Source organism: Prenolepis imparis, unplaced genomic scaffold (genome assembly GCF_030444845.1).
Source record: "Prenolepis imparis isolate NDT839.2.m4 unplaced genomic scaffold, iyPreImpa1.0 SCAF_1, whole genome shotgun sequence".
In the NCBI taxonomy this organism is placed as follows: domain Eukaryota; kingdom Metazoa; phylum Arthropoda; class Insecta; order Hymenoptera; family Formicidae; genus Prenolepis; species Prenolepis imparis.
Window position 1 is genome coordinate 26,398,116 of NW_028141159.1, and position 72,089 is coordinate 26,470,204.

The window sequence follows — 72,089 nt, forward strand, 5'->3', positions numbered from 1 at the left end:
TGAGGGGAGAAGAATTTTACATGATTCTTCCGAGCAATATGCGTTACTTTCCGGAAAATACAACCACGTGTTTCATTACCGAATTACCTCAGCGTATAGAATTACACGGACGTTGGGAAGTGGCGCTCACGGAGATTCAGTTTCCGTGTAGTTTCTTACATATACAGGATAATGAAGGATTAATCAGATTCATCGATATTAACGAACGCGATAAGACGGGTAAGGCTATGAAATCTCAGGTACCCGCGGGCATTTACTCAAGTATACGCGATATTATCGTGTGTGTAAATCACGCTGCTAAATCTGTCGATTCGCATATCGTTTGGCATTTTGTCATCTTCATGGGAGGTAAAGTTTTCATGAAACTTGACTGCAAAGAAAAAAATTGTAGTATGACGCATTATGTAAATTTTTCCGACAAACTTCGCCGCATACTCGGCTTTGATATATACACATCAAGCGTAGAGATCTTGTTCAACTCGATAGTGAGCCCACTGTACCATCTCTGTTGCCCACGTGGTTTTATAATGAAATCGGTATCAAAATGCACAATAACAGCGAAAAGCTCGTTAAAATCGAAAGTAATTCCGTTATACCCGACGTTTTACCATCATGGGTTTATGATGAAGAGTTGCATTCTCTGCTATTTTACGAGCTCACGCACTCGCGTATGTTAATAGGTGAGTAGTTTGTCGCGAGGTATTCCCGACAAGCTCTTTGTCTATTGCGACATTTGCGAACCTTATAGTACCGGCGATGTACAATCTCCTCTTCTTCGAATAGTCGCGCTCGACTCGCGAAATGATTATGCGTTCACATCAACTCAGATAAGACATTTCTCGCCCGCTCAATACATCACGTTGCGTCAAACGTGTTTCCGTACGATCGAAATAGATATAAGAGATCAGCTGGGTCAAAGTATATCATCCGAATTCGGGACTCTGACGGTGACATTGCACTTTAGACGTATCGATTAGATATCGTAAGAATACTCGGTGTATATGACGGAGAAAACGGCAAAGGGAAAAGAAAAGAAAAGAAAATTTGTTCGTTCTTTCTCTGCTGATGGATTATTATTCGACGTATTACGACGAATTACAGAACGGAGGAGCTCGCGGTGATGGAATTCCACGAGTTTTCGCCGGATCGCCCTATCAACGCGGGCACGGTATCGGGAGTTTTCTCGGAGGCTTATTCAGACGCGTGCTGCCTTATCTAGATACTGCTGTGCGGGTAGTGGGTAAAGAGGCTTTACGCGCGGGCGTTAATATAATCGATGATGTAGAAAACAATACACCGTTCAAGGTAGCGGCCAAACATCGTTTTAAAGAATCGCGTAACAATCTCAAAAGACAGGCTAAAGAAAAAATAACTAGCCTCATGAAAGGTTCGGGATATAAATCGGATGCGAAAATACACATAGCTCATTTCCCCTTTGCCGGGCTTGACACGCGCATCGTTAAACGCCGTCGCTCGAATAAGAAAAGTTTATCGAAAATCAAGGCAAAAAAGAAGACGAAATCATCGAAGAATAAGAGGAAGAAAACCCGTACGAGGATAAAAAGACTCAGCACAACTGCGAAACGACGTAAAATTGGCAAAAAACGTACCGTATCTGATATATTTTCTTAAACAACGCTATTTTAATTCACGCACATTCAACCACAACGAAGACAACAACGACGAAACAATTGTCAGTGAAGTATGTCTTTTCTTCGCACGCATTCGAACGAGTGTTTAAAGAGCGAACTTGATCTCTTTTCTTTACCGCCTACGCAGACTAGTATCGAGAGCTCGCAATGGATTCATTACAAACCCGTGACCTCTCTCTCGGACGATTCACCGATAGAATTCGTCGTCCCTGGTCACGCAGAAGAATATCTAGATCTCACGCATACCCTGCTGAGTCTTCGCGTGCGCGCGAAATCGGGCGACGATTCAACGGCTCGAGCTCCAGGAACAACCGGCGCAGCCGCAGAGACCGTCGTAGGACCCGTAAATCATTTATTTCATTCCATCTTCAATCAGGTCGACGTGTATTTCAATCAAAAGCTCGTGTCGCCTCCAAACAACCCTTACGCGTACCGCGCATACATCGAGGCATTGTTAAATTATTCTTCACCCGCAAAAACTTCCCATCTAACGTCATGTCTATGGGACGCGGACACACCGAGTTGTATGGACGAATCGCTGGAATCGAAAGGCAATACCGTTCTCGTGAGACGCGCCCATTACATTCGCAACGGGCGAGCGATAGATCTTATAGGACATCTGCATTGCGACGTTTTCAATCAAGACAAATTCTTAATTAACGGCGTGGAAGTAAGATTAAGACTCGTCCGCTCGAAAGATTCATTTTGTCTCATGGAAAGCAACAGCATATCGAATATTCTCGATGCCAGTTTGCTAGTGAGAAGAGCGAAACTAAGTGCCGGAGTGTTACTCGCACATGCTAGAATGCTGAGTAAAGTTACGGCTAAATATCCGCTTACGAGAGTCGAGATTAAAACATTTACGATTCACAGCGGTGTTGTGGGGGAATCATTAGATAACGTAATATTCGGACAACTGCCGAAACGAATAATAGTCGGTTTCGTTAATAACAAAGCATTTAATGGAGATAGAAAATTTAATCCGTTTAATTTTAAAAATTACAGCATAAATTTCTTCTCTCTGTACGTCGACGGTACACAAATTCCTAGTAGACCGTTACAGCCGATTTTCTCGCCGGAAGAACCGCTTTACGTCGATGCTTATCAAACACTCTTTTCGAGAACGGGCATCCATTTCTTGAACGAGGGAAATTCTATAAGTAGAGATGATTATTCCAAGGGATACACTCTTTTTGCTTTTGATCTCACACCTGATTTGTTCGCTAATTGCGCCGGTCATTGGAATCTCGTGAGACACGGTAGTTTACGATTAGAGGAACGTTTCGAAAAGGCGCTCACCGAGACAATTAACTGTATTATTTACGCAGAATTTGATAATGTAATAGAAATCGGCTCGTCTCGTCAAGTCATTGTCGATTTTTCCGGTTAAATTTTTTATCACGGTATGCCTCTCGTTGCAACATTCGATTAAAAATTTTTACGTATTTTTCTTATCCCCACCCTCCTCCACTTTCATTCGCCGATGCGTTTCACGAGAAAAGAACTTATAATGTAACGAAAAGAAATATCAGTTTCTTTCGAGACGCTCTCGTCGACGGTTCGTGAAAAGCTTAAACCTCGCCAACAAAAACGTATAAGTTTTTTCTTCGCAATATGGATATAGTCATCGACATAGAAGGCTTCCGCGATGTGAGCGAGAAGTTTCTTCCCAAGGAAGTCGCGGTTGTCGCGATTAACGCGTCGATCGTCGACCACTGGATTATGATGCCGCCGCATCCGTTCACTGAATTACCCGAAAAAGTAAGACGACAAAACTGCTGGCTCACACGAAATTATCATGGGATCGAATGGTTCGATGGCGAGGCTAATCCAAAATATTTTACATTGCATTTACGTGAAATTATAAGGCACACGCGTCACATTTACGTTAGAGGCAGTGAAAAAGCACACTACTTGCGAAATCTACTTTCCAGAGAGATATATAATTTGGAAGGTATCTCTCCAGCATTCAAAAATCTAATGTTAGAGGAAGAGTGCGGACAATATTGCGCTCATCACGGAATTCGAAAAATCTTTCATTGCGCGTTACATAACGCTTACAAATTGAAACGTTGGCTACTCGATCAAAATAATAGCGGCAGCAGCTCAACGTAAGTCAACCCGATACTTGTAGTTCCCCCGAAAATTATCAATTGAGTGACAGCGACGACGACGTCAGCTATGCTTTCATAAGCGTGAAAACCAGCTGCGACAAGAATTATTCTGCTAGCAACGTAAATGGCAATCCCGTTCTAATTCATAATATTAAAACTCAAACGGATAATGTATTAGAGATAAAAAAATTGTCGAGAGCCGAGCAGGCAATTGAAAAAGAAGAAGAAAAAGAAGAAAGTCTTGCGAAGCTCAAATCGACGAGCGAAAACGTTACAGAGGGAGAAATAAAAGCCGAAGTTATTCAAATAATACCAGGATCCACGCGTTCGTCTTTGTACCAAAAAAATGAACTCTTGCGAAATTCTACGAGCATTGCGCCATATCGATGCCAAGCATGTGGGTGTCTATCCCTCCGACAGAGTTCCGAGGGTGTGGACGAGGTCGACGGGTATCGTCGCTAATACAGACGATCATAATCGACCTGGAGAACATTGGGTCGCCTTTTTCCTCGATGAACACGGAACAGGCACCTACTTCGACAGCTATGGAATATCACCCCTGGAGCCCGGATTTCTCCTTCGTCTTCGACGAAACTCCATCATCCACCGATGGAACACTCGACAACTACAAGGATTTTTTTCACAAACTTGTGGACAATTTAGCTGTGTATTTCTATATTATATGTCTGTCGGTTACGATCTTAATCAGTTTCTTACTCTTTTTACCGAAAATTGTGAACACAACGACCGATTAGTCGTAAATTTATTCCGCTAAATTTTTCTCCGCTAAAATAAGAAACATGTCATCGTAGTTGCTAATTGATATCATTCTGTAATTTGAATAACATACTCCAATGTATCACTTTTAACCTTATATATTTGTAATAAGTATATTGACTTTTGTAAAATCACCATGAATAAATGTGTCTTTTTTTAAAATTTAAATTATCCAGTATTTTCTTTCCACTATTTCCCTTTTTTCTTTTAACAGCGAAACACTCTCGTAAAGCTCTATTGTAATCTTCAACCGTGCGATAATTTTGTTATTTCTTTTATCACGCCGTCACCGACCTTTGTTTCTATTGTTTAACTTTTAAGTACTTCATTATCACTAATAATAATATCGCTACCAGATATGAGATGTGACCCTGTCTTATCTAATCGAAAACCAGCGGAGAGTCCTGACTTATCCGACCAAAAACCGGCGTCAGTGACCGAGTGGTGGGGGGACGACGTCAGTGACCGAGTGGTGGGGGGTCGGCGCCAGTGGTCGAGTGGTGGGGGTTTGTTTTGACCCGCTATAGCTGACATACTACTACTGGTCTAAATTTGTCTGAGTAAGTAATCAAATCATTAACTTTTAAGATATTTTTTAATTCATTTCTTCAGATAAATAATTTTAAGTGTTTTCTATTACAGAAAAGAAAATGAAGAACAATCTTCTATCGCATTAGACTCACCACCTTCGACATTATCTGCAGTTAGCAATGAATCTCAATCAATAGTAGATAGCAGCAGATCATCCATGACGGGTAGCAGTTGCTCATCTTTAATAAATACAAAAGCAAAAGTACGAGATGGCAAATTGGCGCTTACTCTACAATCAGTTAAGGAATCCATCTGTGCTGTGCTACGAAGAGAAAGTGATGCCAAACAAGAAACACGCACAAAATTTCTGACAGAGTTTAAAAAATGTAATGAGTTGCAAACAGAGCAATTGCAATTGCAAAAAGAGCGAAATAGCATATTGCAAAAGCAACTTAAGTTACTAGAAAGAATAGAAAGTAAAAGAATATACTCAACACAAGAATTATCAGATGAAGATGAATAAGATATAATAAGACTGAAGATCAAACAAGAAGACAAAGTTATATACATGAGGCGTCCATAAAGTTCGTATCTTTGCCTAAAGGAAAAGAAAGCGATGAAACTGTACACATTTATTAATCTTTTCTACATATGAATTCTGCAAAGACACATTTACAATTTCAACCACTTCATTCTTTTTTTTTATAAGCAAAGGTATAAACTTTATGAATGCCTCACGTATATATATATAAGTTATACATATAAAGTTAAATGTATATAAAGTTTATAATTATATGTTAATTTTATTTAAAATTTTTATTTTAAGTTAAATAATTTTTAGTTTAAGTTAAATAATTTTTAGTTTATCAAAGTTTATTTTAGGTTTTTCATTGATTTATTTTCTGTTATTTTAATAAACAGCGTGAGAAGGCTTTGTATTAAGCTTTGCAAGAGCGCAAAATTGCGTTTACTTATTGAGTTTTTTTAGTAGAATTCTTTTTTACATAATAAAGCAGCATTATTTACTTGCAGTTGAGCGTAAAAAGCTGGCGATCGAAAACTGTCATTTCTTGTTAATTTCTTGTTCCAATTTCCTTTTTTTGTTAATTATCGACAAAATAATATGATAATAAAATATTATAACCTTTGCATTATGCATTTATAGTATTTCTCTATTTGTATAAAAAAATAGGCATATATGACAATAAAAGACTGATGTATGGATGTATTTAAAAAATTTTTTTTTATTTACAGATATTTCATAAATCACATGTACAAATTAATATTGGAACATAACATTTAAATAATATGATTTATTAAATATTACTCTTATTACTTAATATTAATGCATACATACTTTTAACTTTGCTAATTTTGCTACATTAGAATGCCTAATGTAGTTTGTAGTATGTTTGATAAATAATAATGCAATATATTATGTAGCAATGACATATTATGTAGTTATAACAAATTTATTTGGATACTCTTATTCGAATTGTCTTTGAAACAATTGTCTACATAATTCGTCTCTGATATAGCGACCATGTCGATCATCGGCTGGGTCTTCATCTCTATCTGCTGCTGGGACATGATGTAACAATGCCTGCGCGTTTACATCGGCATGGTTGTCATCTTCAGGTTGTTCCATGTGTTGCAAATCATTCAAGTCAGCCAAATTGTGAAGAATGCAGCAAGCAAAGATGAATTTAACGATGAATTGCATATTCCTCAGCTTGAGGAAATATAACTGTCTGAAACGTTGTTTCAGTATTGCAAATCCATGCTCAACTGAGATTCTGCACTGACTGTGTATGCGATTAAAATTTCTTTGGGCCTGCGTTAAATGCCCTGCATTATCCCGATATGGAGTAATTAATTGGAGAAGGCATGGGTAAGCAGCATCTCCAAGAAGTATGCTTCCATCTGAAATAAAAACACGTATGTTTGAGATTAACAGCTAAGGCTAAGGCTGCGTTTTGATATTCACTGCCAGTGTTGAAAATACAGTAATTAATGATGAATATGACGAGTTCATACTTTGACAAAGTATTGGCAAGTCTTCAGCCAAACTGGAATTTGCAAATACTCTTGCATTATGCACTGAACCGGGATAGCCAATAAATACATCTAAGAACTTTTTCTGCTCATTAACGGTCCCTTGCATGTGTACGGAAAAATAGTGCTTTCTGTTGATGTAAGCCAATGGGTCTTCAGAAGGTTTATCAATACAGATATGTGAGCCGTCAATACATCCTATAACAGAAAAGAAATACATTAAATGAATTAACATCATTGGATTATACACGCTGGATTACAAAAATGTGAGCCTAAATTAAATACATCATTGAAGAGAATCACATTATTACCAATTATTCCTGGAAAACCTTTATTTTCGAGATAGTATCTTTGCGTTCTTTGCTTTTCTACTTCAGTAGGATACCGAATAACTTCATTCCTCATATCATACAAAAACTGTGTGACCCTTCGTAACACAGATTCAAGGGTACTAAGAGAGAGATTGAATCTGTCAGCAACGTCCCTGAAGCTTGCACTTTGATGTCCCGCAAACCACAAAAAAGTGAGAATGTGTTTTTCAGCTGAAACTACCTTGAACCCTCCATGTCCTGTATAAAATATTGATCAAACTTTATTAAAAATAAAGCCCAAAATTGTTAGTATATACATGTCTAATTTTAAAAAAATTAATACTTACCTCCTAGATTTCTAAAATATGGCCAATGGCTAAATTTGTCTACTATATCCATGAAGAGCGTCCTCTTCAAACGAAAATGCATAACAAACTCTCTATCAGTATACATTGTCACTGCATCTTCAATGTAGTTGGTTATGCATGTCCTATGTATTCTTTGAACGAAACCTTCTGCAATTTCAACTATTGCGTTAACAGCAATATCTGCAAATACAAATTATATAAAAATCCAATAAAAGTGCACAAACTACTTAAGAAAAGATGAATTTAAAATTAAAAGTTAATCTTTAGAAATTACATCAAATAAGATTAGAAACGCTACATCTTCATCAATACTCACTTTCTATTTCATCGTCGTTCCCATTATCTTCAAATAAATCACCAATTCCTGCCAAAAATACATGATTTTCTGCCAAAAAGTCGTTATTAATATTATTTAATATCATAATGCGAAAACCGGCAAGAAAATCTTCTAGGCGGTCCATGCTGCCGTAATACTATGTGCGATGTGCGATTGAAAGCAATTGGAAGAAAAGGGAGTGCTCAAGTCTGTTCGTGTCACTGAGCGTTAGTGCACATGAACTCATATGACCCAACCGCCATCTTATCTGTGATCCAAGTGCTCTCTGGTGTATATTGGAGCATGCGATGCGAACAAACCTACAATGTCGCTTGTGTACATAGCTGGAAAGCACACCCTATAGCTCAGTGTTAACTGATGTTCCGCGGAACACTAATGTTCTGGCAGAAAACTCTTAAAACAATGGAATTAGGAAGCTGTTGAAACAATATCAAAAATGTATGGATGTCAATGATGATTATGTAGAAAAATAAAGTAAGCTTGTAGGAGTTTTTTGGCCATAATAAATTATTTTTATACGTTAAGATCTTTTTTTATTTAAAACGGACCTAGGCCGTTACGGCCTCTATAAACCAGCCTTTAGGCACTTACCGCATATAAACTGACGAGACCGGGGACAACCTCTCCTCAAGCGATCACACACAAAACCACAAAAGATGCGTAGCTATCCGCTTTCTTCGCACGAGTAAAAAAGCTGCCGAATCAAGCAACGCGATTGGTTGAATCCTTATATTACGGTTAAAGTTACGGTTAAAGTTACGGTTAAAATTAGTAAGGTTACGGAAAGCGGTTACGGCCTCTATAAATCAGCCTTAATGGTGTTATAGCTCTAAATAGCTATAACTACTTAAATTACATTCGCTTGACAACGCGTTGGCCGCAAAAAAACCGCATACGCAGCGAGACACGCGCGAAATCCAAAAGTTGCAAAAAATGCAAGTGAAGCGAAGGAGACTTCGAATTTCCTTCGCTTGCATCCAGAACTTTGACCGAGAGGGCCTGTTACCAGGCACTCCCTCCGATCAAAAGATTCCAAAATCCGGCTATAAAACCGAACAGTAGACGCGCTCGCGGCAGTCGCAAATTAAGAACCGAATTATGTGTAACGCTGAGTTATAAGCATATACAAACCGCCGAATATACTAAGTTACGCGAACGTCACCTCGTAACCATAATACGAGGGTATTCGAGACACGACGCGAGCGCGAGTACCATAACTGAGATAGGAGTTAAACAAAAAGTGTAAACTGTTTAAATAAAAACCAAGTATATTACTAAGAAGAACTACAATTTATTTGTGATATATAAAATCCCAGACCATCCAGAAAATCCTGACATCCAGAGATCCCAATCTCAAATTCGACGCGACCCCTGTGCCTTACCCGAGGCAAATAACAATGGTTTTTCGTGATTATTACTATGATTGCGTTCCGATATTCACTACCAATACTGAAAATTTATAGTGTACATGACGTATTGGCAGTGAATATCAGAACGCAGCTTGTGTATCCCTGCGGATGTGGTTCGTCTCAATCTATTTATTTAATAAATCTGCTATTTTATACAGCATTAGTTGTGTATTTGATTGTGTATGTGATCAGTTGTGTATTTGATTCTACAATTTCTATCCAGATGTTCCCAGTATTTTACAGAGGATCAGCAGCCATACGGACATAACCTTTCACTATAGGGTGCCAGCCAGTGCTTTACACTATATATTAATATATATATTTATATATATTAATATATAGACTGGCCCACCGAAAACGTAACAAACATATTTTTTGGCATTTAACAATTTGGTCAAAAAACGGTCGGACAGGTCAAGGGGGACATATTAATTAGCTATTTTCGTTCACCTAATTTCAACCCCAAAAAGGGGTTAATTTCACTTTAAAAATTTCACCCTAAAAATATGTCTGTTTCGTTTTCGGTGGGCCACTTTATATGTATAGTGTACTTTATATATACATATATTAATATATGTACTTTATATATATATTAATATATGTGCCCCACCCCAGTGAGGGTGCCGTCCCGTGGACATCAGAATAATCGGAAAACGGAATCGGAAAGATAGAATAGTGGGGAGCTAACCAATCGGAATGATTCCGTTCCGCTTTTTCACAGCTGGGTTCCCCATGGCGATTATTTTTCGGAACAGAATTCATAAGTAAAATATTATTAATATTAATTCATAGTAAAATACTATGTATTAATATTATATACTATTTTCATTATTTTATTATATTAATTAATAGGTTTTTTATACTTGAGTTTCCCGTTGCATCCTTGAGCAAGCAAGTCTCACCGGATGGTAGGTTATGTTATGTGCGTTTTTAACCTCTGCAGAAGTCATACAAAATCTTATTTTACACCTGAGTAATTAATGTAATAAAATAATGAAAATAGTATATAATATTAATACATAGTATATTTAATAGTATTTTACTATGAATTAATATTAATATTTTACTCATGAATTCTGTTCCGAAAAATAATCGTCATGGGGAACCCAGCTATGAAAAAGCGGAATGGAATCATTCCGATTGGTTAGCTCCCCACTATTCTACCTTTCCGATTCCGTTTTCCGATTATTCTGATGTCCATGGGACGGCACCCTGAAAGATTATGTCCGTATGATCGCTGATTCTCTGTAAAACACTAGGATTGCGTGAGTAGAAATTGTATATATATATATATATATAGGTATATATGAGTCGTTCGCTCGAAGAACGACTTAAGTCGACTTAAGTTTTTGCACAAAAAATTGAATTAAAGATTCAACTGTGTGGTTCGAATTATTAAACATTATGTACCTCAGCTTTTATATTTTTTAATATAAAAGTATACTATTTAATAATGATTTATTACCATAAAAATTAATTTTAAGGCAATATAATTGTTTTTACCATGGATTACATAAAATATGACTTAAGTCGTTTTTCTGACGATCGACTACAACAACATGTAAAACATCTTTGACGTCCGAAAAAACTATTATTAATATATAAAAATTGCTTTTTGGCATCAATTTCAATTACACATAAAATAAAACATTAATTAATTTAAAAGAAAACTACATTTGTAGATTAATGTAATATAGAATAAAATAAATTTTCGTCCACCGAGATACTAAGTTTTCTTTTAAATTAATTAATGTTTTATTTTATGTGTAATTGAAATTGCTGCCAAAAGCTGCTTTTGTATATTAATAATAATTTTTTTTTAGGACATCAAAGATGTTTTACATGTTGTTGTAGTCGATCATCAGAAAAACGACTTAAAATTTTATATATGATTTTAATATAATCAATGGTGAAAATAATTATATTGCCTTAAAATTTGTTTTTATGGTAATAAATTATTACTAAATAGTATACCTCTATATTAAAAATATAAAAGCTGAGGAACATAATGTTTAATAACTCGAATCACACCGTTGAATCTTTAATTCAATTTTTTGTGCAAAAATTTAAGTCGACTTAAGTCGTTCTTCGAGCGAACGGCTCATATATATATATATATATATATATATATATATATATATATATATATATGTTTGTGTTACGTAGTTTAGCTGGACCATTTTTTGATTGAAACGTATTTTAGCGGGACCTTCGGCTCTTAGCTGGACGGTCTTGATAATACTTTTCATGTTCAGTAGTTTATCAAGACAGTCCAGATAAAACCGATACGAATGCATTGTATTTTATCGGAACCATGTATAATTTCGTGTCCCTTTAATATACGGTCCGCGTATTTTAGTAATTTTTTTAATGCAACGTATTTTACCAGGACCATAGCATAAAATTATATTAAGCCTTGCGCACAATAAATAAAATATTAAGAATAAATATTAAATATTAGGAATAAGAAATATTGTGGAGTAAAGAATCGAAAAGAATGATATAAAAATACAAATTCAAATATAAAGGACTAGTAAAAGAGCTATATAAGCTAATGAAAGTCCTTTATACCCGAATTTGTATTTTTATATCCGTCTTTTCGATTTTATTATTCTAAAATAATTCTTATTCCTAATATTAAAAATAATTCTTATTCCTAATATTTAATATTTATTCCTAATATTTTGCCTATTGTGCGCAGGGCCTACGCTAATTTTATGCTATGGTTTATGGAAGAAAATTCGGTACTTTCACCCCCGTGGGGTGAGAAAACGAAACGAAAAGCAATACAAACGGGCACAAATAATGCTGAATCAACCTGCATTAAAAAAATTACGATATCTCAAAATGAGATGCTGACGATTTTTTTAACTCTTATAACTTGCAATTTTTCGGGTACAAACGAAATCAAAGACGGTACAAACAGGTACAAACAATGCTTAAGGATGTATAGGAGACATTTAAAAATGGAACAAAATTCATCAAAATTATATAAATCGTTTCCGCTTTAATACTAAAGCTAATGTTAAAATTTGAATTTAATTTACTAACTCATTTAAAAGTTATTATAATTTAAATTTTTGCTAATTTTACATATAATCTTATAAAAAATCATTATTATGATCGATTAAATTACGTTAAAAATATGGAAAAAATGGTACCATGTATTTCAAAATTTTTTACATGTATAATTGCATTTTTAAGGGATAATGTTGCAAAATTTTAATAGCATTTACTAAATCATTTAGAACAAAATAATAATAATTTGTTGACATTCTGGCTTTTTCTCCGATTTCTGAGCATTTCGTTATGTCAACTCTGGAAACAACTAAAAACTAAACTTAAGGTGCCTTTTCATGCTGACACTAGACGCTGAATTTCAGCGTCAAAAGACGTCATATGACCAAAAATAAAAATACCAATTCGTCAATTTTGATCATATGATGACGTCTTTTGACGCTAAAATTCAGCGTCTAGCGTCAGCATGAAAAGGCACCTTTAGGCAATTAAACTATAGCGATTTCTTATAACATGTACAGATTTTCTATAAGATGAATAGTGTTGGTGCTTTTGTCTCCGATTGTATCTCCTACACATCCTTAATCGAATGTATATCTAAAAAATACATTTTCTTAAAGTCGGATGCCAAGTTCACATAGGTTCTGAGATCGGTCTATGAAAACCGGACCTTAATAACAAATTAGTAACGGCACCGACGAGAGACAAGAGACAAGATATCTCATCGTAGGTGGTAACGGTCATTTAGTGTTTGTTGAAAATTATATGAAGGTAATCTAATAATTAGATAACGATTTTAATAAATTTTTGTGTCTGAAGTGGTAATTAATTTACAATTATTTTGAGTATTGTTATAAAACAAATAGAAAAAGCATTGCGTGTGTTTCTTAATACATAAATATAGTACACGCGGAAATATCTACATTCTTTTTTATTCTTTTTTTCATATGCACTTCTTTATCACATTAGTAAATGTTTTATAACAATGCTCAATACTCTCAATACCATTTATTACAATATAATAAAAATAGGTGCTTATAAAAAAGGAGGAAAAGGAATATATAGATATTGCCACGTGTATCGTACTATGTATTAAGAAACATACACAATGTTTGCTCTCGTGTTATTCAATGATGGGATCTATCATATTTGTAAATCAGAAAACGTTAAAAAAAATAAAAATGAATGTGTGGCAAAATATAAAAATGTCAAGTATACTTGTCGGATCATAGCACAACATAGTAAGTATATGTATAATGCATATATCATAAAAGAGGTTAGAAATAGCCAAATAAACTATTTGATTTGTCGTATCTCTCTCCCTCTCTCTCTCTCTCTCTCTCTCTCTCTCTCTCTCTCTCACTCTCTCAATCATTAATTTATTATTATTTGAAAATCTTTTATTCTATTGTTTATTACAGAAAATATTACTGTACTTAATGATATTAAGCATTCTTTAACTAACCTGTGTGTACCTAAAATTATATTACATCGTGTTACTTTGCCCAACGTGCACAAAAAACAAAACTTGCTGCAAATCCAGAATCAAGAAGGTAAGGTGGAATTTATTTGAATAAATAATTTGTTTAGTTTATTTTATATTACTACAAATTATTATTGTTAATCATCGTGGCTGCTTTTGCGATAGATTTAAAATACAGATTAAAATAATCCTGCACTGCAATTGATCAATTTAATCTGGATTTATTTTAATCCTGCGCTGCAGTTGATCATGATCATTCTCTCGCAAAAGCAGCCTTATATTTAAATAACTCAATATTTCTTATGCCATAGTTAGTCATAGTTATGTCATAATTAGTTTATGTTATATATATGTATATATGTTTAATATTTCTTAATTCAATTGAAATGCTAATATATTTAATTATTGTAATAATTTATGATACGAATAATGTGGTCATATTTTCTTACTTATTAGAACAAAATTTATAGTTTTGTGAGATATCTATCTTCATATTTATATTCATAACTATTTTTTCTTTCTTAGCATGTCTTGATAGTAATACTATGGAAGACAGTAGTGAAAATGTTTGCGATGAGGATCCATTTTATGAATCATCAAATAATTCATCAAATAACAATTTTGTTGAACCTGTGATAGATCAGGCAACAAATTCTGTTCCTAAACAAACTAACAATTCAACAAATACTTCTAATCGATTACATATATCAACGTCAATAAATGTACCACACAAAAATGTCCATAACGATACAGATAACGATGGAAATCTCAATGAAGGTTACAAAAGAAATTTAATTTCTATAACTGCATGCAAATTAGATTACTAATTATGTGTATTTAAATAAAATTTTTCATTCTTAATTTAATTGAAATAATGTATTTAATTAATACTTAATTACACGAATAAATGTCATGCTTTTTTTACTTATTAGCACAAAATCTATAATATTCTATAATGTTTGTCAAAATCTATAATGTTTGTCATATTTAGTGTGCATTTTTTCCTTTTGTAGGAATTTTTAATAGTAATACTATGGGAGACAAAATTGAAAAAAATGTTTACAATGAGGATCCATCTTACGTATCATCAAATAAATCATATAGTGAAAATTTTGTTGAACCTGTGATAGATCAGACAACAAGTTCTGTTGCTAAACAAACTAATAGCTCAGCAAATATTTCTAGTCTATTATCAATGCCATTGAATACATCAGACATAGTAACGTCATTAAATATATCTGACATATCAACGTCATTAAATATATCAGACATAGATATCCAGGATGAAGTTAGAAATCTCGATGAAGGTATGTAATAAATTACAAAATTATTTTTAAACTGCACTGAGTTATTCAGCCTGCTCTTAAAATGAAATAGATATCTATGGGTCTGTTTTCTATCGCTTAATTGACTGTACTATATAAAAAAAAACATCTAAAGATTATCGATGAATGTTAATGTCAGAACATCCGTACCATTTTGCATTGAACTTGATTGATTTAGATCTTTGTAAAAATAAACTCTGTTTTAGTTTCTCTACGTAATTTTTTATATAGTTTTTCTTTTGTAAAAAGTTATACTTAGCTGTAGTGGATCCTTTCGTTATATAATAATATGTTTATTTCTTTACTTATAGATTAACAGTATATTTATATCTTTACTTTTATCTTTTAGTATGAATTGTGAAATGATATATATAATTTTAGATAAACGTTCATGTAACTGGCATGGCAATGTATTGGAAGTATATGAAGATTGCGACTTATTTGAACCCACCATTGTAGAAGATAAAATGTCTAAACATTCTGAAATAAGTGCACCTGTTTCCACTACAGGTATGTTATTGTTTCAAAATAATTATAATTTTCTTGTAAATATACACAAATTATGTTTTAAAAATCTGCTCACTCACTCTATATTTAAAATATAATTATAATAGCTATTATTACTTGTATGTAAAATACATCTCTAAATATTTGGTAAATATAATTATCTCTTAACATTTCTTTTATTGTACACCTAAAAATTTTATACTTGATTTAAGTTTTAACATATATAACATCTATAATATATTTTGTTATACATTCCATGCACGATGCAGATGTGTACTGTATAAAATAATTATTTTAGATATTTTGCAAATTCTAAATTTCTCTTTAATCCTATGTTGTTTAAGTAAGCTATATATCTCAAAGAAAACCAATTTCAACAGAGGACGAAAAATCCATGATACATCTGATCATCAATCTATCAAAGTAATTTTCCATCGTTCTTGACTTCTTATTTATAGTAAATTGCAATAACACAATGTAAAAGCGGAAAATATACAAGATGCGATCTTGTATAATTTATTCTGTTATTTAAATTTGAATATAAAAAATAACTGATTTATATAATCTTTTTCAATATAATTTAAATTTTTATGTATTTGCTTACACAAGCCAACAAATTTTATTTTATTCGTACTATCTCGTACTGGATATAGTAAACCTGAAGGATATTTGCGCGCTGAAACCGAATTTATTAATTTCGTTAAAAGAGAAGTTTTTTTAATTTCGTCAATGCCACACGCGAAAGTATTATTTATAATGTCCCGATTCAGCCGACTTTTTCGGACCGATATATTTTTCTCGTCTACATCACTCTAGGGGGGTAAAAGGAACGTAGGAATTCAGATCTCGAAAACCAAGAGATTGTTCCTAAATAATTCTTCGATATATTGCTAAGAAATTTCGTGCCTTGTGTACAGGTATAAGACAGCGAAAAATCAAAATTTTCGCGGTCTTCGCGCACTGACATTCGTGGTTGCTCTGTGTCGCCGATTACCATCTTTTAAATTTGTTATTTAACATAGCAGAGCGCTAAAAATTATTTGTTATTATTTATAATGTTATAAATTTCCTCAAAATCATTGTTTCAAACCTTCGATGAAATTTTAGTCAAAAGTATTACGTCTAATAGACAAATTTGAATTTGATTTCATCGTGCAAAAATCTTTTTAAGATATTCTGCTTATTTGAGATAGTCCAAAAAAAATTTAAATCGTCAACTTGTGTTATTAATTATTGATGTAAATAATATAATTTTTTTATATATTAATATCAATTTTTTAATATATTAAAATCAAATGTATAATTTTTATGATATTTAATGCCTATTCTTTACTCTTTTTAGCATACCTCAATAATAATAATATTGTACAAGACATTTCAAAAAATATTTATGATAAGGATCCACCTTATGTATCAAACACAGAAGAAAATTTTATTCAATCTGTAGATGAGACAACAAAGTATGTTACTAAAGAATATAACATGTCATCTACGTCATTAAACATATCAGATATAGGCATTCAGGATGACGTTGGAAATCTCAATGAAGGTTTAACCAATAAATAAAATAATAAATAAAAAGTAAATTAGAAAAGCAATTATACTGGCGTCTAGCATTTCGTTAACTAATATGGATCATACTGAGTAACCCATTTTAAAAGATATACACAAATATATTAGAAACTTATTTGCTTTATCTTAAAAAATATTTCGAGTGAAAGTTATTTGATGTTAAGGAACTCGTTTGATGATCATTATTTGACTTTAGATCAAAATCCAGAAGTTTAGTTCAAGGTCAACTTAAATTTTTTAAACGGACTTCACTATAATTTTTTTATATAAATTAAGTTTTTGCAATATTAGGTATAAAAATTTATGAGAGTAGGATGACCAAAAAGTTAATAGTTTACGAGAACTTATAGTTTATGTAAAATTGTCATATTAAAGTACAACATATCTCAAATTATTCACTTTTGATCATATTATCCTTCAAATTTTATTCCAAATATTAGAAGGAATCGATATAAAATTATTTATAGTGATTTAAAAAATTAAGTTGATCTTGAAATAACATCTGGATTTTGATGTAAAATCAAATTAATATTACCATCAGATGACTCTCTCAACAACAAATAACTTTTACTTAAATTACTTTTTAAAATAACAAAGTTTCTGAAATATTTGTGTGAATCTTTTTTAACGAAACATTCTGTATAATTTTTTATATATTAACAAATCTATAATTTTTTTGTTATTTAAAATGCATATTTTTCTCTTCTTTTAGCATGTCTTGATAATAATACTATGGAAGACAACATTGAAAATGTTAGCGATGAGGATCCATCTTACGTACCATCAAACACTTCGTCTAATGAAAGTTTCGTTCAACCTGTGATGAATCAGACAAGAAATTCTTTTGCTAAAGAAACTAACAGTTCGGCAAATACTTCTAGTGGATTAGACATATCAATGTCACTAAACGTATCTGGGAAATGTGCTCGGGATGACACTGAAATGTTTGTTACATCAGTTGGTGTAGGAAACAAGAAGCATTTCTGTATGTATTGCAATACGTTTCAGAGCAAAATAGCTCGTCATCTTGAGAGAGTACATGCAAATGAATTGGAAGTTCAAAAATTTAAACACATGCCAAAAGGGAATGCAGAACGAAGAAAGATCTTAGAAACGATACGTAGACGTGGAGATTTCTATTTTAATACCGATTGTGCACGAAATGATGGTGAATTATTAGTAGAAAGACGTTCAAAGAAAGAATACAACAGGATACCTTCTGAATACGTCGTATGTCCAAAATGTAAAGCTTTCATTCTAAAAGTTACAAGCAGACATCACTATCAAAGATGCATTAAAGAAATGATTAAAGTTAAAGATAGTAGATCAATATCAATTTTAGGAAGACAAATAATTGGACGTATACATAATGAGGCAAGCAATGCTCTAAGATTACGAGTTTTCCCACTTTTACGAGAAGATGATATAGTAAGAAATATCCGTTACGACGAACTAGTAATAGCATTTGGTAATCAACAGTGCGAAAAATATAAAACATCTGAACACAATGATGCATTGATTAGACAAAAATTAAGAAGGATGGGTCGCCTGCTTCAAGTAATAAAATGTAAAAATTCTGATATTACGGATTTTGCTTCCATTTACTTCCCCCGATACAGCAATACTTGCATTGAAGCAATTAATACGTTAGCCGGTTTATCTTTATGTGGAAAATTTTTCAAAACTCCTTCACTGGCTTCTGGACTTGGAGGTTTAATAAAAGAAGTGGGTAAACTTTTAATCAATCGATGTATTAGAAAAGAAGACGAGGAAAGGAAGTTACGTGCTGAAGACTTTTTGAAAGTATTTACCGAAGATTTTGCAACACGTATATCAAAAACAATATCAGAAACAATGAGTAGAAATCTAAGACGTAAAAAGATTACGTTACCCTGTAAAGCAGATATTATTAAGCTTCATAATTTTCTAAAACAAGAACGTGAAACAGCTTACAATTTTTTGAAAGAAAAGTTCTCCTATGATGCATGGCTTTCCCTTACTAAATCTACATTGACTTCAGTACAAGTGTTTAATCGTCGTAGAGCCGGAGAGATACAAAGGACGTTAATCGAGGATTATAAGGCGTATCAAGGTATTAATTATCAGACAAACGACATATATAAAGCACTTTCAGCACGTGCCAAAGAAATTGCTAAAAGATATGTGCGATTTACCCTCAGAGGTAAACTTGGACGAACGGTACCAGTCTTACTAACAGAAGAATTAAGAGACTGCATCGAAATGATTTTAAAGCATAGAAAGGCTGCAAAAGTTTCTTCGAAGAATCCATACCTATTTGGTCTTCCTTCGCTTAAAAAAGATAAACACCGATATCTTTTAGCGTGTGATTTATTACGGCAATATGCAGTAGATAGTGGCGCAGAAAATCCAGAAACTATTCGTGCGACTGAATTACGGAAGCATATAGCAACAATTTGTGTTCATTATAATCTATCTGAAAATGAAGTTTCAACGCTTGCAAATTTTATGGGCCATGCCGATAAAATTCATTTATCTCACTATAGACAACCTGTTATTGAAAAAGAAATCTTAGAAATATCTCAATATCTGGAAGCCGCACAAGGAGCCGATATAAATGAAAGTGATAGTAATGATGATTCTGACTCTGAACTTTCAGATGTTGAAAATACAGCGAAGACTACAGAAACTCACGATGATACAATTAATGAAGAAATTGCATCTAGAAAAGTCATTCGAGATTTTCAACAAGGTACTTTATTCTTTCACAAATAAAATTTATTTTTTTAGATCACATTTTAGTCAAGTAGTGATTAAGGAATGAATTTTAAAACTTAAGGTCATATTGGTTTCTTGCTCTTGATATAAGAGCACATTCGTAATTTGATTTTATATTTAAGGCTGTCTTAAGTTTATTTTCAGATGATATGTAGCCAATAAAACAGCGTTTACAGCATCTAAAGATAAAATTAAAACAGTTTTACATATAACATCGTACAATAAATACCGATGATAGAATTTATAAATTCTGTTAACTTAAATATAATGTAAATTTCTGTTAATGTAAATGTAGATGAAGATGTTGATGAACCATCATCGAATGATATATTGTCAGATACTAGTCATTTAGATGATAATATGCAAAATGATCAAAACATGATAAATGTTAAGAAAACAGTGGTTGATCAGAAACGTCGTTTACAAAATTTTCAACAAAACAAAAAGAGTAAGTAAAATATTATTTTGCAATAATAATATACATATGTACAAAGGTTATGATTTTATATTTTATTTATAGGAGTCAATTGGTGTAAAGAAAATACATAGTAGTTTTTTTTTAAATATGTTATTTGTAACTAGAAGCTATATATTTTTTCTTGAAAACAACAGTGTTTTCTTTGCACCAATTAATTTCTCTTATTATTTTGTGCATAAAAGTATTGAGGAAAGAGTATCGGAAAATGAATATTTTACAAGATATTTCATAGTTGATGAAAAATTATGTCAATAAAGTACAATAAAGTACAAAATATCTTGTAAACTAATCACTTTATGGTCATCCCACTCATAACTTTTTATGCAAAATAGAAGAAATCGATTTATATAAAATTATAGTGATTTTATTTCAAAAAATAAAGAGGACCTTGAAATATAACCCTCAGGACTTCGATTCATGTAGTCAAATAAAGATCACCGTCAGATGATTTCAACATCAAATAACTCTTACTTGAAACATTTTTGTCTTAAACTTAGGAGTTCTGAAATGTTCCAGTGGATTGATTACACTGTCAAAAAATCCATTCTGTATATATATTTCTATTTATATTAAGGTGTATACCGAAAAGTTTTGAGTAAAAAGTATACATGTAGATTTGATCATTATGAACAAAAGTCATCTACCATTATTTAGCAAGCCACGAAAAATTTTAAGTTTTAACCATATATGTATAAAGAATGCTTTAAGAATTTTTTAATTAATAACTCTGAAATTTGCATAGTTTGCAAAACGAAATAAAAAACTTTTTGCTTTGGATGACCTAATTTACATGTATATTTTTAATTCAAAACTTTTCGTCATATACTCTGTAAATATAAAACTTGATATATTTTATAAAACGTCAATTAAATATTATATGTAAATCTAGAAAATTATATAAATTATGTATAATGTGTATATATATGTAATAAATATTTTAATATTTCCAGTATCTAGTCGCAGTCGATGGACACAAAATGAAAAACGTATCGTTACAGATGCTTTTGGTCATTATATAAATTCCACTGACAACAAATTACCCACATTCAATGAAATTGGAAAATTGATTAAAAAGCATTTTGATACATTGGGACATCGAAGCGTGCCTGTGATTAAAACATGGATACACAACCAAAAACGTATTAAAATGAAGCAAATGAAAATTTAAACATAATTATATACAGTTGTCATAGTTTTGACTTGTTATAGTTTATATAATGTTTATTATTTAATGATACGTATATCATTTAATATGTTTATTTTGTTTAGATAATATTTATTTAGTTTGATGCTACATATCGTTTATAATATAATGGAAAAAAAATAATTAGAAAACTTATTGAAAAGACTACTAGACTATTGCAAAAATATGAAGGCTGTTAGAAAAAGTACAACATATAGTGCAATAAAAATAGTATACATATATATACGTATACATACATATTATATAAATAAAAATAATTTTAAAAGAGTTTATTTTTTAATTTAATACAAGACTGATAGAAAAATGGCACTATATGAAGTGCAATAAAAGCTAATATACATATGTATGTGCAGTATATATATATTCATATACATATGTACATTTATATATGTAAAGATAATCAGTTTAGAAGAAAGTTTATTTTTTATTTGCTGATGTAGATATAAAGTTAACATAAGTAGTACAAATGCAATATCACAATTGATATTATTGACAAAATGTTTCTTTTTATTTGATAAATATAACAATAAGTTTATAAGAAAGTATGTTTTTATAACTTATTGTTAGAATAATTAGAATTAGATTATAATCTAAAGAAATAAAATTAGAATAGAATAGTACCTATGTAATACTTATATGCAACTTATATTCATCACAAATGTACCTTTTTACAAGTACTGTTCTCTTCTAATTTTATTTTCAAAATAATTATACACGTAGTATATTTGACGATAGTATCGAACATAAAACTATTTGCTACATACATATAACAATGAATTTATATGAAAGTCTATTTTCTATTACTTGCGAAATGTAACGAAATCAAATTATAACAGAATAGTACATATGTAATAGTTATATGCAACTTATTTTCATCATAAATGTACTTTTTAAAAGTACTGTTTTCTTCTAATTTCATTTTTAAAATATACACGTAGAAGATTTGACGATAGTATCAAACATAAAACAATTTGCTACATACATATAACAATGAATTTATATGAAAGTCTGTTTTCTATTACCTGCGAAATGTAACGAAATGAAATTATAACAGAATAGTACATATGTAATAGTTATATGCAACTTATTTTCATCATAAATGTACTTTTTAAAAGTACTGTTCTCATCTAATTTTATTTTTAAAATATACACGTAGAATATTTGACGATAGTATCAAATATAAAACAATTTACTACATACATATAACAATGAATTTATATGAAAGTCTATTTTCTATTACTTGCGAAATGTAACGAAATCAAATTATAACAGAATAGTACATATGTAATAGTTATATGCAACTTATTTTCATCATAAATGTACTTTTTAAAAGTACTGTTCTCTTCTAATTTTATTTTTCAAATATGCATGTAGAATATTTGACGATAGTATCAAACATAAAACAATTTGCTACATACATATAACAATGAATTTATATGAAAGTCTGTTTTCTATTACTTGCGAAATGTAACGAAATGAAATTATAACAGAATAGTACATATGTAATAGTCATATGCAACTTATTTACATCATAAATGTACTTTTTAAAAGTACTGTTCTCATCTAATTTTATTTTTAAAATATACACGTAGAAGATTTGACGGTAGTATCAAATATAAAACAATTTGCTACATACATATAACAATGAATTTATATGAAAGTCTGTTTTCTATTACTTGCGAAATGTAACGAAATGAAATTATAACAGAATAGTACATATGTAATAGTTATATGCAACTTATTTTCATCATAAATGTACTTCTTAAAAGTACTGTCCTCTTCTAATTTTATTTTTACAATAAATATTCACGTACAGTATCTACATATATATGTATACAGAGTATCTTTGGTATCGAATATAAAATATATGTAGATTAAGTCCTGAACAAAAACTTTCTACAATATAAACAATCACGAAAAAGTTTTTAGTTATTAATTATTAAAAACCTCCATGAAGTTTCTATAATTAATAATTAATTTAAGAATGGTTATTTGCAAGATAATAGACAAATTTTTGTTACAGGTAATTCAATCAATATGTATTTTTTATTTGATACGCGTTGTCAAATATTTTTTATATTATATATTTGTATACATATATATGTATATCTCTTAATTTACACAATCAGCTTGTAAAAAAATTTATTTTTGACATAAAATTAGTACAGAAACTAGAAAACATGTAGCAATGTGATATGTATTCTTTAAGTAATAATATGATATGTGTTCTTTTGTATGTGTTAATAACTGTTTATTACATTTATAATTATATATTTTATATTTTAGAGAAAAGAATAAAAAATAAACAATTACTCTTCAATACAAATATACAATATGTTTATGTTATGTAGTTTAGCTGAACCATTTTTTTATTGAAACGTATTTTAGCGGGACCTTCGGCTTTTAGCTGGACGGTCTTAATAATACTTTTCATGTTCCGTAGTGTATCAAGACAGTTTAGAAAAAGCCGATGTGAATGCATTGTATTTTATCGGGACCATGTAAAATTTTGTGTCCTAATATACGGTCCGTATATTGTAGTAATTTTTTTGTTGCAACGTATTTGATCAAAAACATAGCATAAACATTACATTATGTATAAATTTGAAATAAATAGATTATACGAGCCGAATGCGGATGTATGTGCGTCAGATAGCGAAAATTAATTTTTCGCTATGACTTCTTAATTGTGCACGGAGCACGAAGATTGCTTGGTCCGTTGCTAAGGCTTTATTTAGGAATAAATCTCAAAACGAAATTTTTTTTTTTATATTCCCATTTAACCCCCCTAAAGTATTGTAGCCGAGAAAAATATCGGTCCGATGTCGCTGAATCGGGAAACGAACTTGAGTCTTTTGCTTTCCGAGCGACTGCTTTTCCTGATTCGTAAAAATTCGGCTCGATAGCCTATTTAGTTTCAAATTTATAATTAATAATTCATTATTTTCATAAAATCGATAGTTTTATGCTGGTGTTAAATGAAAGCTTGAAATATGTTGCGCTTACAGTAGCAGTTTATAAGTAACTTGTAATTTCTTTGAAAATTAAAAAAAAATCATATAGAAACAAACTTTAAGTATTATTTTTTTCTGAAAACGTTAAAATGATACGCATTAAAATAACGGTACCGCCAATAAAAATTTAGCGCTATAAAGCATATTTGCGTCCTTCCGTAAAAATTGATCATATTTCACTTTTTAGCATACTATTCAAATATTAGTATTTAATTATTTAACAAAATTGCTATTTTATTCCGGTGCAAAATATACGCATGTTTATTATAGTGTAAATATACGCATTATATATATGTATATCTCCTAATGGTTTTGCTAATAATAAAAGTTTGACGCCATAAATCTTACTCGTGTTATTGTGAAAAAAATGTTTACCATTCCAACATTTTATTATTTACATTAATATATGTATATACAAACATTAGTATTTAATTATTTTACAAAATCAATTGTCTTATGCCAGTGCTAAATGTAAGTTTGAAATACAATTGCATTTTTTATCAGTAACGCACACGTAATAAGTTTCTGAAATTATAAGAGCAACATATTTTATACCTACATTTAGTACAAAGATAAGCAAAATGACTTTGTTAAATAATAAAACACTAATAGTTTAATAGTATGTAAAAAGGATAAAATAATTAGTGTTTGCAAAATAAAGCCAGCAATTTTTATAGCGCCAAATTTTTGTTATTAGCGGGACCAACGGACCCGCTAATAACAAATATATAATGCGTATACATCATATTAAGCATACGTTTATTAAGCATCGAATTAAGACATCGATTTTGTTAAATAATTACATATTAAGATTTGAATAATATGCTAAAAAGTGGAATAGTGTCAATTTTCACAATATAGCGTGAGCAAGCTTATTATGTCTCCCAATTTTTGTTATTGACGAGATCGTTGGTTTGATGCATATTTAATCATATTAACGCCTAATTCTTAAAAAAATGATATTTAAAGTTTGTTTCGTTATAAATTTTCAAATTTTCGTGGAAATAAACGATTTTTGAAGTATAAAATTTTTTGATAATACCCCAACCACGTAGCAAATTTCTGTTAAGTTGATGTTGTATCGATAAGTCGATTTTAAATATATACATTATTTGTAAAGTATTTCAAAATAAATTATCTCATCAATACGTTTACCAACGTTTTGTTATTAATATTTAGTTAATATGCTAAAACATGGAATAGTATTAATTTTCACGAAGTAACGCGAACTTTTATGGCGCCACATTTTTGTTATTGGCGGGACCGTTGATATAATGCACATTTACATCATATTAACGCCTAATTTCAAGAGAAACAAAAATACAACTTAAAGTTCGCTTCAATTTAATTTATTTTTCTAAATTTTCATGGAAATAACACAATGATGATACCAACAATATAGCAAATTTCTCATAAGTTGATATCGTAAACTCAACGTATTTTTAACTCGCATTTAGTATCGACATAAGAAAATCGATTTGTTTAATAATTATTTCTAATATTCGAATAGTATGCTAAAATGCTGTATTAATGAGAATTTTTACAAAACAGTGCGAAGAAACTTTATGGGACCAAATTTTTGTTATTGGCGGGACCTTTGATATAATGCGTTTATTTACACCATATTAACAAATATGCGTATATTTAGCACCAACATAAGACATCCATTTTGTTATCTAATTAAATATTAATATTTGAATTTGTTAAAAGATGGAATAGTATTGATCAATTTTGCGAAATTACGTCAGCAAGATTTATGGCGCCAAAATTTTGTTGACAGGACCGTTTCATATAATGCGCATTTACATCATATTAACGCAAATTTTCCAGAAAAATAACATTACTTAAAGTTTGTTATAATATAATTTTTTAAATTACGTAGAAATAACAAGATTTTTGAAATACCCAAGAAGAACAGAAAATTCAAAATGTTAGTTTGATGTCATATATTCATTAAAATATTAATGTATTTTTTTTACAATTCGCTTTTAGCCCTCAATTGCCACACTATGATTTCTTCGCACAAAAGACTTATGTTGCAACGAAAAGCACTGAGTAGCCAATCAGCTTACATATGCAAAATGAAAATGTCTTGTGTGGTCCCGTTAATACCAAAAATTAGGCGTCATACAACTTACTCGTATTATTGTATCCATAATTTGATAAATTGTAATTATAAGTATAAGTAAAATAAAATAAGCTTCACGTATCGTGAACATTAATCATTTTACAATGAAATTAATAATAATATAATGTAAATACGTTTTATACCAACAGTTACGCCAATAACAAAAATGTGGCGCCATAAAGCTTGCTCGCGTTATTTCATAAAAATATACTATTCCATGTTTTAGTATACTAGACAACACAAGCGCGCGCTTCTCGTTAATTTAAGAATTTCTTAATTTAAGAAAAAATTGAGAAAGAGGGATGCCAAGCGTACTACGAATTATGATTTTTTTAACATAAAAGTGTTTATATCGGAAACGACTTATTTCCGGACCTATGTTTATATAACATTTTTTTCTTTTTTTTTTGTCCTGAATCACCTCCCGAAGTAGAGTAGGCGATTTTTCGGACACCCTGTATATATGAATATAAGGTACCGTTAATATACGATACCAAAAAAAAACGGTACCAATAAAATACTCTACAGATACAGTATTTAATTTTCGCAATAACTTTATTTATAACATATGCAAACAAATTATTTGCATTATGTATACATCTATGGACCAATGTAAACCTATGTATACAAAGATATTAAAACATTTCATCCGGTCTCGCTATAATACTCTATGCAAACATATATATATATATATATATATATATATATATATATATATATATATATACAGGGTGTCCCATTTTAATCTCCCCAGGCAGACATCTCGAAAAATATGGAAGATACAGAAAAATGTTTCAGACAAAAGTTGTAGGACTTGAAAAGGGACAGATGATGAAATTATGGACTTGACCTTGAGTGACCTATTGAAGGTCAGGTCAAGGTCATCGATGTTTTCTTAAATGGAACCCCCTATTTTTTATTGCATATTCTTGTAGCCCTTATCGAGACGTTTTCAAAACACTACCTATTGATGTCTCTTCGAACGCAAGCCGTTCCCAAGATATGAAGCTTTAAAATTGACATACCGCCGGCATTTGCATTGCCTGATGTACACCGCGGGGAGGTTGTTCAGTCGAATTTGTATATCAAGTGGCTCTAAAAAGGACAGACTTTGTGCAGTACGGTATTTCAACCGGTTAAAATTCTAGTTACTTTAGCTTATGGCCAACTTTATCATCATTTATGTTGTGTTCTGGAATGATTAAAGCTGAAGCAATAATCTGATTGGTTCTCAGCTTATGTTTATGTCTTAAGTTTACAGTTACGGCAATTTGTGTGCGAAGGCCCGAAGGCCCTGAACGCACCCAGTGACGCAAAAAAGATAAGATATTATCACATATGTCTATACACTACTAGATCGCTAACTTGGGGCTTGACGGACGAAAAAGATGAGGCCGGCAGGATATCCGGTTTCGGCCATGATACATCGCAACAAAATGGCCACGGTGCCTATATGTGTAAGCAACAGATGTTTATACACTACTCTGTGTGTGTGAAAGTGACCCAGCGTGCGGAAAAATGTCGAGAAGATGTTGTATTCCGAAGTGCAAAAATAAGTAAAAATTACAGATGGTTTTTACTTATTTAGGTAAATAGAATGCAATTATTTATAATAAAATATTCGAGTTTTGTAATTTTTTAAGGTTATTTATTTTTTTTTTATTTACTTATTTTTTTGTGTTACTTGTTTTTAATGACAATATAAATTAATATAAATTAATATAAATTTTATATCGTACATTCTTATCTTATCTAATAAAATATGTTTCATATTATAAAAATGACATTAATGTTTTATTGTTATTTCCTATCTAAATCTAAAACAGATTTCCTTAATCTTAATCGTAATCTGTTATACTTTTTTGTATATTATAAATATTTTATGTTCCAAAAATTACTTTTTAGTACTTTTAGTAATATTAACGTGTATAGAAAAAAGCGCAAGCGGCCATTTTATTGCGATGTCATGGCCGAAACCGGATATCCTACGAGCCTCACCTATTTTGCCGAGGTTAGCGATCTAGTAGTGTATAGACATCTGTGGATATTATAGTTTCTGATTGGCTGTTGTAGGCCGCGCACCGCGCCGGATACCGCTTCGTGTAGGAAAGGGAAGGATATAATGGCTGGGTTCCATAAAGCGCATATATCTATAGTATAAACGTAACCGTAACATGTACTATAGATAATGCGCACATATGACATATGCGCTTTCTTTATGGAACCCAGCCAATATTTCGATTTTGTCTCATAAAAATCGAAAATTGCTGTTGTGTGTTTCGTGTTTTATAGTTTAATGCGAGTTAGCGATGAATATCAGAAACGGTAAGTATACTAACTATAAAATTTATATTTTTTCGATTAAAGTATCACATAACCTCCAACATCTATAATTTTGTTTGTTTTCCGATGATGATAACATGACGATAATGTTTTACATTTACACAAATACACTTTTATATCATAGAATCCAGGACGCGCACACAATATATTTTAGAATCAACAAACAGGATTATTTTCCTGTACGAGGATTATCTACAATATTACATATATATTTCATTGAAAAGTACATTTCTTTAATTGTATACATATTTTGTATTTATTTAAGCAAATACATATCTTCAGATCGATGTTAGATTATTATTCTTATCATATATCCTATATGCGTACTTTTCATTTTAGATAACGATAAGGCATTCGAATACGTTCGCAATCTGTGCGAAAGTGGGAAGATCGTTAATGACGACGAAGAAATCGAAACACTGTTTCGATCCATTAATATGGATTAGTGAGTGTAAAAATTGTTCACGATCTATGGTCTTGTTTACTTTATTGAATTTAATATCTGCTTTTTTAATACATTGATCAAGAATACAGAGGATGATGCTCGAGATCCTCAAGTGGTAGCCCAAGAGGAGATCACGCCGACTGAAGCCTCACCAAAAAGTTCGGGTGCAAAGAGTAAATCTGAGTAAGTTGGTTTTAGTATTCCTTGCAAATTTTTACTTTTTTAGGGGTCGTTTTAAAAGATTGTTTTAACTATTATTTGATATTTAAAAGGTCAAAACAATCGAGTGCAGCGTGGCAATATTTTGAAAGCGAAAGTAATGTTACAGCCCGCTGTAAAATTAGTATGATCTTGAATAGCGTTCTCAAGGTCACGTAAAGATAACCTAGAAGGTATAAATCCGACCGTGCAACCTCCACGTGGTACACCTTGGGTGATGCTAATGCCGGCGGTACTGTAACTTTCAAGCCTCATAACTCAAAAAGTACCTAACAAAAACGTATTTCATTATACTGTTTTGGAAAGTCCTCGGGATAAGCTACAATAATATGCAATAAAAACTGAGGATACCCATTAAAAATTTCTAGGTTATCTTTACGTGATCTTGAGAACGCTATTCCAGGTCATACTAATTTTTCTGTGTAATTCTTCACTTAAAACCCTACAATTTTTGTATAAAACATTTTTTTCGAAAATGCGTACTTTTCGAAATATTTAGGGGTTTCAACACTTTTTATGCACCCCTATAAAGCGCCGTATTTTCTAAACCATAGCGAATACAAAAAAATTTTATTTACATTATGTGTTCTACTCATGCTCCTCTTTCACCTCCTATTCGATTGACCTTACTTTTCCAGACACCCTGTATATTAATGGCTTAATATTAACAATAATTTTTCAGGTAGAAGAACTTTGGGCACAACTGGGATGTATTAAGGCTCCTGCATACTCACTGCAGCCATCTTGAATTGATGACGTCAGAAGCGAGAAAATATACCATGAAAATTCTTGCGACTTACGCTAAAATAAAAACGTTTTTCAATAAAATAGGGTTTGTAACCGATAGAACCGACTTGTAAAATATACCGAAAACTCTCCTTTTGCTTGGGTAAGCAATAAATAACATTGTATATGTCGAATTGGATTGACCCTAATCAAGGACGAAAACCTGCTGTTTGACAGATATCGAAATGAAATAAATATTTGCTTTGACATATTAAATTATAACAAAATGAGAGTCTTCGTATATTTTAACACTATAACAATTATTTTAAAAATAGAAACACTGCACTAAAATGATAAATGACGCTGTAAGTCGCAAGAATAAATTCTTTTCATTCATTTCAAATCATTTTCACGCTTTATAGTTTATAGTTTTGCCAAATGTGGCGCTGTCGTATACGGACTTGGCCATTGAGTATGCAGGAGCCTTAAATAATAAGAAACAAGTGTATAATGAAAAAAAATTCAATAATAAAACATTCAATAATAAAATATAAAAATATAAAAGATAATATAAAATAAAATATAAAAAGCATAAAAATTCAATAATACTCACCAATAATTTTTTTATTCGATTAATCGACTCGTCGATATTTTTACATAGAAAATCGATTTTCAGAATCGATTTTTTTTTTCAAAAATTGATGTTATTAAAATCGATTTTATTTTGAACATCACCCATCCCTACTGAAGATTCTCGATTTCTATTACGAACATTTCGAACTTCTAATTTAAAAATTAGTCCTCGTCCGCCTGGAGAATATCTTCATTATGGATTAAAAACAACCATCGAGAACCAATTATATGATTCGACTTATATCGATAAAACGAAATTGATGTTTGATATAAATATCGATGGTTTACCTATAGCGAAATCTTCTAAAACATGTTTATGGCCTATATTAGGAAAATTTGTTCATAGCTCTTTGAATACGCCATTCGTTATTGGAATTTATCATGGTAATAAAAAACCATCTTCAGTTCACAACTACCTGACACCGTTTATAAATGAATACAAACAGTTACAAAATGAAGGAATTGTCATAGATGGAAAAAGATTCCAAGTTACTTTATGATGCATAATTTGCGACAGTCCTGCACGATCTTACGTTAAATGTACCAAGCAGTTTAATGGATACTTCAGTTGCGACAAATGTATTGTAGAAGGAGAATTTAGAGATCGAATGGTTTTTCTTACCGAATCAGCACCACTACGAACAGATGATACTTTCAGAAGTAGAATGAATAAAGAACACCATATTGCAGTTTCGCCGTTTGAATCGTTACCAATCGATATGGTAAAACAATTTCCGTTGGACTTTTTACACATGGTATTGTTGGGTGTCATGAAATCCCTGTTAATGAGCTGGTTAGATAATTGTCGACGTCCAAAGTTTAGTTCTCAAGCTGTACAAAAATTATTAGATTCAATAGTTGTCGTCGCACAATGGGTGCCAAAAGATTTTAATAGAAAACCTCGAGACTTGCAGGAGTTATGTCATTGGAAAGGCACTGAATTTCAATTTTTCCTATTGTACCTTGGACCGATTATCTTACAACATTTACTTCCTGAAGAATATTTAATTCACTTTATTAGTTTAAATTGTGCTATACGAATATTGTGCGACTCTCGAGACTGTAACAGAAACAACGCTTATGCTAAAGAATTGCTCATTTATTTCTTACAAGAATTTAAAAAATTGTATGGAGAGTAGTATGTTACAAGTAATTTTCATTATCTTCTTCATTTAAATGAAGATGTAAAGATGTATGGTCCATTAGACTCATATAGTGCTTTTGATTTTGAAAATCATATGCAAATATTAAAGCGAATGCTACGAAAACATGCAAATTCCTTGCAACAAATTCATCGACGATTGAGCGAAGGGCACAATCGCGATCAGCATCTGCAAAAGAAGAAGAATCCAAAAATTGTTAAGTATCCTCTACTCAAGTATCCAATTGTGACAGAACTTCCTTTGGATTGCCACAGCGAGCACAAAATTCTACAATTCCGCAATTTTGAGTTATCGAATAAGAGGCCGGACAACTGTTGCTTCCTGATTGATGCAACTATCGTGATGATCAAGCATATTGGATTAATCGAAAATGTGATTGTTATTCTTGGTCGTCAATTTCTACAGAAAAACGATATTTCAAATTATCCGTGTTCTTCAAATAACTTGAATATATACAAAGTCGAAAATCTGTCACCTGTACTTATGTGACCTGCACAATGCATAAGCCGCAAAGGATTTCTAGTGACATACGAAAATATCACTTACGCTATGCCTCTTTTACAAAATAATTTATGAGGTGTTATTGATTCACAAATTTGCAGATGCGGTATTACGTGTATTTTTTGACGACTTTTGTAATCTCGTACCAGAAAAATGGATGAATGTAGAATCAAATGAAATTTTTTGGCCTCCAAAAAACGTTAAATTTAATAAGCACAAAATGCATAATCTACAACCAGAATCTGACTGGCTTACGTACAAATGCCCTAAACGTTTAGGACCTTTTGGTTTAATATTTTATAGATATTATAATATTTAAGGTATATCCAAATAAATTGTCAGAGATGCATAACATAACATAAGTATAATATAATATATATACATAAAGAAATGGATTGGTCTATTTCTTTATGCGTATTTTTATGCGCTATGCAAATTTGTCTGCATATTCTCACAATTAGCTTTTACACAGTGATAAGCGATTAATTGAAAAAATATCCATTCTTTTCAAATCATAATTTTTTATTGAATCAGTAATCAAATATTAATATTGAATTTTTTTTGTCATATCTATATGACTAATTAGAAAATTTTCTCTTACAGAAACTATTTCGAAAATAAAAAGCGTCCCTAAAAACGATATTGAAATAATAATAAAGAAGTGGCTGGAGCACGCTAGTGATCGATTAAAAAGTAAAAATGGATTATTTTACTTTTTCAATAACGGTATAAAAACTATTTTTTCTTTCATAGTTTATTAAAATATAATATAGTGATTCATACATTTTGTTTTTGATTTAAAGTTTATCACAGAATATTTTCAAGATTATTTTGTGTGTGTCTTAACTCTTATTTAACGTTTAGTTTTATAATATTTTGAACATTGCCATATATGTATTGTTCTTTTCAATGTATTTCATGTATTTGAACTTTTTGTTGTTAAAGTATTATTCTAATTTATGTACGTCGTTTTGATAAAAGTATATACTCATTATTTTATATTGTAAATCAATCTGTGATATTAAAACGATATGATTAATGGAAACAATGTGATTTAGGTTTAAAACCAAAGAATATAAAAAACGTACAAAAATGTACAAACATATAATATTTAATAAAAGTAATATTTAATTAGTAATAAAAATCAAAGTATGATTTATTCTTTAAAATTAAGAAATAAATTAAAATATATTTTGCATTAAAAATATATTTTATGGAAAAATTATACAATAAATCAGTTTGTTACTATAATACAAATATTTTACTAGATTTCTCCGTATTGTCATTTTTTGTTGCAGTATATTTCTATATAGCATGAATTAAAGAAAGATTTATCGTATAAAATACATTTTTCCATAAAACATATTTTTAGCGTAAAATATATTTTATTCGAAGCATCGCAAAAGAATCCTTTACAATCTAGCCAAGAACAGTTTTTAAATCCAGAAAGAAAATAAAGCGATCTCTTATGGAGCTCTGTTAGAATACTATTTCGAATTTTTATAAAATATAAAATAGAATTCTTATAGAATATAAAAAGATTCCCTTTTGTATTCGAAAAAGGGCTCAGAATTGGTGACATAAAAGTGAATTCTTTTGGAATTCTTAAGAATGCTTTTAGAACAGAAATGGGATGGAAAAAGAATTCTTTTTGAAAATATAGAATTCAAAACAAATTTTTTTTGAATTCTCTGTGCTTAACTTTTCGATTTATGTGCTAATATATCGAGATAATTTTGATTTTTGCCCTGAAACCCTTAAGGGACTTTCCTTATGAAGCAAAGGGTAGGATTCTAATATAACTCATTGTAAATTGCAAAAACAGGGAAATTAACTATAAACAATAAGTCTTTCGTTTACACGCTTATATGACAATGACTTTTGCATATCAATCATGAGTTATATATACATATATAAACTCGGCCAAAAAAAAGCGGTACACTTGAAAAGTAATAAAATATAGTGAAAGTTCAAGAACTTATAACTCAGCTAATAATTATTATACCAAGGTGTTTAAAAAATGAAAATGAAGCTTGAAGTCTGTAGTTTAAGAAAATTTTAGTTCCGATTACGTGGAATGATCAGTTTTGCAATAACAAGTGACAGAGTGAGAACCTACAAAACTGATAAATAGAAGGTCCACTTTCCTGAATTGCACGGCGTGAATCAGTTGACGTAGCTCAATAGGATAAAAATCACGTAAAAATTCAAAATTTTCTCTTTAAAATGCACTTTGGCGGAACTCGATACGATAATTTTTCGCTATTATCTCAATTTGAAAATAGTCGGTTTTTTAACGACAAATTATGATTTAAAATGTGTATCTGCTATTTTTATCAATTCGAATTGTTGCAATTCTATTTAAGAATGTTGCACTGAATGCGGGCAGTCCCAAAGCGATGCAAATCATGCCGGGCATCTCGCGTAAACAGAGTTCGAATAAAACATTCGCGGGATTTTTGCCGTACGAGTTCGGTATTACTTCCTCGGGGATCGGAGGGTATCCATGAAGATTACACCGTGTAAAAAAAAAGAAGAAAAAAACAACAAAAAAAAATTTGCTTTCTTGCTTTTTTGATATTATATTTTACCTCTTACTTGGCAAAATATTATTTTAGTTTTTTCATTAAATGTTTTTTTAAAATTGCTCATTGATCAAAAGTACGATTACAATTTTATTAACCACATTAGCAGATCCTAAATATTTGTGTTTTACAGGATAATTTGCGTGAAGTGTATGGAAAGCTTTAAAAGTAATGTCGATAGTCTTTAATAACGTTTCCACTTCACATAAGGCATCGTCGAAAACAAAAATATTTTGATGAATTTTTTGTAATGTAGGTCCGACAATAATTGTTTGAGGTAATGTTAAACCAAAACTTTTTTAATTTTTCTTCTTTTATCCAAAGATGGTTGAATATCTCAGGGGTTTACACACATTATTATATATTTAGAAGCTAATATACAATTTTTATTGAAATAAATAAGCAAAAATAATAATTAATAGAAATAAACAATAAGAAATAAGAATAAGAAATAGTAATAATAGCAAATAATAATTTACTAAATAATAATCACCATATATTGCACAAGTAAAGTAAAACAATTTATAACTATACCGGGTGTTCAAAATAAAGCGTTACACATTTTTAACTATAAAAATATTGTTTCTAGAGAAAAATGCTTCAAATAAAAGTTGCAATATTTCAAGGAAAATATAAGTTGATGTTATAGGAATGTTTAAAAAATATGTAGCTGCATGTTACAAATTGTATATTTTTTCTTAAACATAACTATGCGTTTTCTTTACACCAATTGATTTGTCTAATTATTCTATGCATAAAAATATTAAGGTAAAATTATCGAGAACTAAATATTTTACAAATATTAGAGATATTTTGTATTTTATATAAAAAAATATGTCAAATTAAGATATAAAATATCTCGTAAATCATTCAATTTTTGGTAAATATTGACAAAAGGGGACCCAGCCCCAATCACCTTGACCTTGACATATGTTGTCAAGGTCATAGGACTGAGTAACCTCCAACAAATTTTAGCCGTCGCTTGTTGTTTAATAAAAAGTTATTAATAAAAAAAATTGCAAAGAAGATATAAAATATCACAAACGTATATGCACACACACACACACACACACACACACGGAGGTGGGGTGCAAGGGGGGTCTTTGGCCCCCCTCCCGCACCCACCCCGCCGGTAGGGGATGCATTGCGAAGAGTTCAATCGCAATGGACACATGCTGTAAGTTGTAAAGCGAGGTCCACCCTGCCTACCGGCGGGTGGGTGCGGGAGGGGGGCCGAAGTCCCCCTTGCACCCGCCCGTGTGTGTGTGTGTGTGTGTGTGTGTGTATTTAGTAAACTTTTTTAGATAAACGTATTGATGCTTTTTTGAAATAATGAGCAAAATGTATTCAATAAATAATTAATTCATCATATTAATGTTATTTTTGAACACTCTATATAAAAAATTGAATGTTTATTTAGGTATATATAGGTATATAGTATAGGTAGAGCTATTTCTATGAACTCTGTCATCAAGTTTTTCACTGTTAGTCTATGTACAAATTTTAATTTTTACAAATCCTTTTTTTGTTAATAACTTTCTTCTTAAGAAGGAGCGACGGCTAAAATTTGTTGGAGGTTACTCAGGCCTATGACCTTGACAACATATGTCAAGGTCAAAGTGATTGGGGCTGGGTCCCCTTTTGTCAATATTTACCCAATTTTTGACTATTTATTTTTATAATTATGCAAAATATTACAAGGAATCTATTTACATAAAACACATAGAGTAATTGTGCATTTAAAAAAATCAAGTTGACCTTAAAATGACCTTAAAACCATCATTTACAAATATACCTATAACATCAACTTATGTCCTCCTTGAAATATTGCAACTTCTATTCGAAACATTTTTCTCTGGAAACAATATTTTTGACAATAAAAATTTGTAACATTTTGAACACCCGATATGTATATGTACACTTATAGACATAAAATTATCTTTTATTTCTTAATACAACGAACAAAATATGCTAATTACTCTATAATATGTCTTATAGCAGAGTTTCCCAAATTGGGCGCTACCGCCCCCCCGTGGGCGCTGAAGGGATCTGAGGGGGCTTTGCTTGCTTTAGGGGTAGTACGGGGGCGTTGAAATATTTTTTTAAGCAAACTTATCCACTTGATTATATCTTTAAAATTTCAGTTCCAAATTGTTTTATTTCAACTACGCTTACAATTATATTATTAATTAAGATAAGAGATAGAGATAGATTTCCCGAGGGGGGCGCTGAAAAAAATTATGTTTGAAAAAAGGGCGGTAAGCCAAAAAGATTTGGAAAACTCTGTCTTATAGTATAGAGGGTGCGTTTCAGGAGAAATGGTCAGCATTCTAGGACACGATCGTACACATCATTTTAAGCAATAAAGTTTATATACATATGTGTCCATATTATGGACATATTATGGACGGTTATAAAGATATAGCATGTTCAATCTTAAGAACGAATTCATTTATTAACTTAATAGAACCAAATTCTATGAAACAATTACATTAAATTTTGTTTACATTAAATTTGAATAATAATAATTATTAAATAATAATTTTAATTAATTAATAATAATTTTAGCAGTGAACTTGAAACATTATTATAATTATACCAGGAACCAAAAATTTCAAACTAACACATAACTTATCATATATGTGACCTAATGTTTACATTCATAATCATGATAACAAGAAACGACGAAAATTTAATGTAATTGTTTCATAATATTTCTATTAATTGCAATTTGATAAATGTATTCGTTCTTAATATTGAACATGCATCTTTATAATCGTGCAGAATAAGGCACATTTTTCTAAACTTTTTGCTTAAAATGATGCGTGTACAATTATGTCATAGAATGCTGATTTTACTCTTAAAACATCCTGTATATGCAGAAATATTATAATTTATAAATTAAAAAATTTTTTAAATTTTTTTTGCCTTTTTATGTTTAAATTTAAATATATGACAAATAAATAATATATAATGTATATATATAAATATATATAATATTATTCATATTTTTAATTATTGAGATATTAACTCACTTTTATATGAAAAATAAAGTCTTCTGTAATTTCTTGACGCGAAGATTACCACTGACCAACTCCTTTCTGCTTTTTACTTTATAGCAGTATTAACTGGAAACAATTTGCTTAATAACATCAAGATTGACACTGTATTGTTCTCTATATTTAAAAATAAATTTGTATTACAATACAATATACATAATATACGTATATAAAACATATCCAATCTGTAACCAAAAAATTTAATTGATTGTATATAATAAAAATTCTAACCTATTGTCGATTGTTCATGCAATATATAATACTATTATTTTGTAATTTCTTTAAAATAAAATAATATAGCTTTGGCGATTCACGTTTTTGAACAGATCCAAGATAGTTTATCAAAATCTATTTCAAACTGAAATAATTAAATAAAATAAATAATTAAAGAAATAATTTTATATAAGACAATACAAATATTAATAACAATAACACATTGATAAAAACATATATACCAATGAATATCTTATTAGTGTATTTAAAGCAGAATACTGTATGATGAAATCATGAATATTAAATCTTTTTCTGCTCTTCCCTCTTAACAAATTCTTAAATTCACAAATTCTAAAAAGATATTTCGATGAAACAACACTACAAATCTCTTTGGCACACTTATAAAATTGTCCGAAAACTATGCTTTTCCCTTGACAGTTAATAAACAACCGTAAAATGAGTGTGATATCAGACTTTGTCGAATGATGTTGTAGAATGACTGCGCATGCGCAAAGACCAGATGACTTGGATTTCATATTACGGTCATTTTACAGTTGTTGATTGATTATAAAGGGAAAAAGATAGTTTTCGGACAATTTTACAAGTGTGCCAAAGAATTTTGTAGTATTGTTTTATTAAAATATCTTTTTATTTAAAAATGGCACTCAAGAATTTTTAGTATGTGCTTTCTCGCCTCTGACGTCACGATTCCGACATGGTCGGCGAGGAGCCAGGAGCCTTAACTGTTCAATTCTAGCTTTTGAAGTTATTTCCCAAGAATTAAGAACTCTTGATCATGGTTGTATATTATGTTTTAATCAAGATGATCTATTATGTCTTGCGGATATTGCTCTAAAGAATATACAACATATCAATGAACTTAATGCTTTAATTTTTTAAATAAATCTATGTATGTGGATGTTACCTTCAATATTTTCGCAATATTTTTAACAGGCAAAATTTCAGATGTAGAATTATATTTATTGATCAATCCAGATTTAATTAATGAGTTTCTTATAATATTAATTTAATAATTTTACTTTAGAAATTGTATTCTTTTACATTTTTGTATTGAAAGTATTATATAGCATGGTATACATTATTATATATTTAGCAAAAATTAATAAAAAAGTAAAACTGTACCATATGTTTATTAGGAAATAGCTCGATAATATTTTCAGCTAAAAAAGTGAGCCAATTTAAAAAATACTATATTTTTTCAAATTAAAATTTAGTAATGAAATTAATATTTGAGAAATAATATAAATATATAACCAAGGCCAACTTAACGAGCATAAATAAACAGGATGTAATGTTGATTAGTAAATCCTTTAGATCACACAAATAATAAATGGTTTGTTAATCTATCGGATTCAGTTATTCCGAGTAATGTCTCCAATCTTCTACAACTAGGTGCTAATTTCAGCCTTCTAATCAATAAAAATAAAAAAGTAACAATTCACGAATTCATCAAGGACATCGAAGGTAATTCAAAACGCAATAATATTAAAAATCTCAGAACGATACGAAATGTTGCGGTTCCTCAATTTTCTCACTACTTACATAAAGACATCCCTAAAAATCCAACACATGAAAATCAATAACAATGCACAAATCAACAACAGAATTTTGCCGCCATAATCCAAACATCATATTTACATGAGCGGATAAAGGCAACGTCACCGTTACAATGAATAAAACATATTATATTGAAAAGGTGGAAGACCTGTTAAAAGATCACAACACTTATTCCATTATTAAAAGCAACCCATCCTTACGAATCGGAAGAGAGTTAAATAACACGATAAAACAATGGCTAAAAAAAGAATACATCACTAAAAAAGAATATTATACACTACATTCAAGCGATTCGCTCCTACCAAAAGCTTATGGTCTCCCCAAGATCCATAAAAACGATGTTCCTTTCAGAATCATAGTCTCGTCGATCAATACAGCACTATATTCCCTGGCTTCTTATATTCACAAAATATTACTAAAGAGTCTACCAAAAACCAGTAGCCATGTGAACAACAGCTTCGATTTATGCAGAACACTGTCTGGTAAAACATTGGGCCCTTCTGACATTTTGGTCTCGTTGGATGTCGTATCTCTCTTCACTAACATCCCTCTAGATTTTGCAATCAATAGCATCAGTAATAGATGGAATCATATCGAATTCCACACAAAAATTCCAAAAAAAGATTTTATATCAGCTACCAATTTTATACTATCATCCACATTTTTTACTTTCAATGACACAATTTATAAACAAACTTATGGGACTCCTATGGGATCCCCATTATCACCCATAGTCGCGGATCTAGTGATGCAGGATTTAGAGGAATCAATCTTAAATAGTCTAGGAACGAGCTTAATATTTTACTAACGTTATGTGGATGATATTATATTAGCAACTCAGGCGAATGAAATTGCGAACATTGTCGACAAATTTAATGATTATCACGAAAGGTTAAAATTCACGGTAGAATATGAGGAGGACCGCTGCATAAGCTTTTTAGATTTACATTTAAAAGTAATAGACAATATATTATACATAGATTGGTTTCATAAAAAAACTTTCTCAGGCAGAATTTTATCATATTTTTCTAACCATCCAATGTGCCATAAAATAGGAATAATATACAATTTAGTCGACAGAGCTTTATTGCTCTCACACCCTCAATTCCATAGAAAAAACTTGGAGATAATTATTAACATATCGCTCGACAATGGCTACCCCCTGGACCTCACTTTTAAATGGATCAATAGAAGAATAAAGAATCTTATTTTTAACAAATTGAATATAACAAATAAAAACTTGAATGTCATTAATCAACCTAACAATAGCGAAAACAACAATAAAAAATTCTTTGTTATTCCCTACATCAATACAATCTCTGAATTAATTGCACCATCGATTTAAAAATTGGACATGACTGTTGGTTATCGATGTCTTAATAAACTAGAGAAATTTGTCAAGGTACAAATGGATAGGAACTACCATCCACATAATTCAAATGTTATTTACAAAATAAACTGCAATGATTATAATGCAACGTATGTCGGACAAACAAAAAGAGATTTACGCACTCGACTCACAGAACACATTAATAACATTAAATTAGATTCGTCAAGACATTCGGTAATTTCTGAGCATATTCTGAGTGAAAAACATACATTCAATTGGAACAATATTAAAATTTTAGATTTTGAACATAATTATCAAAAAAGACTTATTTCCGAAATGATACACATTAAAGAACAAAAAAACGGCATTAATTTAAACAAGGACACAGAATTATTCGACAATGTTTATTTTGACATCCTAGAGGAAATAGCTAACACACGATGATTTGTACTTTTTAGAGTTATTGTTTGGTACTCAGATATGCTCCCCACAGTCGATTTTAAGATACACTGTAAGTGAGAGGCTAATGGCAAGAAATTTAACATATCTCAAGATATAAGTGACTTTTTTCACTATATTGAGCTCGTGGCAAAATTTTAACGCTTCTTTTTACCCACAATTCCAGTTTATCATTAAAGACAAGTGTCAATCGAATATCATGGAACATACCAATTTTATACAATGACATTAATATTTGATCTTACCGAACTAACTTATTCTCGCCTTCCAACGAAGAATGGGTTTTATCATCACCATCGTACGCGTTCCATTTATAAAATTTTTAAACTTGTTAAGTTCAAATGGATTGTTACAACCTTTTTGCCATGGCTTCTTATAAATTATCTGTATACTACCTAAGCTTACATATAATGGCAACTCATTCGCTCGGCGGAACCTTAAACAATTTTTTTATATTATATTTGCTTTTTATATTATATTCGCTTTGTATTAACTCTACTCACGTACTGAGGAAGACTAAGTAAGTCGAAAAGTATACGTATTATGTAATATTTGAAATAAATTACTAATCAACATTACATCCTGTTTATTTATGCTCGTTAAGTTGGCCTTGGTTTTATATTTATATTATTTCTCAATTATTTGCTTTGCATCATACGAGCCTTACGATTAATTTATTTTTATTTGAAATTAATATTAATAAGAATGTACCTTTTATCGACATCTGCACTAAGCTCGACAGAGAAAACGCAATCCGCGACATAATTACAAAGAGAGACGATCAATGAGTTGACCATTCTGTTTATAAAATGATAGTACTTCCTTTCCTCGATACTCTCAGATAATATTCGTCTTAGGTCCTACATAAATTGTGAGGAATTAATTTTAATAAATTATGATATGTATATATGAACAAATAGCAGAATAATTGATATTTACATATTTTTCTGTTTTATCAGAAGCATCTGTACTAATTATTTTAATTTCATTTGCAATCCCGATAACTGGTAACTGGTAAATTCAAATCAGGAATAATTTCTGTGTTATTTTCATCTTTTGTGTTGTTTTGGTCAATTGTAAGTGTCACAGATTGATCGATCTTCTTTCTCTTTGCTCAATAATTAATGAATTATTTTCCAACCATTCTTTCCATTTCAAATGAAACTTAATTCTATGACCTGTTACGTCCAGACTCGTGGAAGGAAGAGTCAGCGGAAGGGCGTAACTAAACTTACTTCGAACGACGGCAGACTATCCGTCTGTTCGACTCGAACGAACGTGCTTAGGCCTAAATAGGTCCCAGGGGATGGCAAGATGTAATGCTCCGGCAGTTCCTTGCCATCCTCATAAGCGCCAGCGAAGGCACCCGCTGTGGTTTTAGTGCGGTAGGTCTTGGACCCCACTGCCGATCCATACGTGGATCGGCGATGGGGGACAAGGAGTCCCATATAACCCTCATCCCCTACCCGGGGGGTGAGTGGTACCATGAGGTTTCCACAGCGCAAAAAAAAAAAAAAAAAAAAGGCCTAAATAGGTCAACGACCGGGAAGGTCACTTTTACTCTATTTAAAGGGTCGTTCGGTCGGTGGCCTCTTTTCGGTAAAAAAATTTAATCTTTATTATGCGGGACAAGGCCTAGTGCGACTTCGGGAAAGGAAGTAATGAGATCGGGTCCATTAAAGAGTATTAGGCACGAAGATAATTAATTTATTTTATTCTTATAGAGGACAAGAAAAGAAAAATTAGATTTATCGGAATTATTACACATATATATTATTATTATTATTCCTTATTCTAATAGTGTTGCTCTGCAAGTCAGAAAAGAAATAGATGCGCCTGTGTATGAGTGAGTGAGTGTGGATCGCGGGTGATACATGAGTACGGAGGTCTTCAATCGGGACAGAGAGGGGAGTTATTGTTTAAAATTTAGGGTCCCGATTGGTAATTACAATAATTTTTCAATAAACAAATAATAGATATATAAAACGTGTTCGTGTGTGTTAGACATAATTCTTGGAATACTTATTTTTTTTCTATTTTGCCATTATTAATTCTATTTCCTATTCTCTGCGCATGTATAATTTTAGAGTGAGAGAGAGAAGAGACTGGATAATGTTGAATAGGGGAAGGTTATGGAAAACGAGAACACGAATCTCGCCGTTATCACGAGAGATCCTGAGTAATTTCCAGAATAGACGAAATCACGAATCTCGCCGTTATCACGGGAGATCCTGAGTGATTTCCAGAATGGACGAAATCACGAATCTCGCCGTTGTCACGGGAGATCCTGAGTGATTTCGGAATGGAAGAAAGAGTGAGGGAGAGAGAGAGGTTTAGGGTTGGATAGGATAGAACTCGCGCAAAAAGAAATTTAAAAAGATGGTTTTATCTTGAGTCCAAGAATTATTTCGGTACGGTGGGTGAAATATTTATTTTTGCATTTTCCTTTTGTTATGCGTATGTGTCTTGACTTACTGTTTGTGAGGTGCGTTGTTAACAATGGCTGCTGGATCGTTCTGGTCTGGTTGTATATGCGGTCTATCGGAATTGAACTATGTTCTTGCACTCACGCACCAAACGAACGTCGGAATCTGAGTTTGAGCGAGGCTGAATTTCGAAAATGATTGTGTTCGAAAAGTCCGAAAAAGTCTAACATAAGTACGAGGGCGGATAGGTCGTGTGCGGAAAATTACGCTCAAAAGTCCGGAGTAAAATCTGCTCTCCCGAGGGATGTCGCGGGTCTATCAACCTCCTTGCTCCTCCTCTCCATTGGTTTGTTAACATTTCCTGACGAATAGGAAATTTTTCAATGACGCCCTTAGAGTCCCGGAGGCGTCGCTTTTGATTTCACAATTATCATGGTTGGTCAGGGCTTTTGTTTAGGCGCTTACGTTTCGACCAATGGAGAATTTGTTGCTATCAAGTGTGGTTGATATTTTTACTACCTTCTTGAGTTTGTCTCGGGCCGATATCGCGTAACGATGATCTGTCAGACGAGAATTGTTTGGAATCGATTACTGTTATTAGTCTCTCTCTTAAAATTTTTATTAGTTTTCAAGTGTTGGTTTTGTTTAAAGAATTGTCGACTATAGTTTATCTTCTTAGAGTATAACGAGTTACAGTTTTGAATTTTATGAGTTAATCTGTTTGCTTCTCAAGTTCTGTATATATTCTTTACTTTTATGATGGAACTGTCTCGGAATATGTTTGCCTCACCTGTCAGATCGTCGGTTTATCTGCGCGTCTGCGATATTTAAAATATCGCTTTGCGTTCTCCGAAAGAAAAGAATCGTGGAGTCCACAGGACGTAACAGATCCAATTTGGAAATTAATGACTCAATTATTATTTTACTAATGTTTTTTAAAACAATTTTGTCTATTTCCTGTTCTTAAATACAACAATGCTTTTGTATAATATACAGGGTGGATTAATAACTCTGTCCACCTGGAATCATCTCCTGGAAATGTCTCCGTTATTTTTAGAGATACAAAAATATTGTACTTACATAAGTTGTACGGTATCAAGAGAGCCATAATATGCTACTAATAGTTTTTTTGTAGGTGGAAGCGCTTCAGAGATTTCAAAATCGTTGAAATTGTCTAAAATCGCTATTACACTAAGGATAAAATGGAGATGACCTTGAAATACAAAAAAATTATTAGTAGCATAGGCTCTCTTGATACCGTACAACTTTTGTAAGTACAATATTTTTGTATCTTTAAAAATAACGGAGATATTCCAGGGGGACAGAGTTATTTGTCCACCCTGTATACTGCTCACAAAAATTAAGAGAACACTTAATTTTTCTGAAAAAGTAGGCAAAATTCAGCTATAACTTCGGTACAAATGAATAAAATTTAAATAAAAAAAGGGTTTAAGAGCTTGAAATCTCTACTTTCAAAAAGTCTATATTTTTTATGCTTTTTATTTTCGATAAGTTTCGTAATTTTTACATAAAGAAAACCACGAGCTAGACAAAATAAAACTTCTCAATTTGTGGGCCTGTAACTTTTTCAGAAAAAATTTGCGACAATTTTCGACTTTTCTTGTGAAAGCTAAAGTTTTCCCTACAAAATCGTTTTTTAAAAATGTTTATTGTTTAAGTTATCGCGGATTAAGTAAAAAATTAGCATTTTTAATTTGATTGCTTATAATTCCATTAAAAATCATCGTATCGCAATTCAGAAAACAGATTCTTAAAGCTGAAACTTTGCTCTATAGAACAGTATAATTGCTAAATTTTTTAGAAAACATATAGATATTATTCAAATGAATGAAAATAACGTAAAAATTAGCGATTTTTTCATTTTTTACTTTGATCCAAAAAAACAATTATAAAGAACAACAAAAAAATTTACTTTTTATGTTTTTTATACTCTTAAGTATCCTGAATTTAAAAAAAATATGCCGAACAGCTATGAAATTTCTTTCATTGTGGCCACTATAATTTCTTATGGACAAAAATAGTGAAAATGCTTACTTTCAATGAAAAATAATAGTCATAAAAGCAATGCAAATAGTTGATGTTGTCAGTTATCCAGATATCTCACAACTTTCCCTACAATACTTTATGAACGTATTCTAAAGGTGAAATAGAGTCAAAAATTCTAAGACAAAATTATTGAGGCTGTAATAGTTTTTGAGTTATAAGCAATGAAAGTTTGCCTATGAGTACATTTACATGGCACCCTTAATCGGGTTTAATAATATCCGTAGTTGTAAAACTTGCCAATCACAGCCATTTCCCTGAAGAACGGCTGTGATTGGCCAGTCTTACAACTACGGATGTTATTAAATCCGATTAAGGGTGCCGTATAAATGTACTCAATGATACATCGCGTAGAACTCGCACGCTCAGGCCCGTAATTAATTACATATACACACGTACCAATCTATCATATGTTGATTTTTTTCAAGTCAGGTGATATTGATTTTTATTGCACAGCTGATTTTATTTTCGTTTCTTATGTACGTATGTATTACGCACACATTCTACATTATGGCGATAGGCTAATATTAACAAATTTTTAATCTTACGGAAAACATTTAATTAAAAAAAAATAAAATAAATTGACAAAATAAAAATCAGCTGTGCAATAAAAATCAATATCTGTAGACTACGCGAAGATACAAATTACCGTTCCGCGCGATTCAAATACAGTGCTTATTAGGGTGGAGTCCCATGGACTGATATTTTCCGCGTAACACGTATCGCGTATCCAATCAGAACATTCAATTCCGCGTAAGAAAACGCGGAACGGGGCGGCCTGTTGGTTACGCGGTACGCGTTACGCGGAAAATATCAATACATGGACTCCAGGCTGGAGTCTCCAGCCTTACCGACGCGCGCCCGCCGAGAACGTGCGATAGATCAAACGCGCTCTTCCTCCCTCCCTCCCTCTCTCCCTCTCTCTCTCTCTCTCTCTCCCTCTCTCTCTCTCTCTCTCTCTCCTCTCTCACCTCTCTCTCTCTCTCTCTCTCTCTCCCTCCTCTCTCTCTCCCTCCCTCTCTCTCCTCTCCCTCCTCTCCCTCTCTCCTCCCTCTCTCTCTCTCCCTCCCTCTCCTCTCTCTCCTCCCTCCTCCTCTCTCCCTCCCTCTCTCTCTCTCCCTCCCTCTCTCGCTCTCCGCTCTCTCTCCCCCCTCCCCTCTCTCCTCCCCCCTCCCCCCTCTCCCCCTCTCCCCTCTCCCCTCTCCCCTCTCCCCCTCTCCCCCTCTCCCCCTCCTCCCCCCCTCTCCCCCTCTCTCTCCCTCTCTTGCGCTTGAGGGGAGCCCCCTCCCAGAGCGCTCAATAAATGAAGCTTTCTCTCTCTCTCTCTCTCTCTCTCTCTCTCTTCTCTCTCTCTCTCTCTCTCTCTCTCTCTCTCTCTCTCTCTCTCTCTCTCTCTCTCTCTCTCTCTCTCTCTCTCTCTCTCTCTCTCTCTCTCTCTCCCCCTCTCCCTCTCTCCCTCTCTCTCTCTCTCTCTCATTTTTTTTTCTAAATAATAGTGTTACGTCCGGCGGACTTCACGATTCTTTTCTTTCCCACGACCAAGGCGAAGTTTGTTGTTAGGTAAATAAGAAAGGAAGAAAAAGATAATAATAATCTAAGCGGCACGTATATAATAAAACGAAAACGTGCCCAGCGAAACGGACAGCTGCAGATATCGTGAGCGACCGATAAATATTACAAAATCGGTAAATAAAAGAGACCAGGCGGAAAGATGCCGAAAGCGGATTCTTGCCGACACCCTCGCGAATAATAAGTTAAAATCACATATCGGCAAAACATAAAGACGGCGAGAACGCGCCGAAAGCAAATCCTTCCCTAGTAAAATTAGGGGAAAACAAATAATGAAAACGAAAGTGTGCAAAATAAGATAGCACACCTGCGGGTATTCTCGCGAGAAAGCGGCGAAAAATATAAAGATTAAAAAGATGCCACACGCATCGCCTCTCAGTAAACAAGCTCTAAGCCACACGCGAGGGCAATAAAGCGAGAACCCGCCGATAAAAGCGGCACTAACAAACGACAAATATCGCGATATAGGAAAAACTAACAACAAACACCGCCGCCGATATCGAAATCTCGAGAGGATAATAAAAATATAAACCTCAACAAATTCTCCATTGGTCAAAACCTAGGGCCCTAAACAAAAGCCCTGACCAATCCCGATAAACTTTTAAAGTCAAGAGACGCCTCCGGGACTGAAAGGGCGTTATTGAAAAATTCCCTATTCGTCAGGAAATATTAACAAACTAACGGGAAGGAGGAGCAAGAAGGTATATATACCCGTAACATCTCTCAGAGAATATCAATCTTTTCTCAAACCTACGCTCGCGGATCAATCGCGAAAAGTTGTATCACCATCCTTCGAGAGAATCTCGAACTCGTGAGCATTCGCAGTGACATTTGTGAAATCATCGTGTGCCCAGTGCTCACCGAGTACGACGATTTTCGCGAGTGAACAACTGCGAGTGGAACACCATCCTCACGGAGGAGTCCGTAGCCAGATTCACACCTGGAATAATTAACATCTACCTGCGCACTCCATAAGTAGTAAGTTATCAAGCACGCTACATCTCCACCCTTACTAATAATACTTAAAATAATTCTGGGACTTCAATTAAATTATAATTGTTTTCCTTTTTAATTTATTAATTTATTATCCTTGTTAAATTCTAACTTCGAAAAACTGTCCTTTCTTCCCCCATCCTTATCTCTCTCTCTCTCTCGAAATCACTGTGGATTTCCCGCGATAGCGGAGCAATCCGTGATTTCTATCATCCCCTTACCTTTTGAAATCACTCCGGATTTCCCGCGATAGCGGAGCAATCCGTGATTTCTTCCATCTCCTCTTTCTCTCGAAATCACTCTGGATTTCCCGCGATAGCGGAGCAATCCGTGATTTCTATCATCCCCTTATCTTTTGAAATCACTCCGGATTTCCCGCGATAGCGGAGCAATCCGTGATTTCTTCCATCTTCTCCCTCTCTCTCGAAATCACTGTGGATTTCCCGCGATAGCGGAGCAATCCGTGATTTCTATCATCCCCTTACCTTTTGAAATCACTCCGGATTTCCCGCGATAGCGGAGCAATCCGTGATTTCTTCCATCTCCTCTTTCTCTCGAAATCACTCTGGATTTCCCGCGATAGCGGAGCAATCCGTGATTTCTATCATCCCCTTACCTTTTGAAATCACTCCGGATTTCCCGCGATAGCGGAACAATCCGTGATTTACTCTCTCTCACTCTCTATCTCTCTCTCTCTCTCTCTCTCTCTCTCTCTCTTGAATGAACAAATAAGTAATACAATAACTAACTAAATTATTAAATAATTAAAATATCAAAATTATATAAAAATAAATATATATATATATATATTTTTTTTTTCTCTCTTACAAGAACTCCCAGAGTTATTTTTCAGTAAAAACTCTTCTTGCCCGGTTACTTTATTATTCGCTCTCGTAGTGGAAAATCCAAGGAGACGACCCTCGCGAACCGCTGTTAAATTGGCGCGAAACCGGCGTAATAGGCGGTTAAAGAAAGCGTTGGCACGGAATCTGGCTGCGGGCGAAACCTTCGGCTCCCTAGAAAAAATTAACACACCGATCCATACAGAGACAACTAATACATATCACCCTACGGTCTCTCCTATTTCCTCACCCGAACATATAGAAACCCCGCTGACGCCGTCTCCCGCTACCTCTGCTTCTGCAGAATTTTTCGATTCCCCGCGAACTCCTTCTCCTCTTTCTCCCGAACCCGCTATACCTCAGCGGGCCCCTTCCCCTCACTCCTCTGTTTCCTCTGAGGACGCCGATTCTCCGCGGAGCCCTTCTCCCTTTCTTCCCCCTGCTTCTCCCGAACGCCCTGAGCCACCTAGATCTCCGTCTCCGGCTCCCTCAACAATCACCCTTGAAGATTCTCCTCCCTCATCCCCAACGTCCTCGGTAAATAGGGAACATCCGGAAGGGTTTGAGGTAGTAGATATCAGCGACGACGATTCCGAAGAATCAGAATCGCCTGCCAAGCTCTCATACGAGCAATTCAGAGCTTGGCTGATAAACCAGCTCCCAGGGATACGAGAAGTCCCTGAGGAAGCTTTCACGATTGGTCCAGGCCCCGTAGACCACGAGGCCTTACGCGAATTTCTAGAGACCACCGATAGGAATAACATCATCCCCTGGTATGTTCCCGGGCGAAGATATCCTTTAGCCGTCCCTGCACACCTTCTCCTACGAACCTATCCCCCCTCCACCGCCATAATTACCGAACTCATATAACCTAGAAGTCTCTCTTACACGCACACACATGGACACTAATTTTATATACCTATTACCATTTAAATTATTGTAACCACCAATCGGGACCCTAAAATTTAAACAATAACTCTTACCCCTTTCTGCCCCGATTGAAGACCTCCGTACTAATGTATCACCCGCGACACATACACATACATTCACTCTTCATTAGCAACTAAGTCCGTCAATAATATTATTATGTATATAAATTCTTTCGTCTTTATATTAGGAATAAATTTATAAATTTCAAAATAAATGATTTTCATTTATTAATAACCCGTTCCCACTTATTCCCGTAAACCAGGATCGCACAAGGTCCCATCCTGCGTAAAAGAGATTAAATTCTCTTGCCAAAAAGGGACCACCGAGCGAACGGCCCTTTAAATAGAGTAAGAGCGACCCTTGCGGTCGTTGACCTATTTGGGCCCAGACGTTCGTTCGGGTCGAACAGACGGATAGTCTGCCGTCGTTCGAAAAGATAAATTTAGTTACGTCCTTCCTTTCGACTCTTCCTTCCTTGAGTCTGGACGTAACATAAATAAAATTTGGGGGCCCCTCCGGGATAGAAATGTGCGATTCCTGGTAGCGGTAATGAGTAAAGGAACAAGAGGTCAAACTGATAAAGATCAAATAGAAGAACTATATAAAACTGCATTAACAACACCACATAGAACACGCAAATCTAAATCTAAACCATCTGATTCCGAATTAATTCACACATCCACACCTTTAGTACCTTCAACTTCGACATCTCGCCAAATAAAATTTTCGTTAAAAGATCCTTCCTCAGAATTCGATTTAACTGAAAATACTTTAGTAGCCGAATCGCCCGAGCCAGATTCCGACGATTCCACCGATATAACTACTGAAACAATAAAAGATCAAATCGAAAAATTTGATATCGAAAGCGATCCCGAAAATTTACTTTCTTTTAACATGGCGCAACCTAACCCCTTTGCTACCTTAAAATACGCGGTAGACGCCGTCCCCTTTTTTGACGGTAGTAACATTCCGCTAAATTATTTTATCGAGGGTTGCGAGGAAGCGAAAGCTATGCTTCCTAAGGAAGCAGAGGCTCAATTTACTAAAATTATAAGAACTAGAATAGTGGGAGAAGCGCGTCGAACAATTCGGGATGAAGATTTTGATACTGTATTGCAATTAACTACTTATTTAAAGAAAATTTATGGACCCACTAAAAATGTATATCAGTTACAAGGAGAACTAGGATGTATTTATCAAAGGAATGAAGAGGATGTCGTCACTTACGCAAATAGAGTTAAATTACTTGGAAAACAAATATTGGAAGCATATCGAAGTTCCGGTCACATTTTACCCAATCAAAATATAAAAACAACGGTAGAAAAAGACATGTGTAAGTGTTTTATTAGAGGGCTAAAGCCTGAAATAGAGCAAAGAATCGCTAGAGATTTAGACGTACAAGAAACTGTCGCCGACGCCCTAAGGATAGAAAGAGAGCTTCGAGAGATGACAGATTTGCGCCAAGGCCAAGGCGTTAAAACAGGCCAATCACCGTACACTAATCAAGTGCGGGAAATCTGTCAGATCTGTTTCAAAGAGGGACATGCCGCAAGTAGTTGTAGGAAGCTCGTTCAATTTTCCTTACAAGGGCACGATTTTCAAACGAATAACGGAACGGAGATTTTAATTTGCCAAATATGCAAAAAACGCGGCCACAGTGCGGATAAATGTCGCCAACGCGATCCTCGCGCTCGTCAATCAGTAAACGTAATTCAAGAAAAAATTACTATATGTCAATTATGTTCAAAAACCGGCCACGACGCCAAATCATGCCGACAAACTACTTCCCAACAACAAATTAATAAATCGACGGTTACTTGTCAATGGTGTGAAAGGCCTGGCCATTCGGCTAGTAATTGTTGGAAAAAACAGAACGAGGAAAGAAGTTTGGAAAGTAGACCGAAAGTTTCATGCCAACTTTGCGATAAATTCGGACACTCCGCTAAGGATTGTCGTGTTAAAATAAATCAACAACTGACAACGAAGAACGATACATTCTGCAGATATTGTAAAGAACAAGGCCATCTCCTTGAAAATTGTCAGTTACGCAACGCAAGTAATAATCGTCGAAAAGAAAATAATCAGGGAAACTACACAGGTCCCTCGGGGTCGGGTGCACAACGGGGGACCGGACAGACTTCACACCCGTCATCTCAAGAAGTCAAGTAGGCCGTCAAACCATCGACATACGACCCGTAACAGTAAACCTCGATAAACATAGTCGCGTGCCTACTGTTCAGGTCCAAATTAACGAAATACCATCGCAAATAACCTTTCTATTAGACACGGGATCCGGACCAAATATAATCAAGGAAAATTTTATACCTAAAACTCTAAAAATTAACTATACAAATATATTAAAATTAAATGGTATAAATAATCATCCCGTATATACGCTCGGAGAAGTCGCTTTAAATCTCCTTGGAATTCCGATATCTTTCCATTTAGTATCTCGCGACTTTCCGATTCCACAATCCGGAATATTGGGAAATGATTTCTTTAAACAAACATCATCGAAAATAGATTACGCTCAAGGATATCTGACCGTATCCGAAGTTAACATACCGTTTTTCTCACCGGAATCTATAATAGTGTCTCCGAGATCCGAATCATTATTTTATGTAAGGATAGAAAACCCCGAAATAAAGGTGGGATATATACCAAAATTAAAAATAGAACATGGAATTTACTTAGGAGACACTATTGTAGAGAACATCTCCGGAAAAGCATATCTCAATGTTATAAGTACTTTAGACGAAGAAGTGGAAGTCCGCGTACCCACTTTGCGTTTAAAGCCGTTGGATCAATTATTTGACGACCATAAATCCGACTGTCCGACGGTCAACAATTACGATGAAGTTTCATCTATAAACGAAGAACCAATGAACACCAACGAAACTTATATTGATATCGAAGACGAAGAAGAAATTTTCGAGGATGAAGGAAAATTTACGGAAATAACTCGAAGGACAAACAAAATTAATGTTGACAAGGGGAATAAAAATTCTCCTGAAAATTTTAATAATTCAAAAATCCTTGGAGAGGGAAGTTACCAAACCTCTCCTGAAAATTTTAATAATTCGAAAATCCTTGGAGAGGGAAGTTACCAAACCTCTCCTGAAAATTTTAATAATTCGAAAATTCTTGGAGAGGGAAGTTACCAAACCTCTCCTGAAATTTCATATAATCCAACAATTAACGGAGAGGGAAGTTACCCAACCTCTCTTGAAAAATTGAATAATTCTAGTAAAGGGAAAAATTATCAAATCTCTCTCAAAAATTTAAATGATTCAAAATCCCTTGGAGAGGGAAGTTACCAAACCTCTCCTGGAGGGGATATTTCTAGAATTTCGGAGGGAAATTTCCAAACCTCGACAGAAAATTCTAGCTCCGTCAATTGCGAGGAGGGAAGTTACCAAACCTCACTACGCGATTTGACACAATCTTGTTCTAATTTAAGAGAGAAAAATTCCTTATCAATTCTAGATATCAAATTTCCGAAAGTTGGATTATTCACAGAAGACCACAATGACAAATTAAAGTCATCTCATGTCACTATAAAAGACCTTCTTGAAAAGGCACAAAAATATTTAAATATTGAAAAATTAAACATTAAAAACTCTAAACGCATGAAAAACAGAACCAAACCGTCTTCGAAAGTTTCGACGTCTTTATTAAATAAATCGCAAGAAATTATAGATAAATTTATGCGAAAACGAAAATCTAAACATAAAAGAAAACAACAACAAATTAACGATGCAAGCAACGATTTGCATAATTGCCTGGTGGTTTCCGAGAAAAAGGAGAAAGACCGCTTTATACAAATTACCGAATTATTACGATTGGAACATCTAAATGAAAAGGAACAAGAAAGTGTAAAGAAATTAATAACAAACAGTCAAAACCAATTTCATATTCCCGGAGAAAATTTAACTGCAACTCATGTACTCCAACATCAAATACCAACCACAGATGATCGACCAATTAACACTCGTCAATACAGATTCCCGCAACTACATAAGGAAGAAATAAACAAGCAGGTAGAGGAACTGTTAGAAGGAGGCATCGTAAAACCCTCACAATCGCCATACAATACGCCCATATGGATCGTGCCGAAGAAAGAGGACTCCAAAGGAAACAAGCGCTGGAGAATGGTCCTCGACTTTCGGGCTTTAAACGACAAGACCATCGGGGACGCATATCCATTACCTAACATCATAGATATATTAGATCAATTAGGGGGCGCGCAATATTTCTCTGTATGCGACTTAGCATCTGGGTTTCATCAGATAAAAATGGATCCTGCTGACAGTCACAAAACTGCATTCACTACTCCCTTCGGTCACTACGAATTCGATCGAATGCCTTTTGGATTAAAAAACGCTCCTGCAACATTTCAGCGCCTAATGGATTTAGTATTAACAGGATTACAGGGCGAAGAATTATTTGTTTATATGGACGACATTGTTATTTATGCTACTTCCTTAGAAGAACACGAACGAAAATATAACGCATTAATAGAACGACTTAGCGAAGCTAATTTAAAACTACAACCTGATAAATGTGAATTTTTAAAAACCGAAGTAACTTATTTGGGACACGTAATTGGCAGAGATGGAGTAAAACCAGATCCGAAAAAATTAGAGGCAGTACATAAATTTCCCCGACCGAAAACCCCAAGAAATATTAAGCAATTTTTGGGACTTGCCGGATATTACCGGCGCTTTATTCCAAATTTCTCTAAACTAGCAAAACCATTAACAAATCTATTAAAAAACGACACTCGTTTCGAATGGACATCAATTCAAGAAGAATCCTTCGAGATATTGAAACAAAAATTATGTGAAGAGCCAGTACTACAATACCCTGATTTCTCTCGACCATTTATTTTAACTACGGATGCGTCAGGTTTAGCCGTAGGAGGAATACTCTCACAAGGAGAAATAAACAAGGACAGACCTATCGCATACGCTTCCAGAACACTCACGGACGACGAAACGAAATACGACACTTACGAAAAGGAAGCACTAGCCATAATATATTGCGTTAAACACTTCAGACCATACTTATATGGAAGAAAATTCACCCTAGTTACAGATCATAAACCTTTAATGTGGTTTAAAAACGCGCAAGACGCAAATATGAGAATACTTCGCTGGAGATTAAAATTAGCGGAATACGATTACGACGTTGTTTATAAGGCAGGAAAAACTAACGTAAATGCGGACGCATTATCAAGAAACCCAGTAGATCTTGAAGAAATTGATTGCAAAATAATAAAAGAACGAAAAACATTAAATCCAAATAATCCAGAAGATGCAGAAATAATTTCCAGAATGCTGGAAGAAACCGATGACGAAGAAGAAGAAGACGACGATTTTCAACTATATCTGTCAGATACCGAAGAAATTGAAGGACCGATACTCGAAGAAGAACCCCCTGATAATAATGCCGATCCTATACCTTCTACCCCCGAAGAACTAAACGAACCTCCAGCGTCACAAACTATCGAAAAAGCGCTAATACATGATCCTCCAAAACAAAACAGAATGCAAACAAGAAGTCAGGCGACAAAACGAAATATTAAGAAAAATAATGAAAATCATAATAACAACAAAAACAATACTGAAAAGATAGAAGAAAGAAACGATCCGCCAGACAAAGATCAGGATAACAAAGAAACAGATGGAAAAGAAAGGGAAGAAAGCGATGACGACGAAGAAGAAATTATCAATAAAAATTTAAAATCAAGAAAAACAAAAATGAAACCTACTATCATTGAGAATAAAATAATTAAAAGCAACGTTATAGATTCTCGCGAACTATTATTTCTGCGAAAAGACAATGTCGCGTATTTTGTCGACATTTACGGAAAACCTTTAGACTCAGGATCTGAAAAACTCTTCGAAAGAAACGAACTCCCGAATATAGGACCCCTGGAGTTAGGTAAAGCGAAAGCAATAAAATACAAAACCTACTACCACATAGTCTTACCCATCAGTGAGACGGAACGAGAAGGCCCCACAGCGACTCTCAACCAAATTATCGCGGTCATACACGACTTACGAAATTTGACTGAAAATTTAAATTTAGGAACACTCAGCATTGCAAAAACAGAAATTATCAACAACGTTCCATGGAATAATATCAAATCGCAACTGCAATTAAGATTCATTAATTCCACTACCAAAATAATCATTTGCAACGGACAAATTAAATATCCACCGAAAGATCTACGATCCGTTATAATTGGTGAGATGCACTGTTCGCCGACCGGAGGACATCGCGGCGTCACTAAGACATACAATAGAATAAAACACAATTACTATTGGGAAAACTTAAAACTAGACGTTCAAAGATACATACAACAATGTTTGCAGTGCCAACTGAGAAAATTAGTACGCGTCAAAACAAAACAGCCTATGATAATCACAGACACACCAGGCTCTTCTTTCGACAAGGTAGCCATGGATATTGTCGGACCTTTACCCAAGACAGAAAGAAACAGCGAATACATTTTGACCTTACAAGATCAGCTGACCAAATACTGTATGGGTATACCATTACAAAACCAAACCTCCGAAACTATCGCAGAAGCTTTCGTAGATCGTTTCATCTGCATATTCGGAGCGCCAAAGGCAATATTAACGGATCAAGGAAGAAATTTTATCAGTGATTTAATGAGGAAAATCGCAAAATTATTTAAAATTCGTAAATTTCGTACTACTGCCTTCCACCCACAATCTAACGGATCTTTGGAAAGATCGCATCACGCATTAGGAGAATATTTAAAACAATACGCAAACGAACAAAAACAGTGGGATAGATGGATAAGCCTTGCAATGTTCAATTATAATACTAATGTACACGAAGCAACCAGACATACACCGTACGAATTAGTCTTCGGAAAAATAGCCAGAATTCCTTCGAACGAGCTTTTACCTCCAAGCGACCAATTAGCGAATTACAACGATTATCTAGTAAACCTCGTTACACAACTTCATACAATTCAAGGAAATGCTCGTGAAAACGTTATCGAAGCAAAACACAGATCGAAGAAATATTACGATAGAAAGATTAACCCCCAAACCTTTAAACCAGGAGACCATGTATTTCTCTTAAAGGGGCCAAAACCCGGAAAATTCGGGGATCACTATACAGGACCTCATGAAGTACTAGAAATATTAAATAAAAATAATGTAAAAATTAGAATAAAGAAAAATAGCCGAATCGTGCATCCTAATCGATTGCGAATTTCCTACATTAAAACCACTAAATAATCAACAAAAAGGATTAATTTTCCACAAAAATAATTTTTTTTTTTTTTATATATATATATATATATATATATATATATATTAAAAATACAAAATATAATATTAATAAAAATAAAGTAGAAATACATAAAGGTTATAAGAGGAAAAAGATACACACACCTACAAAAATAATTAATATTTCAGATGGATCGCAAATTCAGACGAATAATCGCAATATTAATAATACTAGCAGTATACCTGCATCCAACACATGGGCTAATAGGATATGACTGTGGATCTTCCTCCGCAAACCTAACCACGCTATCACTGTTAAACATCGAGGAATGCGATATCCCTCGTAAAGAAATTAAACCGGATCAAGTTTACGTGCAGCTGTTACAAATTAATGAATTCGAAGCAGTGCACGTAATACAGTGCAAAGTTGAAATCGACCGATTAGTCAAGAAATGCGGAATGTTTTCTCACACAATGGATGTACATAACGGAAAATATTCATATATAGAAGAAATAACTCGCGAGGCTTGCAGGCGAATGCATAGTTACGGAAGTTATCAAGTAGGAAGCACTCTTATCTCAGGACTTAAATCCAATAGCACAATAACCAGACCGATTACGTTAGCTGGTCAAGTAGACAACTACGGCGAATGCCACGGAGGAGCATACTCAGATCCTTACGGAACATGGTCGGATGTCATTGTAGTCGGAACTGTAAAAATCACATTACAGGATTACACTGCCGACGTACGCATCAACACTAATAAAGTACAACTCAGATCCGGCATTACTTGCCAACTCGGCTCTACACATTGCATAGACATCGAAGGAGGAGACACGTATTGGAATACCGTACCTGCAGGTCCCTGTAAATTTAATAACTATGGAATATTATTCGAGGGGTACGCCTACAAAATAATTGACGACGAGCAAGGCCAAACAGTATATTCTCTCACCACACAAGACACAATATTCGCCCTAACCAGTAAAGGCAAACAAGATGTCTGCGGATATTCGATAATACGTACCGAACATCCTAAATTAATGATTTTCGAAACTGTACGAGGAACCGTCGTTTTCAAAAAACAATCGCGCGTTTCAAATCTCGATATCTTCACGTACATGAATTCTAAGTTTGTTTACGTGGAAAAACATATTCGCACGCAAATTAATCAACTTTACCATGACATTTTATTACAACAATGTAATTTAGAGCAACGAATGCTACAAAACGCTTTGGCCATAGCCACACAATCTCCAGATATTTTTGCATATCATCTAATGAAAGGGCCCGGCTATATGGCTCTACTAGCTGGAGAGGTTATTCACATCGTAAAATGCGTACCCGTCGAAGTCAAGCTCGCTCAAACAAACCGATGCTACAACCAACTACCCGTGCTTCGGGAAAATCAAACGTATTATTTAACTCCACAAACGCACATATTATTGCAACAAGGAACGCAAACCACTTGTAACACATTAGCACCCGCCATGTATCAGCTAGGAGATTCTTGGTACAAATTTATGCCAAGACCAGTGGATACCATACCGCCGGTCACTATAAAACCATTGACTAAGCCTGTATGGAAATACATCAGCCCAGGATCGCTCGCCACCAGCGGTATATACACGGAAACAGATTTAAAGGACCTACGAGATCATATAATGTTTCCAGCCGAACGACCTGCCGTCCTCAACTCCCTAGCGAGAGGGGTGATGGGAAAAACCATATCCCTGGAAGGGGGATCAATCTCCAATTTACTTGATACAAACACCATAGAAAAAATAGCAATATCTACATGGAACAAATTCTGGAATAAATTTCTATTTTTCGGGAATCTCAGCGCTGGACTAATCGGAATATACCTGAGCATCAGAGTCATAAAACTGACGCTAGACACAATAGTACACGGCTACGCCTTACACACAGTGTACGGGTGGTCCTTGTACCTGCTAGGAGCCCTATGGGACTCCCTAACACATCTACTAATACATTTGAAAACAAGGCAATCGAAAAAATCGAAAGCCAGCGTGCCGGTTCCCTATACCCAAAATAACGAGACACCTGAACCCATCCACACAGAAAACAACACAACTCTAACAGCTACCTACCCCCTCCTCCCCCCACGGGAAGATACTACATATACCTTGGAGCTTAAAGAAGCGAAATTTTAACGAGCAAGGCATACCGCCAATTACAATAACCCCCCCCCGGTTTTCTTCACATATCAAGCAAGGCATACCGCCAATTACAATAACCCCCCCCCGGTTTTCTTCACATATCAAGCAAGGCATACCGCCAACACAATAAACCCCCTTTTTGGATCTCCCCATGCACCAAAAACAGTAAAATTTTTTTTTATATACAGAAATGGAAACCTCTTACATCGACACTGAATTCTTGACTCGCGGTCGCCTGAAGGTGACCGTGGTAAGAGCGGAATCACCCTTGCTGTTTTGGGTACAACTAAAAAATAGCGCAAGGGAACTCCTGGAAATGGAAGAAGAAATCCAATTCCGGATGGATAGGAGAGCCAATTCATTGCTCGTATACCCTCACCATATGAAGGAGGACTTAGAGGTCGTGGTTAAAGACAAGAAAGGATGGAAGCGAGGGTTTATACAAAGCATAAATAAAAACACTTGGATGGTCAAAATAATGCTCGGCGACTGGGGAAGAACAGTGTGGCGCCGTATGAGCGAAGTGTATCACCTAGAAGACCGTTTTAAGGGGGTATCCTGGCAAGCCATAATATGTGGATTAGCCCACACCGCAGCCCCTAATGGTAGGCAAACGTGGCCAATAATGACACGAGACCTGTGTCGACTCCTTTTAGAGGGACAAGATGGATGGATAAATATAGTCCATCCTCTAAGAAAGGGTGCGGCCCTGGTGAAACTCCATATGGAGACCACCAAAATGTTCGATAGAGCATATAACTTTAGGGACGCGCTAATTCGGATTGGCCACGCCGAACTTTGCACAAAAATCACCGCCGACGTGGAACCCTCAGTCTAAAAAAAAAAAAAAAAAAAAAAAAAAAAAAAAAAAAAAAAAAAAAAAAAAAAAAAAAAAAAAATATATATATATATAACCAGAATTATGTATTAACTTAGAGTTATTGTAGCATTTAAATAATTCTATATATTCTAAATTTTTATTACTCCACTATTCATTTGAAATCTGAATTGTGTATTAATTCAGAATTACTCTAGTGTTTAACAATAAGTATTCCTATAGACCCTAAATTTTCTTTACCTTACTACTACTTCGTTTGAATTTTGAATTATGTATTAGTTAGAATTACGCAAGCGTTTAAGTACTCCCATATATCCCAAATATTAATTACTATTATCATTAGTCACTATATCACCCTACCTTTCCTCTTTATATTATGTACTTCTTTTGCATATTATAATTATAGCGTCATTATTGATGCTACACATTATCATATCATATTATTTTTTTTGTATTAATTACTATTAGACCATATATATATATATTGAATCGTTATTGGTAATATTTCAACATTTGCGTTCTTAGATTTCAGTTTTTTTGTATACTTATCATGAATATATGTGTTTCTTCTTTAATTACATGCGCAAATTTATACCTTATACTTAACCTCATAATAATAATACTTTGTAAACAAGTGGAACCATTTTCTATCTTAATTACATCATTATCGTCAAAACATACTGCCTGATCATCGGTTGCAGTATAACAATGCCAGTATATCACCATCTTCAATGGACACCCGAGATGCCGGAAGAAGTACGCCAAGGCCCAATCGACGGTGTTAAACCAGGAGACCACCCCGAAACATACCGAAATCTAACAGAACTCCGGTGTGTTACATTAATGGAGGGTGAAATCTATCAAGATACGACTGACTGCAGCAAAATTTGTCAAGAATGCTATGATAAAATATCAGCCGAGGAAAACCAAGAATATGCAACAATACCACCGCATAATTTGGTCCACGAAATATCAGCTGGCGACCAAACAAATTGCACTAAATGCAATAAAGTAATAGTAACAATCAAACCGGCGATAAACTGCAGGGACTGCATAGAAGAATATCTATACGTTGACCAGACATACTTGGCCGAAGGCTGGGGTCAAGCTGTGATCCCCAGAGGGGTAGAAGAGCAATAAAAGGAAGGGACCTGCTACTTGACACCAGAGAACTGACATTTACTACTGACGAAAATCAGGCAGATAAAAACGTGCCTAATTCTTTTCTTTTCTTTATATATAACATATATATATTTTTATATATATATATCCCTCTATTTTCATTAGAATTTTCATACGATAGAAAAAGGGCTCCACACCAGCGTTACATGTATTAGCGGTACTAAATTTAAATAAATAAGTACAATTAAAAATAAGCTATAAGTAAATTGTATAAAAAGCGAGGAAAGGACGAAAGAACAAAGGAAGGGGTTATGGTGGTCGCCTTTTCTTTCCTCCTTTTCTACAAAATATTTAAATAGTAATTAGGAACTCAAAGAAACACATTTAATAAAAACAGAATTAAATGTGAGTCTTTCTACCAAATCGGCAAGTCGTGGCAAGAAAAGAATCGAATTATTCCTCACAGATTCTTTTTGCAAATGTTGTGTTTTTACACCCCCAACATTTGTCTAAGGCGGGGGGTGTTACGTCCGGCGGACTTCACGATTCTTTTCTTTCCCACGACCAAGGCGAAGTTTGTTGTTAGGTAAATAAGAAAGGAAGAAAAAAGATAATAATAATCTAAGCGGCACGTATATAATAAAACGAAAACGTGCCCAGCGAAACGGACAGCTGCAGATATCGTGAGCGACCGATAAATATTACAAAATCGGTAAATAAAAGAGACCAGGCGGAAAGATGCCGAAAGCGGATTCTTGCCGACACCCTCGCGAATAATAAGTTAAAATCACATATCGGCAAAACATAAAGACGGCGAGAACGCGCCGAAAGCAAATCCTTCCCTAGTAAAATTAGGGGAAAACAAATAATGAAAACGAAAGTGTGCAAAATAAGATAGCACACCTGCGGGTATTCTCGCGAGAAAGCGGCGAAAAATATAAAGATTAAAAAGATGCCACACGCATCGCCTCTCAGTAAACAAGCTCTAAGCCACACGCGAGGGCAATAAAGCGAGAACCCGCCGATAAAAGCGGCACTAACAAACGACAAATATCGCGATATAGGAAAAACTAACAACAAACACCGCCGCCGATATCGAAATCTCGAGAGGATAATAAAAATATAAACCTCAACAAATTCTCCATTGGTCAAAACCTAGGGCCCTAAACAAAAGCCCTGACCAATCCCGATAAACTTTTAAAGTCAAGAGACGCCTCCGGGACTGAAAGGGCGTTATTGAAAAATTCCCTATTCGTCAGGAAATATTAACAAACTAACGGGAAGGAGGAGCAAGAAGGTATATATACCCGTAACATCTCTCAGAGAATATCAATCTTTTCTCAAACCTACGCTCGCGGATCAATCGCGAAAAGTTGTATCACCATCCTTCGAGAGAATCTCGAACTCGTGAGCATTCGCAGTGACATTTGTGAAATCATCGTGTGCCCAGTGCTCACCGAGTACGACGATTTTCGCGAGTGAACAACTGCGAGTGGAACACCATCCTCACGGAGGAGTCCGTAGCCAGATTCACACCTGGAATAATTAACATCTACCTGCGCACTCCATAAGTAGTAAGTTATCAAGCACGCTACATCTCCACCCTTACTAATAATACTTAAAATAATTCTGGGACTTCAATTAAATTATAATTGTTTTCCTTTTTAATTTATTAATTTATTATCCTTGTTAAATTCTAACTTCGAAAAACTGTCCTTTCTTCCCCCATCCTTATCTCTCTCTCTCTCTCGAAATCACTGTGGATTTCCCGCGATAGCGGAGCAATCCGTGATTTCTATCATCCCCTTACCTTTTGAAATCACTCCGGATTTCCCGCGATAGCGGAGCAATCCGTGATTTCTTCCATCTCCTCTTTCTCTCGAAATCACTCTGGATTTCCCGCGATAGCGGAGCAATCCGTGATTTCTATCATCCCCTTATCTTTTGAAATCACTCCGGATTTCCCGCGATAGCGGAGCAATCCGTGATTTCTTCCATCTTCTCCCTCTCTCTCGAAATCACTGTGGATTTCCCGCGATAGCGGAGCAATCCGTGATTTCTATCATCCCCTTACCTTTTGAAATCACTCCGGATTTCCCGCGATAGCGGAGCAATCCGTGATTTCTTCCATCTCCTCTTTCTCTCGAAATCACTCTGGATTTCCCGCGATAGCGGAGCAATCCGTGATTTCTATCATCCCCTTACCTTTTGAAATCACTCCGGATTTCCCGCGATAGCGGAACAATCCGTGATTTACTCTCTCTCACTCTCTATCTCTCTCTCTCTCTCTCTCTCTCTCTCTCTCTCTTGAATGAACAAATAAGTAATACAATAACTAACTAAATTATTAAATAATTAAAATATCAAAATTATATAAAAATAAATATATATATATATATATTTTTTTTTTCTCTCTTACAAGAACTCCCAGAGTTATTTTTCAGTAAAAACTCTTCTTGCCCGGTTACTTTATTATTCGCTCTCGTAGTGGAAAATCCAAGGAGACGACCCTCGCGAACCGCTGTTAAATTGGCGCGAAACCGGCGTAATAGGCGGTTAAAGAAAGCGTTGGCACGGAATCTGGCTGCGGGCGAAACCTTCGGCTCCCTAGAAAAAATTAACACACCGATCCATACAGAGACAACTAATACATATCACCCTACGGTCTCTCCTATTTCCTCACCCGAACATATAGAAACCCCGCTGACGCCGTCTCCCGCTACCTCTGCTTCTGCAGAATTTTTCGATTCCCCGCGAACTCCTTCTCCTCTTTCTCCCGAACCCGCTATACCTCAGCGGGCCCCTTCCCCTCACTCCTCTGTTTCCTCTGAGGACGCCGATTCTCCGCGGAGCCCTTCTCCCTTTCTTCCCCCTGCTTCTCCCGAACGCCCTGAGCCACCTAGATCTCCGTCTCCGGCTCCCTCAACAATCACCCTTGAAGATTCTCCTCCCTCATCCCCAACGTCCTCGGTAAATAGGGAACATCCGGAAGGGTTTGAGGTAGTAGATATCAGCGACGACGATTCCGAAGAATCAGAATCGCCTGCCAAGCTCTCATACGAGCAATTCAGAGCTTGGCTGATAAACCAGCTCCCAGGGATACGAGAAGTCCCTGAGGAAGCTTTCACGATTGGTCCAGGCCCCGTAGACCACGAGGCCTTACGCGAATTTCTAGAGACCACCGATAGGAATAACATCATCCCCTGGTATGTTCCCGGGCGAAGATATCCTTTAGCCGTCCCTGCACACCTTCTCCTACGAACCTATCCCCCCTCCACCGCCATAATTACCGAACTCATATAACCTAGAAGTCTCTCTTACACGCACACACATGGACACTAATTTTATATACCTATTACCATTTAAATTATTGTAACCACCAATCGGGACCCTAAAATTTAAACAATAACTCTTACCCCTTTCTGCCCCGATTGAAGACCTCCGTACTAATGTATCACCCGCGACACATACACATACATTCACTCTTCATTAGCAACTAAGTCCGTCAATAATATTATTATGTATATAAATTCTTTCGTCTTTATATTAGGAATAAATTTATAAATTTCAAAATAAATGATTTTCATTTATTAATAACCCGTTCCCACTTATTCCCGTAAACCAGGATCGCACAAGGTCCCATCCTGCGTAAAAGAGATTAAATTCTCTTGCCAAAAAGGGACCACCGAGCGAACGGCCCTTTAAATAGAGTAAGAGCGACCCTTGCGGTCGTTGACCTATTTGGGCCCAGACGTTCGTTCGGGTCGAACAGACGGATAGTCTGCCGTCGTTCGAAAAGATAAATTTAGTTACGTCCTTCCTTTCGACTCTTCCTTCCTTGAGTCTGGACGTAACAATAGCTTTCTTTTTGTTTCTTTTTCTATCTCTTTTCTTCTCTCCATCTTTTTTCGTTGTCTATTCTTTGTATTTTCTTTAGCGTTAAATAAAATATTTAAAAGGTTATTAACTTTAATAATATTTAAACCTTTAATATTTTATATATTATATATTTTATATACATACAAATTTGCAAGTTTTAAAGCGCTCTCCTAATTATTTTGCGTAGTGTAGTCTATCTATCTATCTATCTATCCCTTATAAAAAAAGTCATGATACGCATGAAGTGTGTGTTTGGAATCGCTTGTATTGTTGCCCCTTTTCCGCGTATGTGATTGGTGGTCGATTCCGAGTGACCGAGACTGCGACGAGTTTGACAGTTTCACGTGCATCGTGTCAAATTATTAAAAGTGATAAAGGTATGTTGGTATGAGTGTCCATCGTATTACACGAGGTTACTGAAAAAAATTTATAAAAGAAATCAGATTTATAAATTTGAAGCAGTAATAAGGAATAAAAAAGTATGTATATAATATTGCATGTAATATTAATACGCTATCAATATATAATATTAGGTAATATTTAAAATTTTTATTTAAAGTTAAAGAAATGACAAATTATATTATTAATTATATTATTAATAGATAAACAAGAATAGAAAGAGAGAAGAAGAGAGTAAAAATGAAAAAGAGTAAAAAGAGAAGGAAGTTTAATTTAAAATTAAAAAAAGGAATAATAAGTAAAAGAGAGGCAGATAGAAATAGAGAGAAAGACTGAAGGAAAGATAGAAGAAGTATCGGGTAATAATATTTTTATTTTTGAATGTTTTAATGTTATTATATTTTTAATAATTTTTTAAATGTCTTATTCCAATAATTTTCCAGTTATAAGTGATTAAAAATAAAATTTAATTTAAGTAAATAATAATATCATATTAAAAATCAATAAAAATCGATATAAAATGTTTAAGTAAATATTGCTAAAAATATTTTTTATTATTATTTTTTAGCATTATATATACTATTTTTTAAAACGGATTAGAATTAAATAAGAATCTTAAAATTATTATAGAAAGTACACAAAATATATATATTGATAAATTTTAACTATAAATAAAGAATTTTATTTTAATTATAACATACACTGAAAAAACATCAAATGTACTGAATTGAATTTCAAAGTTATAACTAATTTATAAACCTTTATAAACATTTATAAACAAAATAAATTGAAATATAATTAATTCAATTCAACTAGAAATTGAATAAGATTAATAATATTATATATATATATATATATATATATATATAATTTTTTTGGGGTGAAATGTGGCCCCGCATGTTCAGTATCTGGCTGACATGCGGTGGGTCCCAGGTTCGAATCCTGTTCGAACCAATCACCCCATATGCCTGTTCGGGACTGATGGAAAGAAAAAACGGAGCCGGTGGAAAGAAGGAGAGCAGGATGAGTTAAGGAGAAGGAGTAAGGGAGAAAGGAGATGGGAGAGAAGGAGGAAAAAGGAAAGAGGCGAAGTCGGAAGGAGGAAAGAAGGGTGACAGGGAGAGCGAGATGGAAAAGGAGAAAGGAGGTGGGACGAGAGACGAAGGAGGATAGGAGAGGAATCGGAGTAGAGGTGCTCAGGAGGATGATGGAAGAAGGAGGGAAAGGAGGATGTAAAGAGTTCTGGAGGAGAGGAAAAAGAGGCGGAAGACGGTTAAGGTGTATTGGTTACTGTTACTGTAATGGTTAAGTTGTAAGACGTGGAAGATAAGGAGATATGGAGGAAAAAGAGAAAGAGGCGGTTGTAAAGTGTATTTGTAATATAATGTTGTACAAGTTGATATGGTAGAAGAGAGAGGAGTTTGTAAGAGGTTCGGGAACGCTCCTCAGAAAAAAGTGCCTTCAATCCTCAAGGGGACGAATAAAGATTGTTATGTTATGTTATGTTATATATAATTTTTTATGACAATAAACTAAAATCTAATCAACTCTATATAAGTTGAATAAGATTAATAATATATTATATATAATATATCTTTAAATTATTGTTTAAGAAGTTTCGAGGTTGATTGTTTCTCAATATATGATGCATCAGTGTGCGTTCAATTTAGTATTGTTTTTGTTGCCTTCAAACTCTCTGCCAAGGATAATCGTCTATTTTCATTTAATAATTTTATATTTGATATATTGTCGACTTCAATAAAGAATATGTCATCTGTAATACAAAAAAAATTAAAATACAAATATAAGTGATAGGCCTTAAGAGCCGAACGCGGATGTTGATGCGTATTCCAACGAAAATTTAATTTTTCGCTGGAATTAAATTAATTGTGCACAGGGCACGAATTTTATTACTTGGTATACTGCCAAGTCTTGTAATAATCTCATACTTGAGATTTTTATACATCCCCTCTAATCCCCTTAAAGAATTAGATGCGAGAGAAAAATATAGATCCGAAAGTCGCTGAATCGGGAATCGAACCCGAGACCTTTCGCTTGCCGGGCGACTGCTCTTCCATCTGAGCTATTCAGATCCTTTCGATTCTATATTTTTCTCTGCTTTTTAAATAAATACTTTAAATAACGCCTTGTCGGCCGGCGTAAATAAACAATAAGATTACTATTAAGGCTCTTCTGTATTAAAATACAAATATAAGTGATAGGCCTTAAGAGCCGAACGCGGATGTTGATGCGTATTCCAACGAAAATTTAATTTTTCAGCGACTTTCGGATCTATATTTTTCTCTCGCATCTAATTCTTTAAGGGGGTTAGAGGGGATGTATAAAAATCTCAAGTATGAGATTATTACAAGACTTGGCAGTATACCAAGTAATAAAATTCGTGCCCTGTGCACAATTAATTTAATTCCAGCGAAAAATTAAATTTGCGTAGCAGACGACACTACAGCCGGGGGGAAGCGCCGACCGGAGGACTCTGTCGTAGGCGAGGTCCCACAACATGGGGCCAAGTACCGACCCCTGTGGAACCCCACAGAACATTTCCCTCCTGCGTGTTGTGCCGTTCCTGTCCCGGAACATTATTTGCCTGTTGGCGAAATAATTTTGAATGACCCCCATGAGGTATCCGGGGACGCGGTGATGGACCATCGCGTCCCCGATCTTATCCCAGGGCAGGGTGTTGAACGCATTAACGATATCTAGTGATACTGCGACAACCACCCTGCCCTCTTTTAGCTGGGACCCCGCGAGGGATTGCACCCGACGTATGGCGTCGATGGTAGATCTTCCCTCGCGGAACCCATATTGTTCCTCATGGAGGTCCATTCCGTCCCGGGACAGATGCCCGACGAGGCGGTCCACTATAATCCTTTCAAATAGTTTTCCCGCCTCGTCTAGTAGGCATATTGGCCTGTACGCAGGAGGGGAGCCCTCCGGTCTTCCTCCCTTGGGGATCAGCACTAACTGTGCTGATCCCCACTCCTCCGGAAACTTCCCTTCTTTGAGGCAGCTGTTAAACAGCTGTTAAACAGCTGCCTCATGAACCCGGACAGTAGTCCTTCAACCATCCCCCAGATCCGGCCGGGTATTCCATCGGGGCCAGGGGCTTTATTTCCCCTGGCCCTTAATCTTTTGAATACTTCGGCCATCTCACGCTGCGTGATCTCCAGCTCCTGGTCCCATCCGATGGGCTCCTCCGGGATTGGAGGAGCCCGGGTCGTGGGAAACAACTTGTCTATTGTCTCCTCCAGGAGCTGGAGATCCATGGCTTCCGTAGCGGGGGGCGCCCATGGTTTTAGCTTGTTCATAACAAGCTTGTATGTGCGCCCCCAGGGGTCCGCGTTCAGGGCGAGCAGCTGCTCGCCCCACGCTTTGGCCGTAGACTTTCTTGGATGGCCGCGCTGAGGGACTTCCTTGCTTCTCGGTATCCCTCCAGCGCGTTTGCCGTCTCCTCCTCGTTGTCGCGCCTCCTCCTTTCTCTCACAAATCGGCGCCTTGCGTGGACGGAGGTCCTGCGGAGTTCCGCTATCTCCTCCGTCCACCAATGCCGCGCGGCGCGACAACGGTCTGGTTCGGGGCATGGCGAAATCACAAGCATCCGTCATTACGCCCCGGAGCCAGTTAACCTGCCCTGGCACATCCTCCTCTGGTATCTGTATGCCAGGCCAGGTGGCTGAGGAGACAGCCGCCATCAGCCTGTCCGGGTCCATCTTTTTGAGGGCCCATCTCTTGGGGCGGGTATCAACCCCCCCGTTGCCACGGCTGAGCACCCGCTGGCGGGTTACCTCTACATCATATTCGATGTAGAGGTGGTCGGACAGGGTCTCCTGATCCGACACCCACCAGTTTTTTTATTTTGTCAGCCGCAGAGGGCGTGGACCACGTTAGGTCCACAATTGATTCCCCCTGCGGCCGAACACAGGTGCTCCTCGATCCTGTGTTAAAGACACAGGTCGAGTGCCGCGGCCCACATCCCTAGGACCCTGCCTCGCTGGTCCGTGGCTCGGGAACCCCAACGCGTTGATTTCGCGTTGAAGTCCCCGGCCAGGACCACTGGACGAGGGAGCCTCCCGCGGACGTATTCGGCTATATCGTCCAGCGCTCCCTCATATCTGGCAAGGTCCCAGCTGGGGGGGATGTACACCCCCACCATTGTGATGGGCCCCCAATCAACCGCCACAAATGCATCGCCCTCCCCTGCCTTGCTGCAGGGGGGGCGACCCTCCTCGTATCTCCAGTGGACCGCGACCGAGCCAGCCGCGTTGAGCGCCCAGCAGGGGTGACTACTGGGCACCCCCGGGGCGTATGGCTCGGCCGCGATCCCTATACCGCAACCACGCTCGCTAAGGGTTTGGACGAAAAGGTCTTGTGCCCCGCGAGCTTGGTTGAGGTTAGCTTGGATGACACCGTACGACATCTTACTTGTCGCTCTTGGTGTCCTCCACTACCTCCATTCTCTCTGGAGCAGCCGCCGGCTGCTCCTTCGCCTTTGTAGGCATGGTTACGTTAGGGCAATCCGCCCGGGAGGTGTTCTCCTTGGGCGGACTGCCCTTCTTTCCCTTTGGTGGAGAGGACGGTTTGTTGCCCCTTTGTTTTGGGGGGGTGCACTTGGCACTACCCACCCTGTGGTCGGCCCGCAGGCCCAGGTCTGCGCAGATGGGGCACTTAGCCTGGCCCCCGCAGTCCCGAGCCAAGTGTCCAGGGGCCCCGCAGTTATAACAGAGGCCGCGCCTGTCGGCCTGGCTCCTGCACTGCCCTTGGACGTGTCCCTTTCCTAAACAACGGAAACACTGCCTCGCGTCCAGCAACTGGACCCCCGCGCGGACCCACCCCAGGGTGAGTCGCCCCTCCTTGGCCACCTTATTAGCAGCGGCTAGGGGGCATTGCACCCATCCGGTGCCCATCGCGCCCCCCTGGAACTTGACGTTCCCCACTTTGATGTCAGAGAGGTCGCAGCCTCCAACCCTGGCCACCTCGGAGCGAATTTCCTCCGAGGTGACTGAGTCGTCGATCCCCCTGACCCTCAGCTCTCCTACCTGTGCCGGCCGAGAGACCCTCACTCCCTCCACATTGGAGAGGACGTCCCTCAGCCGGCTCGCGAACGCGTCGGCCTTATCGTTATGTCCCTCCCCTGAGACCTCATACTTTAGGCCACCAGTAACGGCTCTGGTGGCCCTCATTCCTGTGATCCCCATCTCCGCGACATTTATCTTCGACCTCGCCAGGTCCACCACCTCTTTGTACTTGCCCTCCGGGCATGTAA

General features: G+C 34.8%; 5 protein-coding genes and 1 pseudogene across 7 annotated transcripts; 4 read left to right on the forward strand and 2 right to left on the reverse strand.

The window, feature by feature from the left end:
• The first annotated feature begins 13,263 nt into the window (after positions 1-13,263).
• On the forward strand, positions 13,264-15,696 carry LOC145938721 (uncharacterized). Its single transcript, XM_083042481.1, has 6 exons — positions 13,264-13,343; positions 13,604-13,813; positions 13,994-14,125; positions 14,581-14,832; positions 15,069-15,362; positions 15,692-15,696. Exons 2-6 carry the CDS (start codon positions 13,681-13,683, stop codon positions 15,694-15,696), a joined length of 816 nt encoding a protein of 271 aa, XP_082898607.1. The 5' UTR covers positions 13,264-13,343; positions 13,604-13,680.
• LOC145941608 (uncharacterized) lies at positions 15,268-21,868 on the forward strand. Of its 3 annotated transcripts, none has more exons than XM_083047778.1 (6): positions 15,268-15,362; positions 15,762-15,890; positions 17,230-17,436; positions 18,172-20,190; positions 20,512-20,664; positions 21,645-21,868. In XM_083047778.1, exons 2-6 carry the CDS (start codon positions 15,848-15,850, stop codon positions 21,860-21,862), a joined length of 2,640 nt encoding a protein of 879 aa, XP_082903904.1. In that variant the 5' UTR covers positions 15,268-15,362; positions 15,762-15,847; the 3' UTR covers positions 21,863-21,868. The 3 variants fall into 3 exon arrangements, with proteins under 3 accessions (XP_082903904.1, XP_082903910.1, XP_082903920.1); XM_083047784.1 differs by lacking the exon at positions 15,268-15,362 and adding an exon at positions 16,186-16,310 and having other exon boundaries at positions 15,764-15,890; XM_083047794.1 differs by lacking the exon at positions 15,268-15,362 and adding an exon at positions 16,232-16,310 and having other exon boundaries at positions 15,804-15,890.
• A 6,560-nt stretch (positions 21,869-28,428) lies between these two features.
• Positions 28,429-33,145, forward strand: LOC145938729 (uncharacterized; annotated as a pseudogene).
• Positions 33,146-48,401: 15,256 nt separating this feature from the next.
• Positions 48,402-60,564, forward strand: LOC145938731 (uncharacterized). The gene is made up of 2 exons (XM_083042485.1): positions 48,402-49,331; positions 58,579-60,564. The coding sequence occupies exon 2, from the start codon at positions 58,579-58,581 to the stop codon at positions 60,562-60,564; it is 1,986 nt and encodes a 661-aa protein (XP_082898611.1). The 5' UTR covers positions 48,402-49,331.
• Positions 60,565-69,786: 9,222 nt separating this feature from the next.
• LOC145938735 (uncharacterized) lies at positions 69,787-70,536 on the reverse strand. The gene has a single exon (XM_083042490.1). The coding sequence runs from the start codon at positions 70,534-70,536 to the stop codon at positions 69,787-69,789; it is 750 nt and encodes a 249-aa protein (XP_082898616.1).
• A 230-nt stretch (positions 70,537-70,766) lies between these two features.
• On the reverse strand, positions 70,767-71,243 carry LOC145938740 (uncharacterized). The gene has a single exon (XM_083042493.1). It carries the CDS (start codon positions 71,241-71,243, stop codon positions 70,767-70,769), a length of 477 nt encoding a protein of 158 aa, XP_082898619.1.
• Positions 71,244-72,089: the final 846 nt, after the last annotated feature.

Coding starts and splice junctions, on each gene's coding strand:
- LOC145938721 (XM_083042481.1), top strand. CDS start 13,681: ATGTTTGCTCTCGTGTTATTCAATGATGGGATCTATCATATTTGTAAA. Junction 13,814..13,993: donor TCGGATCATAGCACAACATA/GTAAGTATATGT, acceptor TGTTTATTACAG/AAAATATTACTGTACTTAAT. Junction 14,833..15,068: donor CGATGGAAATCTCAATGAAG/GTTACAAAAGAA, acceptor TTCCTTTTGTAG/GAATTTTTAATAGTAATACT.
- LOC145941608 (XM_083047778.1), top strand. CDS start 15,848: ATGTCTAAACATTCTGAAATAAGTGCACCTGTTTCCACTACAG. Junction 20,191..20,511: donor CATTCGAGATTTTCAACAAG/GTACTTTATTCT, acceptor ATGTAAATGTAG/ATGAAGATGTTGATGAACCA. Junction 20,665..21,644: donor TTTTCAACAAAACAAAAAGA/GTAAGTAAAATA, acceptor TAATATTTCCAG/TATCTAGTCGCAGTCGATGG.
- LOC145938740 (XM_083042493.1), bottom strand. CDS start 71,243: ATGTCGTACGGTGTCATCCAAGCTAACCTCAACCAAGCTCGCGGGGCA.
- LOC145938735 (XM_083042490.1), bottom strand. CDS start 70,536: ATGGACCCGGACAGGCTGATGGCGGCTGTCTCCTCAGCCACCTGGCCT.
- LOC145938731 (XM_083042485.1), top strand. CDS start 58,579: ATGGATCGCAAATTCAGACGAATAATCGCAATATTAATAATACTAGCA.